Source organism: Palaemon carinicauda, chromosome 12 (genome assembly GCF_036898095.1).
Source record: "Palaemon carinicauda isolate YSFRI2023 chromosome 12, ASM3689809v2, whole genome shotgun sequence".
Classification (NCBI taxonomy): domain Eukaryota; kingdom Metazoa; phylum Arthropoda; class Malacostraca; order Decapoda; family Palaemonidae; genus Palaemon; species Palaemon carinicauda.
Genome location: NC_090736.1, coordinates 5,043,285 through 5,115,373, shown reverse-complemented (window position 1 = coordinate 5,115,373; position 72,089 = coordinate 5,043,285). Strand labels below are relative to the sequence as shown.

Sequence of the window (72,089 nt, the reverse complement as noted above, 5' to 3'; positions counted from 1 at the left end):
TGATTAGTTCTCGTCTTCAGTATCATCAACAAGTTTATTCTGCTTTCTTTTGACTTTTCTTGCTTTAGGGGTAATTTCAAAGTCAATTTGTCATGTTTCACGGCTATCAGTTTAATGTAAAATCCCTTAACTCTACCATAAATCCATTGATTTTAAGCTTCTGATGCATTGTAAACATTGTAGAGACTGTTTGAGAAATGAACTGCCAGTTACATGAGTATTCTGGAATCGCAGTAAACGTTGTTTAGACTTTGCAGTGTAAACATATGATGTTGTAGCCAGTGATTTTAGGCTTCTGGAAGCGTTATAAACAATGTAGAGGCTGTCCGTAGAAATAACTGCCATTGATTTGAGCTTTCTCCTTTGAGAACATCGTCTATCCTTCTGTGTGATGGGTAGCATATAGGCCTAAGGCTCGTTCATTTCTTTAGTTCCTTGATCAAAATCATTATTATCTCCTCCTACGCCTATTGACGCAAAGGGTCTCGGTTAGATTTCGCCATTCATCTCTAGCTTGAGCTTTTAAATCAATACTTCTCCATTCGTCCTCTCCTACTTCACGCTTCTTAGACCTCAGCCATGTAGGTCTGGGTCTTCTAACCCTCCTAGTTCCTTTTGGAGCCCAGTTAAAAGTTTGGTGAACTAATCTCTCTTGGAGAGTGCGAAGAGCATGCACAATCCATCTCCATCTACCCCTCACCATGAACTACTCCACATATGGCACTTAAGTAATCTCTCTTATAGTTTCATTTCTAATCGGTAATTAATATTTTTCCTGATTGTCTGGTTCTACGACTTTCTTCCAAACTACGTTTTCCCTATTTATTGTATTATTCCCTCTTCTGTCACGTTCATCAAACCCTGGACGAGTTAACAATGTTTTTACTTATCCTCCGTCATTCTAACTTTATCATTATTATTATTATTATTATTATTATTATTATTATTATTATTATTATTATTATTATTATTTAAGAATATTATGTAAATCAGAAGAAATTAAGTTTAAAATAATAATTGGCAACCGGATGCGGAGCATGACGTAGCTCGTCATGAGAAAAAAATATAGGAAGAAAGTTTCATAAAATTATTTTTCTTTTTACTTGTCACCCATGATGATGAAAGAAAATCTTTTAGCGGTAAATGTTGGTGATTATTATATACATTTTTTTCGAAAGTATCTACAAACTAAATCCGTTTCGACTGTAAATTCACAAAAAAAAAAAAAAAAAAAAAGATGTTCATGATGCAGACAAAATCTTGCTTGAAGAAAATTTAGAAGTTCACATGTATGATTATACATTGTGAATCAATTTCTATGATTTTTTTTTCTAAATAAAACTATCTTTAATTGATCCCTTAATTAACTACACCAACTGATTTTTTTCATCTCATGAAATTACGCATCTTGCAACAGTCCATAGAATTGAAATGATTTCATATATAATACAGTACTTTAAGGGGGAGCCTTTGTAGTTTATGGGGACACGCCGAGAAAAATGGACAATAACTAACCCAAACTCCCCCCCCCCCCTAACCTGACCTACAAGCCGTGTCCGTACCTTCTTAATGACCTAACATGGGGGGGGGGGGGGGGGGGGCTAACGCCCCCTTGTGACACCCCAACCACTGTCGCTATCATACAAACCCAACCTAACCGAACCTAGTAGTTCCCAGGTCACAACCCCTAGCTGGGGGCAAGACCCCGTACCCCCTTCTTGGGCTGAACTTATAAATTATAAAATAACTTCATATTATGGTATATTGGATCATAGTAAAGCACATCTTCCCCATAAGGAAAAACGATTGGGCTAGTAATAAGAAAAATATCGCCCTGTCCCGATAACTATATTCACCTCCTTTAAAGGTGTTACGGGACCTCGTAGTTGTATGGGAGAGGCCAATTATCTACTGAAGATCAGTGTCGGGGAAATCCCGGATGCCAATGACGACATCAATATTAGGCAAACCTTAGTGGTTTTTTTTTTTTTTTTTTTTTTTTTTTTTTTTTTTTTTTTTTTTTCTCTAACCAAAACACTTAGTTGCGCAATTTCTATGAAATTATTATTCTTTTTCCTACCGTAAGACAAAGAAAATTTAGGAAGCTTAAACAGTAAGAAGACGATAATTGAAGAAGCTTACACAGTAAGAAGACGAAAATTTAGGAAGCTGAAACAGTAAGACGATAATTTAAGAAGCTTACACAGTAAGAAGACAATGATTTAAAAAGCTTAAACAGTAAGAAGACGAAATTTAGGAAACTGAAACCATAAGCCTAAGCAGACATAAATTCAGGAAGCTTAAACAATCTTGCGTATCTTAACAACGACAAAAAACATCATATTTAATTATGTAGGTATCCATGAAAGCTGAAATAAGAGAGACTAGCTAATGAATAATCATGGATGATAGGCTGACAATGAATGAACATACAAATAATATGGTAAGAAATTGTAACTATCATATTAGAAACATAGCATTTATTAGTAAATACTTAGATGAAAAATCTATGGCCATACTCATTAATCACCACATATTTTCAAGAATTGATTTCTGCAACTCACTGTTCTATGGCTTACCAAATTATCAGCTGAAGAAAATTCAGAGTACAAAACAGAGCCGCTAGATTAATAAAAGGACTACACAATAGGGATAGAATTACCCCTGCACTAATTAAATTACACTGGCTGCCGGTAAAAGCGAGAATTGAATACAATCTACTCTTACTAACGTTTAAGATACTGAACCAAAATGAACCAAAATATCTAAAAAAATGCCTGAACAAACTAGAACTAGAAACATATGTTAACGTAAGACACATGAGTGACAAACATAGGCTATCTGAACCAAGAACAAATAGTAAATTTGGTGAAAGGGCTCTTAGCTATTGTGCGCCTAGACATTATAATAAACTGCCAACTGAAATGAAGGACCTAACGGGAGCAATTGAATTTAAGAAGAAACTAAAGACATTATTTTTCACAAGATCATATGATTTGGAAGATGCTACAATCAAAGAATTGTTTAAGTTATAATGAAAAAGTTTCGTTAGATGATTGATATGAACCCGCCCGAGAAGTAGTTCACTCGACTTCAGTGGAGGGTTGGATTTAAACCCAAAACAAGAACAAGAAGAAGAATTAAGTGATGCAAGACGAAAGTACAAAATCACGCTAGCCCCAGAAAGACGTTCGCAGCTCTGCTTAGGTTATCCACAGTGCTCTCATTTTCAAAGAAATTACCTCACATTGAGTCATTTTGGTTGATTCAAGGAAATTTCTAGAGTAATGGTACTTTCAATGTAATTTTAAGGTAATCTTTAGATTGTAGAGTAACATTGTGTATCTAAAATGTATCTTTCAGATTTTTCACAAAATAGAGCTTTTATGGATCCTGATATTGTTTTGCGTTTTATGAGTTTTTTTTTTATTATCTAAGGTAATTATTCTAAATCTGAGGTAATTTTTGAGGTAATCCCTTGAACGTCTACGAGAGCCCTGCATATGCAGCTCATTTTGGTTCTACGCAACAAACAAGTGACGAGCATCCGTTATTGTGCGCCTCCTCTTTTTCTTCAATGACATTGCAAGGAAAATAACCGCCCGGGGCCCGGGGCAAAAATCCCAATAGCCCTTTGTCCTTCAAAATGACCTTACACACAAAGGATGCCTCCTCACGTGTTCCCCCATGCCCTGTTCCTATAGGAATGAGATGAGAGTTAGGACTCTTACAGTAGGATGACGGAGCAGGAAGGCTCTTTCTCTGTTTCGTATATTCGTTGTATCAACACCCCATATGAGGGAAACGGGCGTAAATTATTATCGGAGATCACTCATAACAGCTGCCTTTTTTTTTTTGTAGATACACTGCATATTTTGAACTGGCAGAAGTTATAGCTGAAAATGTGTTTAAATAATATTCGTGTGACTTTAAAAGTGCTTTTAAATCTATCAAATATATTAGGCTAATAATGACAAAACTCGTATGATCTAAGGGAAACACGTAATTTTTTTTTCCCGAAGCAACCCCGTAATCCCGTCACCCCTATCAGTGACTACACCAACAGCTGCGTAAGAGTCTCCCCCGAAAACAACCTTAGGCCATAGGGAACGGCGTCTTCAGTGACTCTTTTAAAACTTTCTCTCTGCGGTTATAACAAATGTAGGTACCTGAGCTGTAATATATAAATGCCATTGACAAAGGATTGAAATTTGCATACAAGGCAGTTTTTAATGTTGGATAGCCTGCGGTAGAGTACCTACATTGTTCATATAGGTACTCTAGTCCACGGTATAGCCATCTCCAAAGCCGGGATTTGCGTAAGGGCAGGAATGCTGTTGTTCCCAAAATATGAATGGTTTAAGTTAGTCTGGCGAAACAATTAGTAATAGATATGGAATTCGGTTTGCAATGAAATCCCCCATTCCACCCGGTGGAATGTTCCATTACCGGTTTAACCCCTGAGTCGTCTGCGTATCGTGATTGGTTACTTCTTGGGTTCCTTGATCATCCAATGATGAAATGGAGTAGTTTATCAAAAGCTTAGTAATATATTCTTACAATTAATTGTTTGTTACTGTACCTCACGAAAATTGCTCAAGTGCATTACAAATAATTTTCCAGCTATTCTTGAAAACATTATTGTCTTAAACCATGAATAAAATTACTGGGGAGAGAGAGAGAGAGAGAGAGAGAGAGAGAGAGAGAGAGAGAGAGAGAGAGAGAGAGAGAGAGAGAGAATGTTGCGGGTTCTTTACAGATCGTATCTTAAACTATAACCCCAGTTGGAAAAGCAAGATTCTATAAGGCCAAGGGCCAGGGGAAAATAGCATAGTGAGGAAAGGAAATAAACTACAATCAAAATGAAATATTTTAAGAACAGTAACAACATTAAATTAGATCTTCCATATTCAAACTATACAAGCTTGAAAAAAAAAAAAAAGGATGAGAAATAAAATAGAACATAAGAACAGTGTTTCCGAGTGAACCCTCAAGCAAGAGACCTCCAATCCAAAACGGTGGATATTTAACTAAATATTTTTTCCTAATCGATCAAGTTCTGCATTTAAATCGAAATACGAATTAAGCAGAAGAGTATTTCCCTTCAAAAATTCAACTCTGTCGATGCGTAAATAAAATGCGTATAAGCTACCAAAGAGGAAATTACTCTTAAACACATTGGTCAATGCGGGAAGTCCCATGTTGCGTAGGCGTAGACTGTAGAGGGAATGTGTGGGCTGTACCGTAACTGAAACGTGATGCTATCCAGTGATCTCCACTTCAAGAAATGAAAATATATTCTTTTGAATTTGAAAAGCGTTTCTTCATTTAATTTCCGTTTACGTTTTACTATTTATTTCAAATTATCCTTTCGCGAATTGATTCTTGTTTGTGTTTTCTCTCATTATTATTATTATTATTATTATTATTATTATTATTATTATTATTATTATTATTATTATTATTATTTGCTAAGCTACAACCCTAGTTGGAAAAGCAGAATGTTATAATTCCGGGGCTCCAACAGGGAAAATATCCCAGTGAGGAAAGGAAACAGGAAAAATAAAATATTTCAAGAATAGTAATAACATTAGAATAAATATTTCGTATATAGACTAAAGAAATTAACAAGTAGAAGAGAAATAAGATAGAATAGTGTGCCCGAGTGTACCCTCAAGCAAGAGAACTCTAACCCAAGACAGTGAAAGACCATGGTACAGGCGCTATGGCACTAGGCGAAGAGAACAATGGTTTGATTTTGGAGTGTCCTTCTCCTAGAAGAGCTGCTTACCATAGCTAGAGAGTCTCTTCTACCCTTACCAAGAGGAAAGTGGTCACTGAACAATTACAGTGCAGTAGTTAACCCCTTGAGAAGAAGAATTTTTTTGGTAATCTCAGTGTTGTCAGGTGTATGAGGACAGAGGAGAGTATGTAAAGAATAGGCCAGACTATTCTGTGTATGTGTAGGCAAAGGAAAAATGAACCGTGACGAGATTGAAGGATCCAATGTAGCACCGTCTGGCCAGTTAAAGTACCTCATAACTTAGGTCACATCATCTGTCCACCAGTCTTTAGTTTTTTCTATTATCTTTTAAATAATTGATAAATATTTTTTCCCATGATTGTTTTAAAGTAAGACTGATTTTCTAATAGGTCAACGCTAACGATGTTTTTCCTTTTTTTTTTTTTTTTGGTCAAAAAGGAAAAACATTAAAAAACTATCTTACTTTAAAACAATCCTGGAAAAACATTTATCTAAGATATACGAGAAAATGACCTTACACTCAATGCCTTTCGTGTATATGAAGAGTTTACAGAGTGAGTCAACATAGGTGGTAATGGTGTGCTATCATTATTATGCGGCAATAACGACAACTCAATCAACTGGCTGCAGTGCTGTAGCAAGAAGAAAATATTGGGAGGGGGTCACGTGTCGGGCAGGGAATGTAGGGTGACGTCAACAGAGTCCACCTCCGTTATCACAAAGGAGAAACAATACGTAAAAGATAGAAGTTAATTGTTGAACGTTTTCGAGGAGATAATGAAAATTACAAGGTGAAACATGCTAAAATTCCAGTATTGATCGTGAAGTCAAAAGAAAAGCCAGGGATGACTGGGAAAAGTATATTATAAAGGTAAACAGATGAGGCTGACAAAGCTATGAAGTCAGGGAGTGGCTATGGTTTACATTATTATTCATTGAATTATTCATGAAATCTCTACTGGGGCAAAATAGAAGAAGCATATACCCATCAAAAAGAGAGATGGATCTGTTATAAAAACAGAAGATGAAGAAAGGCAACGTTGGATGGAACACTTTAGTGAGGTCATGAATAGGAGATATGAAGGGAATAATTTAATTGATATACTTGAAGCTGGTGAAAACCTTGACGTGCCCATGAATGAATTCAGTGCGTTTGAAGTCGAAGCTATCATTAAAAAACTCATGTGATGGAAAGCCCTTGGATACGATGGATTAACTGCTGAGATGACACTGGCTGAAAATGAAGTGACCCCCAGAATATTTACAAGATTGTTTTGTAGACTGTGATATGAAGAAGCAGAACCCGGTGAATGGTAATTAGGAGTGTTGGTGAAAATGACTAAAAAGGAGACCTGTCTGGTTGCAGCAATTACAGAGGCATCACACTTACATCAGTTGGCATGAAAATATATAGTATGCTTATTCTAAGGAGACTAGAGAGAAAGATTGATGAAAAGCTGAGAGATGAACAAGTAGGATTTAGAAAGGGTAGTTGTACTGACAAAATTTTCATTTCCAGACATGTTCAATAATGTGTAGAATATAGAAATCCACTTTTGATGGCACTTGTAGACTGAAAAAGCCTTTGATAGTATGCACCGTCCAATTTTGTGGAGAGTCTTGCGTTATGGTATTCTTCTTAAATATGTAAATTTGATTAAATCTGTTCATGAGCATAGCAAATGCAAAGTTAATGTTAATGGAGTCCTATCAAATGAATTTCCGGCGAACAGGGAGTACTCCAAGGGAATGTGTTGTCACCTATGTTGTTCATCCTCCTCGTAGGTTTTGTAATGCATAGAACAGTTAGAGATGGTGGAGAATGATTGGACTGGATTGGTGATAGGAAATTAGCTGACCTAGAGTATGCTGATGATGCTGTCCTTGTTAGCAGAACACCACAGGATTTGCAATGCTTGCTTACCAGAATGCATGAAATATCACACGAGGTTGGGCAGAAGATAAATAGAAGAAAGACAGATGTTAAGAATGGAATAGCAATAGAAGATGAAATATCATTAGAAGGAGAAAGGATTAATGAGGTAGAATCATTTAAATATTTAGGAATTATAATCTCTAATAGTGTCTTTAGAATTGGAGTCTAATGAAAGATTGAAAAAGCAAATCATACAATGGCTACGTTAAGTAAAATCTGGAAATCAAATTATCTGAAATTACAGGGATTGGGTCATTCATATGAAGAGAATAAGAAGTTTTGGAAAGAAGTGAAGAGAGTAAGGAAGGCTGGCTCAAGAATTGAAGAGACAGTGAAAGATGGAAATGGAAGGTTGTTTAAAGGAGAGGAGGCAAGGAAAAGATGGCCGGAATATTTTGAAAGTTTACTGAATGTTGAGGATAATAGGGAGGCAGATATAATTGCTGTTGCAGGTGTTGAGGTGCCAGTGATGGGAGATGAGAATGAGAGAGCGATTACAATAGATGAAGTGAGGATAGCACTAGATGAAACGAGAGTAGGAAAAGCGTCTGGTATGGATGGTGTGAGAGCTGAGATGTTGAAGGAAGAGGTTATGACTGTACTTGAATGGTTGGTGAGATTGTTTAATATGTGTTTTGTGTTGTCAAGGGTACCAGTAGATTGGGTTTGTGCATGTATTGTACCACTATATAAGGGTAAGGGAGATGTGCATGAGTGTTGTAATTCAAGAGGTATTAGTTTGTTAAGCATAGTTGGAAAAGTGTATGGTAGGGTAATGATTAATAGGATTAAGGATAAAACAGAGAATGCAATTTTAGAAGTACAGGGTGGTTTTAGAAGCGGTAGGGGTTGCATGAATCAGATTTTTACATTAAGGCAGATATGCGAGAAATATCTAGCAAAAGGTAAGGAGGTGTATGTTGCATTTATGGATCTGGAGAAAGCTTATGATAGAGTTGATAGGGAAGCAATGTGGAATGTGATGAGCTTATATGGAGTTAGTGGAAGGTTGTTGCAAGCAGTGAAAAGTTTCTACAAAGGTAGTAAAGCATGTGTTAGGATAGGAAATGAAGTGAGTGATTGGTTTCCGGTGAGAGTGGGGCTGAGACAGGGATGTGTGATGTCGCCGTGGTTGTTTAACTTGTATGTTGATGGAGTGGTGAGAGAAGTGAATGCTCGAGTGCTTGGACGAGGATTAAAACTGGTAGACGAGAATGACCATGAATGGGAGGTAAATCAGTTGTTGTTTGCGGATGATACTGTACTGGTTGCAGACACAGAAGAGAAGCTTGGCCGATTAGTGACAGAATTTGGAAGAGTGTGTGAGAGAAGGAAGTTGAGAGTTAATGTGGTGAAGTACTTTAATTTGGTTTGAGCTTTCGCAGTACAGGTGTTTTTCTTCAAATAAATCCTTGAACTCTTTTTTGGATCGGATTAATTGTTGATGACTTAGATCGTTTTTTGGAATTTTCCCTTGACTAATTCAAAATGGCTGACCTTTCACAAGTTCCCAAGTTCAGAAAATGTAATGCTAGGGACTGTCATAGGCGTCTTCCAAAGGCTTCTCTCGACCCTCACACTGTTTGTTCCAATTGTCGGGGTAAAACCTGTCAATTGGAAGATCGGTGTGAGGAATGCGTGGGCCTTTCGGAATTCGATTTTATCGAATTTGAGAAATATACACGCAGACTAGAGAGAGATAGGGTAAGGAGAAGTTCTTCTAGGTCGGTAGATTTTTCCTCTCCACATGCCCCTGAACCTAATCCTTCCCCTGTAGTGGTTGTTCCTAACCCCCCTCCTAGCACTCAGGAACCGTCGATGCAAGACATGATGCGTGCTATCCATGCCTTGGGGGAGAGAGTTGAGGCCCTAGCAAGTGACCGGAATCAACTCATGGCGGACGTAAAGGAACTAAAGTGCCAAAGTGCCGCGGCGGAAAGTGTTAAAGTGCCTAGTGTTTCTCAAAGTGTTGTGAACAGTGTTGCGCTTGAGGGTTCGTCTGTTCGTGCCTGTCGTCCTCCTAGTCCGGGACCTCTTGCAAGCTCCCAAGCCCAGGGGAGAAGCAATGTCGTACGACTCATGGGTTCGAGAGGCCTTGATCAGCGAACAGACGTTCCCTCTTTGGTATCAGGCGTACCTCCCCAAGATCGCCCCTACCAACGTAAGACGAGAGAGCCCATTTTTACCTCGTCGTCCGAAGGTGTTTCTCGTAAGAAACCTTGGACCAAGGTCTCCAGACCTTTGAAACGTAAGTCGGTCCCTTCAGGACAAGTCCAACGTCCCGGTTGTAGCCACTGGGACAGTTCGGACTCGTTGCCGTCATCTGATGACTGCTCGCAGCCTAAGAGAGGCAAAGTTGTGCCGCATCAGTCGCTCACCCCGTCTGTCGCCGCACCTGCTTCCGTAGACCCTAAATGGGTGTTACTGCAGGACATGCAGTCCAAGCTTGCGTCCTTGATGGAGGACTTCAATGCGGAGAAGGTTGCTGCTGAACCTTCTGGCCAACAACCATCCAAGCGGTCTGTTGTGCGTCCTGTTGACGTTGAGGTAGCTTTCTCGCGTCAACCAGTTGGGGTAGTACCTCCACCGATGCGACCCAGTGTGGGTTTCCAGCCGCACGTTGACGTTAGACAACGCACGGAGGTGGTTGTTGACGTTCAGGACGTTCATCAACCATCAGAGGTGACTTGTTTTGACGCGGTGCGTCAACCTCCGCAACCCAGTATGGTGTTGACTGCACATCCCAGACGGTCTAAACAGTCTCGGGTGGACGCTGTGCGTCCTCGCGCACCCATGGTTGTTGACAGTTCCCAGACTGTGCAGCAGTTCCATGACGCTGCGTCCGGCTCCGTCACGCATGCACCAGTGCGACCGGACTCGGCGAGTCAAACGTTGCCCACTCCTTTGCCGTTTTCTCATCAGTTATCGGATGAGGAACTGTCAGATGAGGACGTTGCTGAACCACAAGAGGATCAACCTTCAGAACTTGATGAGCCTAAGGCAGCTCAACCATCCTTGGACTTTAGAAAAGTCATGGCTGTGTTTAAGGAGTTGTTCCCTGACCACTTTGTTTCTGTGGCTCCTCGTTCGCCGCCGTCGGAGTTTGTATTAGGCGTTCCTGCTACCGTGCCTGCCTTTACTAAACTCGTTCTCTCTCGCTCATCCAAGAGAGCTTTGTGACTGTTGGGCGATTGGTTAGAGACCAAGAAGAGTTTAGGGAAGACAGCATTTGCCTTCCCCCCATCTAAACTCTCGTCTAGATCGAGCGTCTGGTATGCCACGGGAGAAGTTCTCGGCTTGGGAGTTCCTGCCTCTGCCCAGGGCGACTTCTCAAGTCTTGTAGACTCTCCCCGCCGCCTTGCCATGAGACGCTCGAAGATTTGTTGGTCACCATCGGACCTGGACCACCTTCTTAAAGGTATATTTAGGGCTTTCGAAGTCTTTAACTTCCTAGACTGGTGTTTAGGAGCCCTGAGTAGGAAAATCTCTTCTGCGGATAAGGATGTTTCCTTGCTCATTATGTCCTGCATGGACAAGGCCGTCCGTGATGGGTCCAACGAACTTGCCGCTTCATTCACGTCCGGAGTCCTGAAGAAACGAGAGTCTCTATGTTCTTTCCTGTCTGCTGGAGTGACGCCATGCCAAAGATCTGAGCTACTCTTTGCGCCCTTATCCAAGTGCCTGTTTCCTGAAGTCTTGGTTAAGGAAATTGCCTTGTCTTTAGTACAGAAGGACACCCACGATCTAGTTGCGTCCTCGGCTCGCAAAGCTCCCCCTTTGCCTACATTGTCTGCTAGACCGAGGATAGACACTCCAGCGTCTCGGTTTATACCGCCCTTTCGTGGCAGAGCCTCCAGCAGGGGAGGTGCTCGTGCGGAAGGGAAGCGAGGGAAGAGGAAAGGATCCAAGTCCTCTAAGGGCAGAGTCTGACTGCCCGCAACTTCAGACAGCAGTAGGAGTTAGACTCAAGAACTTCTGGCAAGCCTGGGAGAAGAGAGGCGCAGATCAACAATCTATGAGGTTGCTCAGAGAGGGGTACAAAATCCCTTTTGTACGCAAACCCCCTCTAGCGACGTCCCCCATCGATCTCTCTCCCAGGTACAGAGAGGAAGAAAAGAGACAAGCCCTGAAACTGGAAGTGTCTCTTTTGCTAGAGAAGGGAGCGGTGGTCAAAGTCTCGGACCTTCAATCACCGGGGTTTTACAACCGTCTCTTCCTAGTATCAAAGAAGACAGGAGGTTGGAGACCGGTGCTAGACGTCAGTGCTCTGAATGTCTTTGTCACAAAGACGAAGTTTTCCATGGAGACCACAAAGTCAGTCTTAGCAGCGGTCAGAAAGGAAGACTGGATGGTCTCTCTAGACCTAAGGGACGCCTACTTCCACATCCCCATTCACTCAGACTCCCAACACTTTCTGAGATTCGTCTTCGAAGATGTGGTTTACCAGTTTCGGGCCCTGTGCTTTGGCCTAAGCACAGCTCCTCTCGTATTTACGAGGCTGATGAGGAATGTGGCGAAATTCCTCTACTTATCGGGCATCCGAGCCTCCCTTTATTTGGACGACTGGCTTCTCAGAGCCTCTTCCAGTCGTCGCTGTCTGAAGGATCTCAATTGGACTCTAGATCTGACCAAGGAATTGGGACTCCTAGTCAATTTGGAAAAGTTGCAGCTGGTCCCATCCCAAACTATTCTGTATTTAGGGATGGAGATTCACAGTCAAGCTTTTCGGGCTTTTCCGTCGGCCCCCAGAATAGATCAAGCCCTGCTCTCCATCCAGAAGATGCTGAAGAAAGAACGCTGCTCAGTCAGGCTGTGGATGAGTCTGGTAGGGACGCTGTCATCCCTGGAGCAATTTGTATCACTAGGAAGACTACACCTCCATCCCCTTCAATTCCATCTGGCTTTTCACTGGAAAAAGGACAAGACGCTAGAGGCGGTCTCGATCCCGATTTTCGAAAAGATAAAGTCTTGTCTGACTTGGTGGAAGGACATCAGCCTAAGAGAGGGTCTTCCCCTGGCAGTTCAGATACCCAACCACGTTCTCTTCTCGGACGCATCGGACTTGGGCTGGGCGGTCGGGAATGCTCAGGTCTGTGGAACTCGAGTCAGAGGAGCATGCATATCAACTGCAAGGAGCTTTTGGCGGTTCTTTCTGATGCGTAAACTTAATTAAATACAAGTATAAACAGGGCATTAAATACGTATTATAAATACTAAACTCTTTCTTATCTTGACAGCACAAATGAAATCTTACAAGATCCAACATGTAACTAAGCGCTCCCGAAACACGAGTCAACCTTTTACTTCTGCTTGGAGGATATCGAGTAAGGTTATGAGATGTATGAGAAGGGAAGGTGGTGCAAGGTTGAATGTCATGTTGAATGGAGAGTTACTTGAGGTCTGTTGTTGCAGCAAATGGTGGAGTGGAAGCAGATGTACGTCAGAGAGTGAATGAAGGTTGCAAAGTGTTGGGGGCAGTTAAGGGAGTAGTAAAAAATAGGGGGTTGGGCATGAATGTTAAGAGAATTCTATATGCGAAAGTGATTGTACCAACTGTGGTGTATGGATCGGAGTTGTGGGGAATGAAAGTGATGGAGAGACAGAAATTGAATGTGTTTGAGATGAAGTGTCTAAGGAGTATGGCTGGTGTATCTCGAGTAGATAGGGTTAGGAACGAAGTGGTGAGAGTGAGAACGGGTGTAAGAAATGAGTTAGCAGCTAGCGTGGATATGAATGTGTTGAGGTGGTTTGGCTATGTTGAGAGAATGGAAAATGGCTGTCTGCTAAAGAAGGTGATGAATGCAAGAGTTGATGGGAGAAGTACAAGAGGAAGGCCAAGGTTTGGGTGGATGGATGGAGTGAAGGAAGCTCTGGGTGATAGGAGGATAGATGTGAGAGAGGCAAGAGAGCGTGCTAGAAATAGGAATGAATGGCGAGCGATTGTGACGCAGTTCCGGTAGGCCCTGTTGCTTCCTCCGATGCCTTAGATGACCGCAGAGGTAGCAGCAGTAGGGGATTCAGCATTATGAAGCTTCATCTGTGGTGGATAACAGGGTAGGGTGGGCTGTGGCACCCTAGCAATACCAGCTGAACTCAGTTGAGTCCCTTGTTAGGCTGGGAGGAACAGAGAGTAGAGGTCCCCTTTTTTGTTTTTGTTTCATTGTTGATGTCGGCTACCCCCAAAAATTGGGGGAAGTGCCTTGGTATATGTATGTATGACATAAAAATCAGACAATCTGTAAGTTTAGTGAGATCAGTGTTACTCTATGGACATAAGTCATAGTATGACAATGAAATAATCTCTGACAGATTTAGTGGATTTGAGAACAAAGCCCCCAGAATGATATTGGGAGTTAAATGGCAGGACAAGATTGGAAATGAAACTATAAGAGAGATTGCTCAGGCACCATATGTGGATTAGATCATGGTGAGGGGTAGATGTAGATGGTTTGGGCATGATCTTCACACTCGAGAGGTTAGCTCACCAAACATTCAACTAGGCTCCACCAGGTACGAGAAGAGTTGGAATACCCAGGCCCACACGGCTGAGGACTATGAAGTGTGAAGCAGGAGATGATGAATGGAGAAGTGTTGAATTAAAAGCTCAAGATAAAGACGACTGGCAAAATCGAACCGAGGCCCTTAGCGTCAATAGGCGTAGGAGGAAATGATGATGATGCTTTAAGATGTGAAGGAATCGAGGAAGTATAGTGTGTAAGCTATGAAGAGCAGAGATAGAATACCTCAATTATTTCTTCCTTCACAGTCAAGACCTTAGCGAAGAGAATAACAGAATAAAATAATTGCAACAGTCATATGAAGAAGAAAAGAAGAAAATAATGGGAAATATTATTTTTAAGGTAAATTGAATATAAAAAAGAAAAGAATATATAAGTAATAAATGAAAAAGAAAAGAAAATCAAAGCAATAGAATGCAGAAGAAAATTAGGCAGTACTAGTTATGAAAACAAGGTAGAATATGATAGGATTGAAAGAAAATTATAGAAACAAAGGATAATGAAAGGCTTTGTGTGTTGTGTAAGGAGGCAGAGGATACTACTGGGCATGCGTTTAGCTGTGACGAGTTAAGAAAATTTAGAAATGATGACATAGAAATGGTGAATCTAGAAACACCAACTGAAGAGGTTGTCCGGTATATTATAAAGGTGGAAATTTTTTAGTCAATGAAAAAAAAATACTAAGATGACAATATTTCATAGTTTGCTTTCCAGGTGTTTAAAACTATACCAAAACTATAAATAACGAAGTAAATATGCGAATGACTGATTGAACAAATATCGAGAGTAGGCTAATGGGTTTACCGGGGGAACACTTTTAAGGTGTTGGACATCAGGAGATGAAACGACAAATAAAATCGTAATAATACGAATACTCAATGCTAAGGAAATATTTCCTTTTGCCTTGGGAACGGTGTAGCCAGCTAGACTCGTACCTTTCAGCATTGAGTAATCGTCACCAGGGAAGGGGGCTCACTTGGAAGTGAGCGACTTGCCCAAATAATTTGATTGATTAGGGCTTTTTTGGCTTCTTGAAATCTTAGGTTATTGAAACCGAACCAGATAATCTGAGTAAACAATGTGTAGGTAGTAACTAATGATAATGAATTTTCTGCAGATTATAGCGCTTTTCACTTTCAATGCGTCTTCTAGTAGTGTGCCCACAATCTCAGATTCTCATTGTTGTGGAGAGAGCAACAAGGAACGTTATCTGAACCCTGCGGCCTGCGCCCAGTGTTGCCATTTTAGCGGTTTTCCCGCTAGATCTGGATCTTTTTGCTTCAATCTAGCGGGAAGAAAATGAGTTTAGCGGCTAGCGGGAAATTTTAGCTTTGTATGAAAAATTTTAGCGGTTTTCTGGATTTTTTCGTAAAACATGTTATCATTACTTGTTATTCCTATCTAATTCACAAAAATAGAATTGCAGTGCAATTTTCGAAACTTGATGCTTGTATTTCCAAGTACCAGTTGCTACAAGTTACCCATTAACATACCATATACAGGTATCACTCATGATTCCTACTGAAGTTGGTTTTATCCCCGCCAACCATCGCTGATCGATTTTTAGTGTAACGGACCCACGCAAACCTGCCTTTATAGATTAAGGTTAACTATAACGGCTACTATAAGCTACAGGTATATTGAATCTGAATTCAAAAGGCCGAAGACTCGATATACATAGAAATTTCGAAAGGAGTGGATTCAAGATGAAGATTTAAAACATTGGCTAACTGGAAAAAGAAAAGTGGTGAAAGTGTGCCTGATTGTAAATTTTATCCGTGCGTTCTTGTGTCTTAAGTTATGTGACTTGAAAGCGCACGGAAAAAAAAATGGAAAAACAGGGCAAATGCCGCTTTATACAGTGCAAGACAGTTTATAATACCATCTCAGCCTTTAAGAAAATCAAGTGAAGTTCAGATTGCAGCAGAGCATACTTCTGTCATCTTGCGATCACTTGAATGATTTATGCAAGGAATGCTTCACTGATAGCAAAATGCCATCAATTACATCGATTAAGAGATCGAAGACTAGTACTATCTTAAAGAAAGTTCTGTATCCTCATTCAAATACAGAGGTTGAAAGAATTTTTAGCTAGATGAATCTTGTAAAAAATAAGATAAGAAATAGAATGCAAACGAAAATGATGAATGCAATTCTTGGGATCTGTTCGGGGCTAAAAAGACAAGCAAAAACCTGCTTTAATTATGAAATACCACCTGATGTTTTGATTATGATTGGAACAAAACAGACATACATCACTTCCACTGAGGGAACATCGCAAGCAGCTGTAGTAGTTCACGAAGAGGGTGAGGGGTAATAATAAAGGTAAACATTGAATTTATCTGTCTGTACATAAGGTATCGAGTTCCATATGAAATTTATTCTCATCTTTTTTAACATGAAAAGGCTAAGTTCATGTGCATTATATATGTGTGTGCTTTTATATATATATATATATATATATATATATATATATATATATATATATATATATATATATATATATATATATATATATATATATATATATATAGGTGTAGATACAGCTGTATGAACTATATACACACACACACACACACACACACACACACACACACACACACGGTACATACAGCTTAGTGTTGATTTTTTTAAGCTCTGTAAAATATCTTGTAAATCTAGCGGGTCCAAGCCCAAATCTAGCGGTTTTTAGGGTTCTGTCTAGCGGGAACTGAAAATTTTTGATGGCAACACTGCCTGCGCCCTGGACGTGAAACTTTTCAAAATGTGTCAATAGTCAATTTCTCAAATTGTTGATTTTAGAAATTTCAGGCTCCTGAAATACGTTGTTACAGCACTGCAAGCATCAAGTGGAACTTACTTCAAAGCTTCTCATCATAAACCAACAGGCAATTATCTGTTTAATGGCATGTTCTTGATATTAACGCAATAAGCTATGATAGGTTACTGTAGCTTACCATAGATGCAGCCATATCGAGCTTTCAGGATACGTTTATTCATCCTCAATTGAAAAGCTTGAGCAGTTTTCTATTTTAAGACAGATTAAGCTTATAGTACCTCCCTTAACTTTTATAAAGATGAGTGATGTAAAAGTTTCATTCCAGCTGTGACCAGATTGTGGATTTTTTTTTTCCAACTTTGGAAGCTCAAACATACAGCAGTTGTTTTTATATTGCAAAAGCTGGTAAATTTTTAGGAAGAGGAACCAGCCCAAAATGACATGAAGATATGTCTAGGTGATTTTGATGTGTTTTGCACGAATATCACCTTCATTTTCCTCGGCAATGAACGGTTTTAGACTTTACTCTATAACAAAGCTAACCTAACCTAATACAACTACCTAACCTAACCTAACCTAGAGCCCTGTACCCCTACCTAGGCCTAGTGGGGAGGGCTCTGCCCCCTCTGCGACTCCCCCCTTAAGGCCACAGTGATTTTCGGGGCACTACCGAACCTAAGACAGTAAAATATCACCAAATTCTAGTTACAACCTAAACCTAAGTTTATATTTACCTTAAAAAGAAGACCCTAGTTGGTCGATATCGCTGTCCGAAGATGAATTATCGGTTTTGGCCCGTGGTCATTGTCGGTCACTATGGGGTACATATAATTTCCCAGCTTCAATAAAAAAGTTGTGATGCAACTGACCTTGTTCTTTATTGAAATTGCCTATAAACAAATATCTCGCTAAATATTGTTCGAGATACAGTGAATCCTCGCTACTTCGCGGTTCGACCATCGCGGATTCACCACTTCGCGGATTTTTTCCATAACCCATATATATACAGTAATATATATATATATATATGTATGCATGTATTTATGTATATATGTATGTATGTATATATGTAGGTATCTATATGTGTATACAGTACATATATATATATATATATATATATATATATATATATATATATATGTATATATATATATATATATATATATATATATATATATATATATATATATATATATATATATATACACACATTATATATATATATATATATATATATATATATATATATATATATATATATATATATATATATATATATATATATATATATATATAAAGTAGGAAGATGTGATGTAGTTCTAAGGGAAAAGTATGGGAAATATGTCTGGGTAATAAGCAAAGCTCTACCTCCAGTTTGTTTCTTCATTATGATCAGAGATAAATGTAAACAAAACATTGGTTGCCATTTTTTATCGTGCTTTTTAGCATGTTTAGGAAACGCATGATATAAAATCGCCTTTAATATTTGTGCCTGTTTTAGTTTAGGGTACTGTAGTACATGCATTAAGTGTTCTGTACATTAAAGGGTAGTTTGTTAACAGTACTACGTACAAGGGAAGGTTTTAAAAGTCTGAATATACATGTTGAATAAATAGGTAAATATGGTGTCACTACTTCGCGGATTTTCACCTATCGCGGCCGCGTCTGGAACCTATCTACCGCGATAAACGAGGGTTCACTGTATTGTTTTCGGTTACCAGGGCGTCTCGACCACACTTTTATATCACGCCAAAGGCATTCAATATTTCGCATGTGCACACTTCTATCGTCTCCGTCAACAAATTGTTCACTGTGATTGATCACTTTGTGCGTATATCCTTCTTCAGTAAGTGTGCGATATGCTGCCCACCCATCACTAATCACAAACAACCACACTTGGGTAAGTTGTCGACCACGCTTGTATTTGCGATGTACGAAGAGCATTTCATCGATTTCCTCAATGACGTCACGACCACCAATTTGTGGTTGGTTGGAAAACCATTTTTCTGTGACTTCGGAACAAAACGATCGCCAATCTACGCTTGTTCTACTTGACCACTTTAGGCACCGTATAATAGTGGTATGATCAAAAGATTTTTTTAACCAATGGTTTACAAACAAAGCAACTGCCCAGGGTTTCACATGAACACTGTCTAAAAATGTCCCCTTAAAAAGGCTAACTGAATACGCACACTTTCTACTTCCCTTCTGCTTATTAATCTTCCTTCGACGGCCACACGAAAATTTATGCCTATTTCACTTTTATGTACAAGTTATATCACAGTGAGGACAAATTACTGCTGTAGGTAAAACACCATGTGCCTGCAAAAATGTGTTGAATTCGGAATCTTGTGAGTGATGTCTTATAAATTCAAAATAGTCTATATCACAACCACGACAAGTTATCTGAATGACGGCCATGCTTAGTACTGCCTGAAGTGCCACAGTGGCAGGAATATTTAAATATAATTGGCTTTCGTTTGTTTAAAATGAGCCAATTATTTCAAAGTATCATGTCACATGGGGCAATCAAACGAAGTGTATAGGTGGAACAAAAAGAGCTATGAAGTAATTTTTTGGCGGGAATCCAAGGGTGAACATATCTCTTTAATAGCCACTCACCTTAGTAAAAAACAGAGTCCTCATTTTTTGTAAACGTAAAAAATATCGATTACTTATGTTCTATTCATCTCCGGGCATAACTAATGGTATATTCCTAATCAGAAAAGTGCGATTTATATGTTTCTGAAGTATTTATAGGTTGCAAAGCTGGTTCCTCTTTCTAAAATGATACCCAAAGGCTGACATTGAGCGTTTTCATAGTTTTTACACGACAAATCTACTTTATCTCCGTTAATAATCTTGGTATTATTGTAGTTTATTACTGGGTAATGTAATCTGGGGAAAAAACTACTTTTTTTTCTATAGGAAAAGAGCTTTTCCTTCAGTAAATATTGTGCTTTCAACGAATTTGACCTTTATTTCTATTGCAAGTGAACAGTTTTCAAGCCTATTCCCAATGGACAGTGGTGTTTTGGGTGGAAAAAAGGAGAGAAAAAAAAAAAGTTATAATATTGAGTGAAATAAGATCAAATTAATTTCAATCGTTATTAACAGTAGGAAAAACAGTTTGCCCGTAAATTTTTCCTGAGTAAAAATATAAATTTTGCGATACAAAACCTAACACACCCCACCTAACCTAACCAAGTAGTTCCCAGGTCACAGACCTAGCCGTGGGACAAGCCCTTGGACCCCCCTTTCCAGATCACAAAACTTAAAAGTAAATCGCAAATAATGTCGTACCTTATTATAGAAAGGTCCTCTTTGTCTTTGCGATTTTCACTGAATAGTTAGAGTAAAAAATGTGTTTGTCTTCCCAATAAGATGTAAAGTTTATGGAATGACACAATTGGCTTGTAAAAATATGTTCACTACGTTAGTTGTATCATTGTAATCACCATGAAACTCCTCTATAACTTTCCCATAAATGTAGCCATTACATTTAGGGTACAAGACTCTCCGTAACGACGCAGCCAAAGAGTGGAAAGCCAACAAAAGGGACTAAAAGGACCCCAAAAATGAACAAACAGGAGGAATCCTATGTGTAGAAGGAAAATTGGGGAATGGCTAATGCGCAAAAAGATTAAAGTGGTTAATACATAACAAGGTATGTACACACGAACGAGCAAGAGCAAATGCGCAGAAAGCCTAAAATGGTTAATACACAACAAGGTATGTACACACAAACGACCAGGAGCGAATACTTGCGAGTCGTAAAATGTCAATAAACAAATGAGAAATTTCTCAAGAGCATAAGAAGCTGATGTTTTGTGTAATTTTCCTTGGATTTATTAATGTAAAGAGATGAAACGAATAGTTTTACCATTATTTATTGATTCCCTAGTAAATTTTCCTTACTCAAAATCTCCGGTTCCCACTAGGTAGCCCCCATTACCGTAGGATATATTAAGGTACTGTATATCTTATTAACTATTTATTTGCGACAGAAATAAAGGTAATTTTCGAAGAAAACGTGAGTTTGTTCCAGCACTATATACAAATTTTACGCTCTTTACACAGGAGTTCTGTATTATTTCAACGATAGCTGAAACTAGCCGTTAAAGCTTTTGTAAGGTGTAACTATCCTCCGCAAGTTAATGGGGGTGCATTAGACCAGGATCCTGCTCACAGCACCACTAGTAAACAACTGTCCCATTTTATTTCAGCTCAGTACAGTACAGTAAAGACGTTGTCTTATTCCTCCGTTAAACCCAAATAAAAATTTCCCAAATTTACGGGCCTAAAAAGCTAAGAATTTACTTTTGATCTTTTTCTCTTTCAGGTGTAACTACCTTTAGGGATTGTAATCATGCTGATTTGTCTTGGCAATAAAGGGCACCATTGTGATATCTTCATGTAGGCTGAGGAGACCGATCCTCATGGTCTCTGCCCTGTGTGTAGGGGTCACTTTTGCATACAGGAGTTTCCATGCCAAGTGTGTCGGGGGGGGGGGGGGGGTGGTTGCCCTCCCAGTGGTCAAGGTTCAACAGGCAGTGAAAAAAGAAGGCTAAGACAGATTCTTCTCTTTTGAGGTCAGCCTCGAAAAGGAAAAAGCCTCGCCATCAATTTCCGCCGGTTCGACCTTTCCTTCCAAGGGGGAGCTTTCTTTTCCAGCTCCCTTTCACCGATCTTCTCGCCAGTGAGGAGATTTGGTGATAAGAGCAAAAGGGGTTGATCGTCCATCCTGCCCATGGGAGAGACGGCCTTCTCCTTAGTGGTCTACCCCCTGGAAAATCCACCGAAGGGTGCTGGATTCTTCCATACCCTGCTCCAGTTCATCGGAACACAGCTTTTCGTGGCTGGATAATGATGGTGGGAGGCAATTACCTGCAATTCCTCCCCCTCATCGTCATGTCCTACTCTACTTGCTATGTTAGGCCAAACTCTCATGAGTTTGCACCTAATGTTTTTTCCTTTTGCAAGGTAGAACCTGCTTTGCTGCCTGCTCTCAAGCACTTAGCAACTGCCTTTTCTTCCTCACCATTGTGGGAAAGGAAGACCGCACTTTTCTCCTGTTGAGGATAAGGTGCGCGATCTATCTTTGACGCACTAGCGAGTGAGCACGCTAACTAGAATCTGGCAGATGAGTCTTGTGGAGCGGTGCGCACCCTACCACCTAGCAAGGTGGGAGGGCGAGCTCGTCTGCCTAAGGAAGGTACACGTTTCCTATTCTGTGTCCAGTGGTCTCTTAGACTAGTTTTTCCATCAAGACTTGCGCACGCAGGTGGACACCTTATCTGCTTGAGCTGAGAAGGGTACACGCAAGAGCGCTCCTTATTAGACCTCGCTTCATCAATGCGGTTCTAGCATGGTCTGCTTTATGAGAGGAACAGCAGGTTCCTTCTCAAAATTATGTTGTTTTTCCTTCTCATCTGATTGCTCGGACAGGTATATGGATGGCATCTAATTCCTTAGTGAAGCTGAGAACAGTAAAGGACACAAAGTGACATCCTCTCATACCCTCCCTTTCCTGGGCACTCCACCTAACCCAAGGAAACATGTTCGTGGGACTCAATTGGGAACATATGGTAGTTCTCGAGAGACCCCCTGGTTCCTAGAAATTGTGCTTTCCTCTCTGAGAGCCTCCCTCTTGGCAGTTGAACTCCTTAACATAGAGAGAGGCGCGAAGTACGCCATGCAAGCTGCTTTATGGCTTGACCTATGGTTAGGGTCCTTGGGCTTCTTGTTGCGGTCCTATGATCTTTCAAAGGTGTCTGCTAGGAAGTCTTTGGACTCTTTCCTTTTGTTCGGAATCCAAACTCTTGAGTTTTTGTCGCACCACATTATCAACTTGAGAGTGAATGCTATACTCAAGAGAAGGGATACTGTCATTGGGAAATTCCATAAACAAGTGCCAAAGGTGGAAGTCTTACATTTGAGGAATTCCACCCTTGAGGGTTCATCTCTCTTCGTTCCTGAGGAGATTGAGAGGGCTGCTGAGCAATGGAAGAAATAGTCGAACAATTCTCTCCTTCATAGGGCCATGACATTAAGGTCCTATGGAAGTCCATCCCAGTCTTCACATGGTCAGCAGGCTACTTCTAATCCCTCAACTTTCAGGTCTTCAGGACCTACTAAGGTGTCCAGACGTCCCTTTCAGTTCGAAGGCTAGAAAGGAAAAAAGTCCTTCAGAGGAAAGAAGGGAGTGCAAGGGAATGGCCGAGGTGGACACTCCCACTAGGGATGGCAATCCTCACCACCTACCACCTGTGGGAGGATACCTGCAGCGCCTCTGGCAGAGGTGGCAGGAGCACCACGGCGGAGATCCCTGATTTGTGATCCAGTATGCTTAAACTTCTATGCAAAGGGATCCGCAAAGGAGCTGGCCGTCCAGGCTGAAGTCTAGACCATGCTGCAAAAGGGCACTCTCCAAGAGGTTGTGGATGGGTCTCCAGGCTGTTACAGTCTATTTTTTCTAGTGAAAAAGGCATCTGGAGGCTGGAGACCAGTCATCGATCTCTCTCCTTTGAACATGTTTGTTCAACAGACTCGGTTCAGGATGGAGATGGCAGACACATGGTCATCCAGGCAGTTTGACCAAGGAACTTCATGTACACTCTGGATCTCAAGGACGCATACTTCCAGATCCCAATCCATCCGTCTTCAAAAAGTATCTCCGATTCATACATGAGGACAGAATATACCAGTTCAGTGTTCTTGCGACAGCACTTCAGGTCTTTACCAGAGTGTTTGCCCTATTGTCATCTTGGGTTCATGAACTGCATTCGTCTCATCAGAAATCTAGACATTGGCTGATTCTGGCAGACTCTGAGATGACCCTTCTTTGTTACTGAGACATACTTCTCGAGTTTTGTCGGGATCTGGGGGTCTTGATAAATCTCAAAAAGTCATCACTGCTTCCTTCGCAGAGACTGGTATGTCTCGGTATGTTAATAGACACCATCCAAAAGAAAGTCTTCCCATCAGACAAAAGAATACACAGGCTGAGAGAAGTGGCATCCCCTTTCCTCAGACAGGAAGTTCTACCGGCCCATCGTTGGTCGAGTCTGTTAGGTCACCTAACCTCTTTCCTCCGTCAAGTTCCAAACGGCCGCCTTAGGATAAGATCCTTGTCTTGACAGCTAAAGTCTGTGTGGTACCAATACTCAGATCCACTGGACACTTGAGTTCCAATTACTCAGGAATAAGTGACGGCCCTGCTTTGGTGGGTGGCAGATGAAAACCTTCACAGAGGTCAAGATCTTCTTGTCCTTCCTCTGGACACAATGCTCCTTACAGATAAATCAAAAGAAGGATGGGGGGCTTCACTTACTGCATCACACAATCTCCGGCCTCTAGTCAGAATCAGAAAGGTACCAGCATATAAATCTCCTAGAGATGAGAGCAGCATACCTAGCTCTTCATCAGCTCCAACAGTTGCTGGAAGGCCACTTGGTGGTGTTGATGAGCGAGTAGTGGCTTACCTAAACAAACAGGGCTGTACCTTTTCACAGCCTCTATGCCATCTTGCAGTAGAGATTCTCAGATGGTCAGAAGAACATTCGATGTCCCTATCAGTTCGCTTCATTCAAGGCAAGAGGAATGTGTTCGCGGACAATCTGAGCAGAGCGACTTAGATAGTAGGCTCTGAATGGTCTTTGAATCCTCTGATAGCTAACAAAGTCCTGATTTTGTGGGGTTCCCCTGTAGACCTGTTCGTAACATCTCTGAACAGCAAGCTTCCGCATTACTGGTCTCCAGTGGGACAACATTGATGTGTATGCCTTTCCCCCATTCTGTCTGATGAGAAGATTGCTCAACAAGACCAGAGCATCTAAAAACCTAATGATGACCCTTGTAGCTCTGCTATGGCATCATGCAGAGTGATTCCTTCCAAGAACTCCCTCCACTACCAGATCTACTCAAACAACCACATGCAAACATCTTCCACAGAACCGTACAGTCGCTTCGACTTCACGCCGGGAAACTATCTAGTGTCTCCTCTCTCAGAAGGGGTTTTCACAACAAGTTGCTGAGAGAATGTCCAGATACTTGGTAGGTCCTCAGCCTCTGTGTACTAGGCGAAATGGACAGTTTTCTGTGGTTGGTTTCGTTTAAGAAATATCTCTCCTGTCGATGCCTCTATTCCCATAATAGCGTAGTTCTTTGTATATCTTCAGGAGGAAAAGCTCCTTTCAGTCTTGGGGGTGAAAGGCTATCGCTCAGCCTAGAGCCTCACCTTTAAGCTGAAAGGAGTGGATATTTCCTTTTCGTTGGAGCTTTCTCTACTCATACGGAATTATAAGATCACTTGCCCTCAGTCAGAGATCAGGCCTCCTCCCTGGAATGTGGTTCGCGTTTTGAGGTCCTTGAAAGGATCTCCCTATGAACCATTACACCATGCAACTGACCGAAATCTCATTTTGAAGACAGCTTTCCTGCTCGCTTTAGCCTCAGCAAAGAGAGCCAGTGAACTTCATGGCATCTCATATGACATCGCCCCTTCAAGAGGATGGGGGGGGGGGGGGGGGGGGAGTTACACTCAGCTTCGTCCCTCATTGCTAAGACTCAAAACCCTGGGGTACTGGACTCTAGATTTGGGCCCTTTCAGATTATGAGTCTACGTTCTGTAATCAACGATCCAGATCAATTGTTACTGTACCCAGTGAGGAGTTTGAGATATTATCTTAAACACACTGCAGCAACACGGTCCCGACTAACATCACTTTTCGTTAGCTCCGGAAGGGTTAAGAAGAGGATCGCTAAGGACACTATTTCATCCTGGATATACCAAGTGATTGAAAGAGCTCTAGTCCCTAATCCTCCTCCGGCTCAACGACCTAGAGCTCATGATATCAGGGGCATCAGTATGTCCTTTGCATTCAAACGCAACTTTTCCATGTAGCAGGTATTACAGGCGGGCGTGTGGAAACGTCAAAATACGTTTACAGCCCACTATTCAAAAGACATTACCCGCAGGAAACTCGATACGTTTACTATCGGTCCTGTGGTGGCTGCTCAACGAGTGGTTTACGAATACAGTACCTCAGGCTCCTTGCTAGACAAGTAGCAGTTGGCTGAGGGCATTGGTTACCCGGGTTAAGACTGGGATGAATGAGAGTATGTCTGTAGTTATTTATATAAATTGGCCCACCATTATCTGACCCCCAGAAGTCCTGCCTGCAATCAAAAGTAACGTAGCTCACGGCCGTGAAAGTATATGTAGAGGCGGCTGGGTACCCCTTGCCTACCCACTCAAGCGCTTAGGAAGGTTGCCACTTCACACTTTTAGTCAAATGGTTACCTTCCAGCTTTGCTGAAAGATAATCCACATAAATAAATACAGGTTTGTATCAGGGAAAAATACAAATTACAGTGAACCCTCGTTTATCGCGGTAGATAGGTTCCAGACCCGGCCGCGATAGGTGAAATTCCGCGAAGTAGTGACATCATATTTACCTATTTATTTAACATGTATATTCGGACTTTTAAAACCTTCCCTTGTACGTAGTACTGTTAACTAACTACCCTTTAATGTACAGAACACTTAATGCATGTACTACAGCACCCTAAACTAAAACAGGCACAAATATTAAAGGCGATTTTATATCATGCGTTTCCTAAACACCTAAAAAGCACGATAAAAAATGGCAACCAATGTTTTGTTTACGTTCATCTCTGATCATAATGAAGAAACAAACTCATTTAGTGTACACATATATGTATAGGTTAGTTTTTGCATCGATTATATTGATTATACAGTATGTTGATTTTTTTATTACCAATGTTTTACTTTATTTTTCTTAGGACTTCCAAATGAAATGTTTTTCTTTATGACGCCGCCTGAAACGACGGCGTCATAAAGTACTGTACGCTCAGTAAACAACCACACTCAGAACAAACAAGGCATTTAACGCGCATGATGATAGTGATAAATAATGATACAGTACAGTATTTACAGTAAAAGCATTTACAAAATATGTTACCTTACAAATATAATTTACCGTATCTATATAAAATCATACAGTACTGTACAGTACATATTTTACGTTGCAAAGCAGGAAAACAATTTACGAGAGAGAGAGAGAGAGAGAGAGAGAGAGAGAGAGAGAGAGAGAGAGAGAGAGAGAGAGAGAGAGAGAGAGAGAGATTGTTTTACGTACGTACTGTAAATGTAAATTTTAAACAAAAAAATCAATTTACGAGAGAGAGAGAGAGAGAGAGAGAGAGAGAGAGAGAGAGAGAGAGAGAGAGAGAGAGAGAGAGAGAGAGAGAGAGAGAGAGAGATTGTTTTACGTACGTGAATGTAAATTTAAAAAAAAAAAATATAATAGGTTACAACATGTAGACTTTTAAAACCTTCCCTTTAACTTAATGCATACAGTACAGTACTAAACTATAAAACAGGCACAAATACAGTATTAGAATGTGAGAATATTAAAGTAAAAAATAAAGATTGTTACTGTACTCACCACGAAAGAAGTTCAAGAAAAACTTGAATGATGATGGCGATGAATTTGCTGCACAGTAGAAATGATGATGATGAAGCTGATGTGTTCTACTGTGCAGCCAGGTAGTATTTTACGTCTCTTCAGACGGAGGTGTCTTTTCCTGGGACACCTCTTCAACTTCTTCAATTTCTTCCGAAGGCGTAGTAGCAGGAGAAACTGGCTCTTTTTTGTGAGGCTGGAAGAACATTGTGATCGGAAGTTGTTGCCGCTGCTTCTTTTTTCGATCTAAGAGCATCTTGTAGGGAGTCATTATGTCATCAACCTTGTTGCAGAATTGCATCGACCGAACCATATCCTCGTCCCACTCTTGCAACATTTCTTTCACCTCCTTTATATGGTTGCAGACCTTGGCAAGCCGTTCTAGTGTTAAGCCCGTTTCTTCGACATTTTCTTGGGTCTCTTCCTGGGTTTCACTCTCTTCTTTGCTTGCCGATTTCGTCAGGTCTTCGAGGTCTGCGTCAGTTAGGGGCTGGGAATGGCAGTCCAACAACTCGTCGACGTCTTCAGTCGTCATGTCGCCAAACCCATCACCTCCAATTATGGCAGCCAACTGCACATATTTGCGTACTGCAGAGTGTTGGATTTCAGCAGGTGTAAATCCCTCGTCGTCGTAAACAATCTCGGGCCACAACTTCTTCCAGCTCGCATTCACAGTTGCAGGTTTCATCTCTTGAAGTGCCTTCTGAATATTCTTCAGGCACGTGGCTATGGTGTACTGCCGTCAGTACGCCTTCAAGTTAAAATCTTCATCCTCATCCTCTTGGGCAGCATCCACACACGCAACGAGGTCCGCCAAGGTATTCTTCGTGTAGAGGGCCTTGAACGCCCTGATAACCCCCTGGTCCATCGGTTGAATTAATGACGTGGTGTTGGGTGGCAGGAACTCAACCTGAACGCCCTCACGCGACAGGTCAGTTGCGTGTCCACCAGCGTTATCCATAAGGAGAAGGATCTTGTATGGCAAGCCCTTCTCTACGAGATATTCATTGACTTGCGGGGTGAAACACTGGTGGAACCAGTTGGAGGTCAGCATCTTCGTAATCCATGCTTTTGGATTATGCATCCAGTACACGGGAAGGAGATTCTTATTCTTATTTTTCAAAGCGCGAGGATTTTTCGACTTATAAATAAACCCCGGCTTTAGCATAAATCCAGCAGCATTGCCACACATCACGAGGGTAACGCGATCCTTGAATGCTTTAAAGCCAGAGGTTTTGGCTTCCTCTTTGAACAGGAAAGTTCGCGACGGCATTCTCTTCCAAAACAAGCCGGTCTCATCCATATTAAAGACTTGTTCCGGCTTGTATCCACCTTCGGCGATAATATTCTTGAACGTCTGGTTCACGTAAGTTTCAGCAGCGGCAGTGTCAGCCGAAGCAGCCTCCCCATGCAGGGAAACGCTTTTCAGGGCGAAGCGTTTCTGAAACTTCGCGAACCATCCTTTGCTGGCGGAAAAACGTTGTTTCTGAGGCTGGGAATCAGTGGATGTCCCTGGTTGAGGATCATCTGCATCATCATCTTCTTCAGCATGGTTGCCATCGTCGTCTTGAGGTTCCTTTGCAGCAAAATTCTGATACAAGCTCAAAGCCTTTGTTCGGATGGTGTTTGTATCCAAGGCTATGTTCTTCTTCCGACAGTCGGCAATCCACACAGCTAAAGCACCTTCCATGCGTACGATCGTTTTATTACGCTTTGTAACGACTCGCTTCGCTGATCTGCTAAAGGTGATTGCAGCCGTCTTTCTAATGTTCGCCTTGTCCTTCTTGATATAGCGAACAGTAGATTCGTTGATCCCAAAATGGCGCGCCGCAGACGCGTAACTTCTACCATCTTTTAACATATCGAGAAGCGTAACCTTCTCAGCAATCGTCATCATCCTTCGGTGGCGTTTAGGCTCACTACCAGTCTTAGTAGAAGCAGAACGCTTGGGAGGCATTGTACAGTAGGATTTGACAAAAAGTTCAACTTAAAAAGGTCGCACACAGCACAGATTAAACTTCACAAACTTAAGAACGTCTACTCAGCGATACGCGGGAACAGAGAGTGGACGACCCGGGCCCGCGAGAACCTAGATGCTGGAAGCTGGAGATGAGGGCAAAACACCAATCACAGGCTAGATAACAAAACTTGAGTTCTGATTCGTCATCTATCAGCGCTTGAACCAATCTCAACCCGTCTTACAGTATATGATGCGTAGGTTACCAACTCATACAAGATACCCCGCGCATACCGTACGTACAGTATTAATAATAATAATAAATAATGATAATAATACAGTACAGTACTGTAATAATAATAATAATAATGATAATAATAACAATCATAATTTTATTAACAACAACAACAATAATAATAATAATAACAATAATAATAATAGCTTTACGTATGCTATTTTTTTCTTTTGTAGGATGTGTGTGTGTCTCTCTCTCTCTCTCTCTCTCTCTCTCTCTCTCTCTCTCTCTCTCTCTCTCTCTCTCTCTCTCTCTCTCTCTCTCTCTCTCTCTCGTACGCTTATTCGAAATGTGATTTTTGCAACAAAGAATATTATTGGATGCAGTACTACACATACAAAAGAATCATGGAAAAGATGCACATCCATTACATTTGTAGTATAATAGCCATCAGCAGCCTTACACCATTCTAATATGGTATGACTGCATCTGATTTGTGTTTCATGTTTGATTTAATTTTACTACGTACTGTATACAGTGCTGTATTATCGTATGATCACATTCTCTTTTCGTGTTTTATTTCTTTCTGTGCTGAATTATATATCATATGTAATGCAATGAACAATCAGTAAGAGCAGATATTACTAATTACAGTATTAATGGAATTACAGGTAACAAAATATCGTATTTGGGGGTCTTCAGATTTCGCGGTATTTTTGAAATTTCCGGAAAATCCGCGATATGTATATATATACTGTATGGGTTATGGAAAAAACCCGCGAAGTGGTGAATCCGCGATGGTCGAACCGCGAAGTAGCGAGGGTTCACTGTATCTCCGAATTTGTCATATTTTGGAAGAAAATCAGGTAACTTTTGTATTCATACCTTCAATGTTCTTTTTCTTCCATTTCTGTTATCCAAATAAATGATGTTAGAGGTAACTTTTTTTTTTCTTTTTTTTTTTTTTTTTTACCACTTACGCATAACTCACATCATCAGCAACATAATAGGCCCTATGTGGCCACATAGGGAATTTTTCACAGATCTGCGGCCCCTGTTGTTGGACCATCGCAGAAGTTTGCTATACAGAATTGATCTGCTCATACAGCCAATATGAAAGGTGGTACAGTACATCGAAACCTATCTGTGCTATATTTGACCGCATGGAGACTAAGGTGCTGACCTCTCAGGAATGGAAGAACAACATACCAAAAACCATTCTATAACTGAAGTTCTGAATCAACTAGTAGGTGAAAATGTGTCCTTTGATTGCGACACCAGGAAAGTAAGAAGCTTTGGGCCTCGTAGGAAAGTAAGGAGTCACTGATCTTACTTTGAGGCCTTGGTAACTGCGCATATCTAGCAGAACATTCCCATAGAAGGAATGACTCTTGCATACAACTGTTACATTGTTGGCTGCCAAAGGCATAACTGCTTGCCCAATAACCCAACTAGGTCTGAGGCAGAACCTCTTTTCTTGTGGACATTCAGTTATGCAAGTAGATTTGTTGTTGTTCACCACCATTGGAACTTAAAAACTGTTGTGAAGAGAGCAAGAGCATTGCTCTGACTTCCAGTAGTTTTACTTCTGTGAATCACTTCCCTGAGGTGTTCATGTACAAGTATGCCCACTGTTCTTTGATCCATCCAATGGCAGGATCCCTGTGGGGAAGGTTTGAGTGGAACTTCTTTGGCTGGAAAATTGTCAATCACCTGCTACCATATTCTTACTGAAAGCAGAAGAAAGGAAGATTGTTGGCTGTTATCCAGTAGAGTAATACTTTCAGCAATCACTAGTGTGGGAACTCAGTAGATCGAGTTCACCATGATGAGTGAAGTTACAGAAGACGTTATCATCCACCCGGTATATCTTGATTTTGCAGGGGAAACTGCGCTTTTCCCTCTGTTTGCTAATATGAAAGCGTTATCACCATAATCGGTTCCTAATTATTGTCTGGTCATATGACAGGTTTAAAAATGAATGTGATTCTATGATTGTGGAAAAAGGAGGTCAACTGTCTTTCCTGAAGCACTATCTCCAGGAGAAAGAGGATGACTTATAGTTGAGAAAACAAAACCCAAAAGAGAGAGGAGAAAAAAAGGACTGAAGGCTAGATATCAAGGTGCAAGTATCCTTTAGTATCACTGAGATCACTGAGTGCTTGAAGTCCTTCCTGCTAGCCGACCGTATGGCACTTGCCGTTCTTTTGATGGAGAACTGTATCCTTTCAAACAGGAAGGTTGATTCTCAGTACTTACTGGAAGAGTTGACTGAAAAACCGAGAGAACCAAAAGGAAGACTTCGAATGAGTTTCTGCCTTCATGTTTCTGAAGGCCCATTGGTAAAGGCTGTCAAGTCAGAAACGTCCTTGCCTTTTGTCTGAATGGCAATGTCGAGCTTCGGGTCTAGGCCAAAGTATCTGATTGCACCCAACCGAAGGTCTATAAGAAGCAGTTTGGCGGAATTTGGAAGCAGTTTCCTGGCAGGAGACCGTGTTCTAGAACGAAGTGTGCCTATGCCCAAAACTACATTGAATTTCTTCATCATCACTGCCATTTCATTATAGATAAATGATGGTGATGCAATCACCAGTTTCTTGGGAATGTCACAAACCAGGAGAGGAATGATGGCAGCTGGCAATGTCTTAACCCATAGTACTCATGCTCAGTCTTGTAAGAGACCTAGCAGCGGTAGCAGGAGCTTGAAGTCTTATAACTCGTACCATAATCTCTCCCTTAAACTATGCAGTGGGATCGGTCGATGTCTTGTGACACTCTGTCCAATCAGTCGTCCCGTGCTTCGGTGACTTCTTCCTTCTGTTCGTCCTTTATCCCTACTGGTAGAGCCTGTGCTTGTTCTTGCAAAAAAATTAGCATAGGAATTGTGTTCTAGTGTGTTCTTGGAAACTGAAACCCAAGCACCTGGAGTTAGTGCTTGTTTTCATTACAACTGAGCTCCAGAATCTAGTGTTCTCAAGAATGAAATTCAGGCGAGCTCCTGTCCTGTATAGCAATTGGTCTAATTGAGAAGGGTCCATACCCGCTACGTGTCCTCCCACTTTGCGAACTTAGCAAGGGTGTACTAGTAGGCCTACCCTTCCCAGCGAAGAGGGTTCTTAGTACTACACTATTTCTCCCAGTGAGCAAAACGGACCAATCGAATGCCTGTTCTAAGTTAAGGAGGAGCCTTGTTTACAGCCATTCGAGCACCATATTGCTTCCAATTGCTTGTACACGTTAAGATTGAAATGAAATACCACCCGTTTTAATCCCTAACCCTTCTGGAAAAACTCAGTCTGGAGTCGGTCTTTGAGTTTGCCTATCAGACCGTAGTGAGAATCTAAGCAATGTTATCACCGAAGCGTTTCAGGGACATCCTGAGGCAGGAAGTGACGAGGGAAAATGCCCCTGTCCCCCCGACCAGCAGTGATTGTGCCCAGTCTCACCTGGAGCTGATTATCTGGACCTGGATAGAATCATAGGTTCCTTAATCTTGTATCAAAACTAACCCTCCTGGTGGTTGGCTTCAGTACAGCATTGCTCCTCACATGAAATCATGCAAAGGAATCGGGCAAAAACTCGCAAGTCTCTCCCAGATCTGTTATCCTGGGCTTCGGGGACATCATTTTCCTCTTTCCGGGGTGAAAATATTAGGAAGGATCAGGTAAGCTAGTTACCTGGGAAAGAAGAGTGGTACCCTTTATCCCTAGACTTATAAGGTAACTATTACTTAAGAAAGTGTTTAAGCTCCTGCTTGCATGATTCCCAATTGTGGCTAATGATCACAGCCGGGGATAGCATGATTCCAGATTGTGGCTGGCAATAACTGGATTCCTGCTTTTCGATCCTGGCCACTGATCGCATGCTTTCCTAACATGGCCAGTGATTACATGCTTTCCAATCACAGCCAGTGATCTCATGCTTTCTGATCCGGTGTTTCCCAGTCTTAGTTGGCGATCATATGGTTCCCAATGGCGGCACACGGCTGATCCCATGGTGAACGATGATCATGAAGAAAAACTGTGTTGATGCATGTTTTGTCGGGAGAAGATACTATTGAAACATTTGCGTGAAGACGAAACACAACAGGAAAATCAGGAGGAAAACTCATTGCCAGTGTTTACTTCCACAAGATATGAAATCGATCATAGGTTTCTTTTTATTGATATCATGTCTCAGGAAAGGTGGAAGGGAGTAATGAACCAACATTCTGTGACTCAAAAGTCACAGGAGAAAACATAAACCATGTACCCAAACATATTCTCGGGAAAGATAACGTTGCCGATACACCTCTCGCCTCGTGTACAAGGCAAAACTGTACAGTACTGTGTTATGGCTGTTCTCCCAAGAAAAATGTTCTGGGTACCCACTGTCACTCCCCACTTAAACAGAGAGCGATCGGTCAAGGGTGCATTTATCAATCGGCTGGACACGGCAGATACACGTAAGCAGGAAGAGGTCAGTCAGAAGTGTCATCATCACTCGGCTGGGCAAAAGTTGAAGACCGTAGGTGAACTGGAATGTACCGTTCTAAATCCTGATCATTGGTGTAGATGATTTCTGCTTAGACCATCGTGCGCATGTAATTCTTGTACATTGAATTTCGTACAGATGAAAATTTTTTACGTATGGGAGATGATCGTGTTTGTTCAGGCTCTCCTACACATGGAGACGATTTTGTTTGTACCAGAGGTAGCATTCCTAATTTATTTTCTGACCTGAGGGTCTTTAATTACCCGCTAACCAAAAATACTGGCATTCCTTTTTAAAGGTTTGGTCACAGAGGTGCACAAGTAATTCGATCCAAAATTCATAAAATGAAGATACATGGTATTAGGGGTGCAGTTACTTCCCTTGATGTTTGTAGAAATTTTTAGAAAAAGTAGCGACAGCTCAGTTTGGTACCAAGTCGGTGCTTGCCAAACATTACCTGAAAGAAGCATGGTTTGCTGAAGACCATTGGGTCTGCGCCCCATAGAAGCGGCAGGGAACGCAGTCTAAGTAATTTTGAATTCAGTTAATTTATTACTCTCTTATCTATGAATATGAGGTTGTCTTATTTACACATAGGTTGTATTTTAATATAGTATTCGATTTAGAGTCAATCACAATTATCAGTTAGATCAAAAGTAACAAAGACATTCATCAGTACAATATTTTTCAATTACTTTAGTAAACAATCAAGAGGCCTGTATTTCAAACTGTAACCTAAATAGTTTATCAAAGTATTCTAGACAAGTAACCTAGATCAGGTTAGCAACCCTAAACCTGGTTGCATTACTTGTACTTAAATTTATCCCTCTCCTTCAGTTGTACCCCACGTTCAACAGAGTGGGGGAGTCAAGCAATATGAACATCAGGGGAGATAGATAAAAATAAACAATTTGAATGAATAAAATTTTCCTTTCCATTCTCACCTGATGTTCATAGACATGCCAACCCTCTCCACTGACTCATGGTATCAAGAGGAGTTATAATGTCCACTTCAAAAATGAAGACTAGTGTAAATTGACCTGATGTTGCAAACTGGTCTTTTCACTATCTACTGCTAGAGAGTTTCATTTCCTTGTTAAGGGCATGAAATTATTAAAGTGAAAAAAAAAATGGAAAATTGAAAAAACTTTATGGCTAAGTTTTGATAAACTGGGCTTCTAGAGAAGTAGCAATTTGAACATCGGATGAGTATAGAAATAGATTTTATTTGTTTATTCTTCGTACAGGCTTAACCTTATCCCTATGCACAGATAGTTAGAAGGTTGACAGGAATCATCACCTTTTTGCTTCTTTACAGAACCAGGTGCTCTGACAATTCTATGGAAAGTTGATCAATATGATATTTTAATTATAAAATAAATTTTTGAATATACTTACCCGGTGAATATATAATAGCTGCAACTCTGTTGCTCGACAGACACATACAGTAAAAAAACTCGCCAGCGATCGCTATACAGGTTGCGGGTGTGCCCACCAGCGCCAACTGTCGGCCAGATACCACTCTCGATGTAAACAAAGACTCAATTTCTTCTCATCCCACTGCGTCTCTATTGGGGAGGAAGGGAGGGTCGTTTGATTTATATATTCACCGGGTAAGTATATTCAAAAATTTATTTTATAATTAAAATATCATTTTTAAATATTTAACTTAGCCGGTGAATATATAATAGCTGATTCACACCCAAGGAGGTGGGTAGAGACCAGAGTTAAATATGTTTACATCGTATAAGCTAAGAGTTTTTTATTTCATTTTGGCAGTTATCAATATAACAAAACCAAAATAAATAGGTACCTGGTAAGGAAGTCGACTTAGACGATTACTCTGCCTTGTAAGTACGTCTTCCTTACGGAGCCCAGCGATCCTCTTAGGATGCTGACAGACCCCCAGGAGCTGAAGTATCAAGGGCTGCAACCCATACAACAGGACCTCATCAAACCCCTAATCTGGGCGCTCTCAAGAAATGATTTTGACCACCCGCCAAATCAACCAGGATGCGAAAGGCTTCTTAGCCTTTCGGACAACCCATAAAAACAACATTAAAACATTTCAAGAGACAGATTAAAAGGATATGGAATTAGGGAATTGTAGTGGTTGAGCCCTCACCCACTACTGCACTCGCTGCTACGAATGGTCCCAGTGTGTAGCATTTCTCGTAAAGAGACTGGACATCTTTCAAGTAAAATGACGCGAACACTGACTTGCTTCTCCAATAGGTTGCGTCCATGATACTTTGCAGAGATCTATTTTGCTTAAAGGCCACGGAAGTAGCTACAGCTCTAACCTCGTGCGTCTTAACCTTAAGCAAAGATCGGTTTTCCTCACTCAAGTGTGAATGAGCTTCTCGTATTAACAATCTGATAAAATATGACAAAGCATTCTTTGACATAGGCAAGGATGGTTTCTTAACCGAACACCATAACGCTTCAGATTGGCCTCGTAAAGGTTTAGTACGAGCTAAGTAGAACTTAAGAGCTCTAACAGGGCATAAGACTCTTTCTAGTTCATTGCCTACGATCTCCGATAAGCTAGGAATATCGAATGATTTAGGCCAAGGACGAGAAGGTTGCTCATTTTTGGCTAGGAAACCAAGTTGCAGAGAACAAGTAGCTTTTTCTGACGAAAACCCGATGTTCTTGCTGAAGGCATGAAGCTCACTGACTCTTTTAGCCGAGGCTAAGCATACCAGGAAAAGAGTCTTAAGAGTGAGATCTTTCAGGGAGGCTGACTGTAAAGGCTCAAACCTGTCTGACATGAGGAATCTTAGGACCACGTCTAAATTCCACCCAGGAGTAGCCAAACGACGCTCCTTAGAGGTCTCGAAAGACTTAAGGAGGTCTTGCAGATCTTTATTGTTGGAAAGATCTAAGCCTCTATGCCGGAAGACCGAGGCCAACATGCTTCTGTAGCCCTTGATAGTAGGAGCTGAAAGGGATCGTACTTTTCTCAGGTATAAGAGAAAATCAGCTATTTGGGCTACAGAGGTACTGGTCGAGGATACGGAAACTGACTTGCACCAGTCTCGGAAGACTTCCCACTTCGATTGGTAGACTCTAATGGTAGACGCCTTCCTTGCTCTAGCAATCGCACTGGCTGCCTCCTTCAAAAAGCCTCTAGCTCTCGAGAGTCTTTTGATAGTCTGAAGGCAGTCAGACGAAGAGCGTGGAGGCTTTGGTGTACCTTCTTTACGTGTGGTTGACGTAGAAGGTCTACTATTAGAGGAAGACTTCTGGGAACGTCTACTAGCCATCGAAGTACCTCGGTGAACCATTCTCTCGCGGGCCAGAGGGGAGCAACTAACGTCAACCTTGTCCCTTCGTGAGAGGCGAATTTCTGCAGTAACTTGTTGACAATCTTGAATGGTGGGAATGCCTAAAGATCTAGATGTGACCAATCTAGGAGGAAGGCATCTATATGTATTGCTGCTGGGTCCGGGACTGGAGAGCAATAGATTGGAAGCCTCTTGGTCAGCGAGGTTGCAAAGAGATCTATGGTGGGTTGACCCCAAGTCGCCCAAAGTCTCTTGCACACATCCTTGTGGAGGGTCCATTCGGTTGGAATTACTTGACCTTTCCGACTGAGACAATCTGCTAGGACGTTCAAGTCGCCCTGGATGAACCTCGTTACTAGGGAGATGCCTCGATCTTTTGACCAGATGAGCAGGTCCCTTGCGATCTCGTACAAAGTCAGTGAGTGGGTACCTCCCTGTTTGGAAATGTACGCCAAGGCCGTGGTGTTGTCCGAGTTTACCTCCACCACCTTGCCTCGAAGGAGATTCTCGAAGCTTATCAAGGCCAGATGAACCGCCAAAAGCTCCTTGCTGTTGATATGCATGCTCCTCTGACTTGAGTTCCACAGACCTGAGCATTCCCGACCGTCTAGCGTCGCGCCCCAGCCCAAGTCCGATGCGTCCGAGAAGAGAACGTGGTTGGGTATCTGAACTGCCAAGGGAAGACCCTCTCGTAGGCTGATATTGTCCTTCCACCAAGTCAGACAAGACTTTATCTTTTCGGAAATCGGGATCGAGACCGCCTCTAGCGTCTTGTCCTTTTTCCAGTGAAAAGCCAGATGGAATTGAAGAGGACGGAGGTGTAGCCTTCCTAGCGAGACAAATTGCTCCAGGGATGACAGCGTCCCTACCAGACTCATCCACAGCCTGACTGAGCAGCGTTCTTTCTTCAGCATCTTCTGGATGGAGAGCAGGGCTTGATCTATTCTGGGGGCCGACGGAAAAGCCCGAAAAACTTGACTGTGAATCTCCATCCCTAAATACAGAATAGTTTGGGATGGGACCAGCTGTGACTTTTCCAAATTGACTAGGAGTCCCAATTCCTTGGTCAGATCTAGAGTCCAATTGAGATCCTTCAGACAGCGATGACTGGAAGAGGCTCTGAGAAGCCAGTCGTCCAAGTACAGGGAGGCTCTGATCTCCGATAGCTCGAAACTGGTACCCCACATTCCTGTAAACAAACCTCAGAAACGGTTGGGAATCCGGGTGTATAGGAATGTGGAAGTATGCCTCCTGAAGGTCGAGAGAGACCATCCAGTCGCTTTCCATAAATGCTGTCAAGACAGCCTGGTAGACTTCATCGTGAAGTTTGTCTTGCCAATGAACACATTGAGCGCACTTGCCTCTTACGTACTCCTGCAGTGAACATGGCTGCCAAATCATGGAGCCATCCCTGAGGGACTTGTCCCTGCAGAGAACGTGGCTGTCAGATCATTGGAGCCATCCCTGAAAGCCTTGTTTATGCATGACATAATTGTACAGCAAAACTTCAAAGGCTCGAAAACAGCTGTGAAGTTGACCTGTAAAATCTTGGAGCGTCTCCTGGCCAGGCGCCAGGGAGAGTCTACGAGATTTGAGAAGTCTATCTGGGCAGAGGCAGGAACTCCCAAGCCGAGAACTTCTCTCGTGTCATATCAGACTCTCGCTCTATAAGCCAGTTTAAAAGAAGGGAAAGCAAAGGCTGTATCCCCCAAACTCCTCCTGGTGATAAACCAGTCGCCTAGCAAACGTAAAGCTCTCTAGGAGAGCGAGAGAGCACTAGCTTATAAAACAACGGCTTCGAAGTAGCTAGGCCTAGTGTAAGCTCTGACGTTTAGGCGAACGAGGAGCAGCAGTTACAAAAAGATCCGGACAAAGATCCTTAAAAATCAGCATGATTTATTTAAAGTCCATAGAGGGCTAAGCAGCTTTAGGCTCCTCTCCGTCTGACAGAGTCCTCAAGGGAATATCAGTAGGAGGGGGAACAGCAACTTCCTCATCTAAAGGAACCTTGTCCGATAATAGCTGAGTCTCAAGCAAGGGAGAGACCTACCGTGGTGGCAATGCTTTACAAGCAGAGTCCACACGCACTGGTGCATTAGTAGCGGACCAGGACGCAACGTCATGTAACTGCTTGACAGTCTGTGAACTGTCAACAACAACAGGTGCGAGAGACCAGGACGCAACGTCATGTAACTGCTTGACAGTCTGTGAACTGTCAACAACAACAGGTGCGTGAGGACGCACAGCGTCCACTCGAGACTGCTTTGACCGCCTAGACTGAGCAGTCAAAACAACTCTAGAATGCGGAGGTTGACGCACAGCGTCAAAACAAGTCAACTCCGATTGTTAGCGAACGTCCTGAACGTCAACAGGAGCATCAGCAAGTGGCCTAACGTCCAAAAGTGGCTGAAAATCCACACGAGACCGCATCGAGTGTGGTTCTAAACAACCTGACTGACGTGACTTAGCTACGCCAACGTCAACAGGACGCACAAAGGAACGTTAGGTTGGCTGAAAGCCAGGATCTCGATGAGATAAACGGCTAGGCTCAACGGACTAATCGGCAGAATAGTCTTCCATAAGAGAGGCAAGCTTATTCTGCATGTCTTGCCGTACAACCCATTTAGGATCAACGGAAAAGGTTGCGGTAAGAGACGAGGGTAACGTCTGTGACCGCAAAACCTTGCCTACAAAAACACTCTCGGAGTCTGTGTTACGCTTTTGTTAGGCGGCGAGCAGTCTTCCGATGACTGTATAGGGTCAGAGCTGTCCTAATGGCTACAACCAGGACGCTGGACCTGTCCTGAAAGGACTGACTTTCGCTTAAGGGCCTCGAAACCTTCTTTCAGGTTTCTTATGCGAAAAGCCTTCGGATGACGAGGAGAAAATCGTCTCTCTCGCCTTATGGTAGGGGTTATCTTGGTAAGATACACCCGATACCATAGAGGGAACGTCTGTTCGCTGATCAAGGCCTCTCGAACCCATAAGTCGTACGACATTACTTCTCCCCTGGGCTTGGGAGCTTGCAAGAGGTCCCGGACTAGGCGAACGACAGGCACGAACAGACGAACCCTCGGTCGCAACACTGATAACACTTAGCGCAATATCACTTTATCACTACGATTTTCTGTTTAGCACTTATTTCACTGAAATCGAAACTTTTACTGATTTCTACCTGAAGCACGCAATTCTAACCTCATCAAAAGGTAGTAATAGCGAAATCAGTCGTATAATGCAAGCACATTAATACCAGCAAAAAACAGTAAACATATTTTAAGATAAAAAATTCAGTGGCTGGGGAAGAGACTAAACACTAGTTCATTCAAAACTACGTTTTCAATCTCTCACCGCACATTGCCTGGGGACGAGAATAAAAAACTAAAAACGTTTTATCCTTTCTCCCCGTACAGAGACTAGGGACGAGAGTAACTCGAGAACAACGTTACCCGCTTAAACGGAACGTTTTCTCCCCTCTCTCTCCCTCCGTCTCTATCTCTCTCTCTCTCTCTTTTGATTACGCACCTAAGAAAAGAGCCCACTTACGTTTCGTCAAAAAAACATGTTATTTGACCAAAGGAAAAAAAAAACTGAAAGGTTTTTCAATTAAAAAGTTCCTTTAAAATATAATTTAAAACATTTAAGCTTTGAAAGAAGAATGAACAAAACGTCAGAATCGATTTACTCTCTGCAAAGTGAAACCGTGATACTCTCTCTCTCTATCGTAACGATAGAGCGCAAACTGCGTAGCATAAATAAACTAAACGTTAGTTCATCTTTGAAACAGTACGAAGACTATTCAAAGAAAATCTTTCATAAAATATCTATTAAAAAATATTCATTTAAAAAGTTTTAAATCATTAGCTCTTTAAAAGCTATTTATGTTTGAAAGGGCTCAACTTTGTTTAACTTCGGTTTCCAAGTTAGGACCGCCTACTCTCAGGAAGGTCGCATATAAACAAATCATGAAAATTTATTTTTATGTTTATTATAAACGGAAAGTTAATCGAAGAGGCCTAATAAAGGCGGTGAGATATAAAATATATAGAGGAAAATCTATAATTAATTTATAACGTGATAAGATAATTGCTAAAAGCCTAAACACACTTCCGTCTAAGGGAAGGGTCGGCCATTTAAAAGTCAAAGAAAGTCCATACTCTCTGTCATCAAAAAATTAAATCTATCCAAAAACGAGTTCAAGATTTAAGATGAAGATAAAACACCTGCACTGCGAAAGCTCAAACCAAATTAAAGTACTTCGCCAAATATGATGGGAAAAACTCCAGGTTCTACAGCGAGTAAAAGTACGTCTTGTCGACACGTCGACAGAGAAGAAATTGAGTCTTTGTTTACATCGAGAGTGGTATCTGGCCGACAGTTGGCGCTGGTGGGCACACCCGCAACCTATATAGCGATCGCTGGCGAGTTTTTTTACTGTATGTGTCTGTCGAGCAACAGAGTTGCAGCTATTATATATTCACCGGCTAAGTTAAATATTTAAAACTAGTAATTTGTTTCATAGGGACTCCCTCCCTCTCAAGTACAAGTTCCCTATTAAAAGACGATGTTTTGTATTCATGGAGGAACAAATCACAAATTTAAAAAGTAGTTTGTGCCGTTCCTATCAAAACAAACGTGATTCCTTCAAGTTGAAGTTTCCACATTAAACTCCCCTCAAGTCCCAGGCATAAAAGTGTTATGATTCATATTTATGTTTTTAGAATTCATGTAGCACTTTATAGATCATAACAATATTCTTAGTTATATTCAAGTTATCAGGTTTGTCTTGAATAAATCCACTGGTGTTTCAAAACATAAAATGAACAAGGATATCTTACATACATACATATACCAAGGCACTTCCCCCCAATTTTGGGGGTTAGCCGACATCAACAATGAAACAAAACAAGAAAGGGGATATCTTACCAAATACAAATAAACACTTATATCCAAGTAATAATCCAATAACCGTTAATCACCAATCCAGGAAGCACCCTGGTTAAAGAAAACTTTATTGTCAAAGTAAACAATATTCGGACATCCAAGGACCTTGAAACAAACAAACAATACTTAAATTACAAATAATTAGTCACACCATCTAGTGACTGAAGACAATCATACATATTTAAGGATACTCATTCCATCTAGTGACAGAAAAGAAAATTAAATATAAAATATTAAAGAAATATACAATGGAAACCATAACAAAAGTAAAAAATGCTAGTCTTACTGACTAACCAGGGTATGGGCTTCCTATCACCTCCAGTAGTTATAGCTACCTCGTTAAATTTTTAAATTTCAACGGCCGTTCCAGCTTCGCAGAAGTCATACTCCCAGTAAAGAATTGGGGTTTGTATAGTTGGGAAAAATACCAGTCGCTTTTAAAATTTGTAATTTTTCTTTACTATACTTTAGGGTTAAATCTGTAGGTCAAGTAATGGTGAGCATTGCTCTTATATTCATCATTCCTATTGGGACATGAACAATATAAAATATATTAAGAACATTAACAACATTACAATAGATCTTCCATTTACAGGCTATAAACACTTAAAAAAGCAAAGGAAGAGAAATAAGATAGAAAAGTGTCCCCGAGTGTACCCTCAAGCAAAAGAACTCTACCCCTGCTGTTTACGCTAGGTAAGGGAGTGAGAGAGCTCACCTGGTGACCATTTCCCTGGATTCTGTCAGCCGGTCCGTGCCCCCGGCATGGCAGACCATCTTATATACTGCCAAATGAAAACAGTCACTCTAATGATCAAGTGCGGTACTTGCATTGTAGAGAGAGTGGAATTTTTTTTATCCATCTCTATGTTTCCCTGTGACATTCTGAGGGTTGCTCCAAGTAGGGTTGTGTCATGTTCTGTTAGTTCTCATTGGGGATTGCAGAGAACTTGTCTTCCCAGCCAGAGCTATTTTTCAGGAGATCCTTCTCCGGTGGAAAGGTTCATGCTCTAGGAAGCTTCGAGCAGGCTTGCCTACCATTAAGTCTGTGGATTGGGTCATCCTCTTCCTCTGGAATTGAACACACGCACCTTCTGCTAACTGAGGAGGACATTGTAGGTTCTATCCCTCAAGACTGTATTTCTTCTCTGCAATGGTAAGAAGTAGGAGTTGTGCAGGGTCTCTTACATTATCAATTACATAGGGATGAGAACATTGCTTCTTCCAAATGAGATGTTAAGAAGACCCACTTCCTGTTCAAGCCTATCCCTCCTGCAGACATTCGATTCTTAAGCACTAGCAGGGCATGAAAGAAGCACCCAGTTGTATTCCTTCTAGCTACAAGTCTCCTGATATGTAAGTACCTGAGGTCTGTGTGGGCCTCTGCCATCTATAGGAAGAACTCAAGTCAAACTGTCTCAATATCCACCCAAATCACCTGTTGGTGTGCTAGCTGAAGGTGTATGGGAGAGTTTGACCATCTTTGTCTTGGTACTTTTAGGACGTAGCCAACAGATCCCTGCATATCCTTCTTTAGTTCTGTGGTGGCTGCTCAGGAATTGTGTAATGCTCTCAATTACCAAATGTAACAAGTTTGGCATAAGTGTAGAGGAAAGGAAGAGTGCCTAGCTCTTCTAATTTTTCTTGTTCTCTGTAGGGGGAAGTATCTGCAATTGTTATGTGCTCTTTGGATATATAATGCTGATGAGTTATGCAGTGAAGCCTCTAACAAACTACAGTCTTATTAGAAGCAACTCATCTATCCTCTTTATGAGGCGGGGCGGTGATGGTTGGTGTATCCCATTCACATTAGTCATGATGTCTGGTCTGACACTTCTAATGTTATCTTCGAGAGAGAGAGAGAGAGAGAGAGAGAGAGAGAGAGAGAGAGAGAGAGAGTTGAGTTTCTTGACCTAGTAGTACATACTGTACATATATACATATACCAAAGGCACTTCCCCCAATTTTGGGGGGTAGCCGACATCAACAATGAAACAAAACAAGAAAGGGGATATCTTACCAAATACAAATAAACACTTATATCCAAGTAATAATCCAATAACCGTTAATCACCAATCCAGGAAGCACCCTGGTTAAAGAAAACTTTATTGTCAAAGTAAACAATATTCGGACATCCAAGGACCTTGAAACAAACAAACAATACTTAAATTACAAATAATTAGTCACACCATCTAGTGACTGAAGACAATCATACATATTTAAGGATACTCATTCCATCTAGTGACAGAAAAGAAAATTAAATATAAAATATTAAAGAAATATACAATGGAAACCATAACAAAAGTAAAAAATGCTAGTCTTACTGACTAACCAGGGTATGGGCTTCCTATCACCTCCAGTAGTTATAGCTACCTCGTTAAATTTTTAAATTTCAACGGCCGTTCCAGCTTCGCAGAAGTCATACTCCCAGTAAAGAATTGGGGTTTGTATAGTTGGGAAAAATACCAGTCGCTTTTAAAATTTGTAATTTTTCTTTACTATACTTTAGGGTTAAATCTGTAGGTCAAGTAATGGTGAGCATTGCTCTTATATTCATCATTCCTATTGGGACATGAACAATATAAAATATATTAAGAACATTAACAACATTACAATAGATCTTCCATTTACAGGCTATAAACACTTAAAAAAGCAAAGGAAGAGAAATAAGATAGAAAAGTGTCCCCGAGTGTACCCTCAAGCAAAAGAACTCTACCCCTGCTGTTTACGCTAGGTAAGGGAGTGAGAGAGCTCACCTGGTGACCATTTCCCTGGATTCTGTCAGCCGGTCCGTGCCCCCGGCATGGCAGACCATCTTATATACTGCCAAATGAAAACAGTCACTCTAATGATCAAGTGCGGTACTTGCATTGTAGAGAGAGTGGAATTTTTTTTATCCATCTCTATGTTTCCCTGTGACATTCTGAGGGTTGCTCCAAGTAGGGTTGTGTCATGTTCTGTTAGTTCTCATTGGGGATTGCAGAGAACTTGTCTTCCCAGCCAGAGCTATTTTTCAGGAGATCCTTCTCCGGTGGAAAGGTTCATGCTCTAGGAAGCTTCGAGCAGGCTTGCCTACCATTAAGTCTGTGGATTGGGTCATCCTCTTCCTCTGGAATTGAACACACGCACCTTCTGCTAACTGAGGAGGACATTGTAGGTTCTATCCCTCAAGACTGTATTTCTTCTCTGCAATGGTAAGAAGTAGGAGTTGTGCAGGGTCTCTTACATTATCAATTACATAGGGATGAGAACATTGCTTCTTCCAAATGAGATGTTAAGAAGACCCACTTCCTGTTCAAGCCTATCCCTCCTGCAGACATTCGATTCTTAAGCACTAGCAGGGCATGAAAGAAGCACCCAGTTGTATTCCTTCTAGCTACAAGTCTCCTGATATGTAAGTACCTGAGGTCTGTGTGGGCCTCTGCCATCTATAGGAAGAACTCAAGTCAAACTGTCTCAATATCCACCCAAATCACCTGTTGGTGTGCTAGCTGAAGGTGTATGGGAGAGTTTGACCATCTTTGTCTTGGTACTTTTAGGACGTAGCCAACAGATCCCTGCATATCCTTCTTTAGTTCTGTGGTGGCTGCTCAGGAATTGTGTAATGCTCTCAATTACCAAATGTAACAAGTTTGGCATAAGTGTAGAGGAAAGGAAGAGTGCCTAGCTCTTCTAATTTTTCTTGTTCTCTGTAGGGGGAAGTATCTGCAATTGTTATGTGCTCTTTGGATATATAATGCTGATGAGTTATGCAGTGAAGCCTCTAACAAACTACAGTCTTATTAGAAGCAACTCATCTATCCTCTTTATGAGGCGGGGCGGTGATGGTTGGTGTATCCCATTCACATTAGTCATGATGTCTGGTCTGACACTTCTAATGTTATCTTCGAGAGAGAGAGAGAGAGAGAGAGAGAGAGAGAGAGAGAGAGAGTTGAGTTTCTTGACCTAGTAGTACATACTGTACATATATACATATACCAAAGGCACTTCCCCCAATTTTGGGGGGTAGCCGACATCAACAATGAAACAAAACAAGAAAGGGGATATCTTACCAAATACAAATAAACACTTATATCCAAGTAATAATCCAATAACCGTTAATCACCAATCCAGGAAGCACCCTGGTTAAAGAAAACTTTATTGTCAAAGTAAACAATATTCGGACATCCAAGGACCTTGAAACAAACAAACAATACTTAAATTACAAATAATTAGTCACACCATCTAGTGACTGAAGACAATCATACATATTTAAGGATACTCATTCCATCTAGTGACAGAAAAGAAAATTAAATATAAAATATTAAAGAAATATACAATGGAAACCATAACAAAAGTAAAAAATGCTAGTCTTACTGACTAACCAGGGTATGGGCTTCCTATCACCTCCAGTAGTTATAGCTACCTCGTTAAATTTTTAAATTTCAACGGCCGTTCCAGCTTCGCAGAAGTCATACTCCCAGTAAAGAATTGGGGTTTGTATAGTTGGGAAAAATACCAGTCGCTTTTAAAATTTGTAATTTTTCTTTACTATACTTTAGGGTTAAATCTGTAGGTCAAGTAATGGTGAGCATTGCTCTTATATTCATCATTCCTATTGGGACATGAACAATATAAAATATATTAAGAACATTAACAACATTACAATAGATCTTCCATTTACAGGCTATAAACACTTAAAAAAGCAAAGGAAGAGAAATAAGATAGAAAAGTGTCCCCGAGTGTACCCTCAAGCAAAAGAACTCTACCCCTGCTGTTTACGCTAGGTAAGGGAGTGAGAGAGCTCACCTGGTGACCATTTCCCTGGATTCTGTCAGCCGGTCCGTGCCCCCGGCATGGCAGACCATCTTATATACTGCCAAATGAAAACAGTCACTCTAATGATCAAGTGCGGTACTTGCATTGTAGAGAGAGTGGAATTTTTTTTATCCATCTCTATGTTTCCCTGTGACATTCTGAGGGTTGCTCCAAGTAGGGTTGTGTCATGTTCTGTTAGTTCTCATTGGGGATTGCAGAGAACTTGTCTTCCCAGCCAGAGCTATTTTTCAGGAGATCCTTCTCCGGTGGAAAGGTTCATGCTCTAGGAAGCTTCGAGCAGGCTTGCCTACCATTAAGTCTGTGGATTGGGTCATCCTCTTCCTCTGGAATTGAACACACGCACCTTCTGCTAACTGAGGAGGACATTGTAGGTTCTATCCCTCAAGACTGTATTTCTTCTCTGCAATGGTAAGAAGTAGGAGTTGTGCAGGGTCTCTTACATTATCAATTACATAGGGATGAGAACATTGCTTCTTCCAAATGAGATGTTAAGAAGACCCACTTCCTGTTCAAGCCTATCCCTCCTGCAGACATTCGATTCTTAAGCACTAGCAGGGCATGAAAGAAGCACCCAGTTGTATTCCTTCTAGCTACAAGTCTCCTGATATGTAAGTACCTGAGGTCTGTGTGGGCCTCTGCCATCTATAGGAAGAACTAAAGTCAAACTGTCTCAATATCCACCCAAATCACCTGTTGGTGTGCTAGCTGAAGGTGTATGGGAGAGTTTGACCATCTTTGTCTTGGTACTTTTAGGACGTAGCCAACAGATCCCTGCATATCCTTCTTTAGTTCTGTGGTGGCTGCTCAGGAATTGTGTAATGCTCTCAATTACCAAATGTAACAAGTTTGGCATAAGTGTAGAGGAAAGGAAGAGTGCCTAGCTCTTCTAATTTTTCTTGTTCTCTGTAGGGGGAAGTATCTGCAATTGTTATGTGCTCTTTGGATATATAATGCTGATGAGTTATGCAGTGAAGCCTCTAACAAACTACAGTCTTATTAGAAGCAACTCATCTATCCTCTTTATGAGGCGGGGCGGTGATGGTTGGTGTATCCCATTCACATTAGTCATGATGTCTGGTCTGACACTTCTAATGTTATCTTCGAGAGAGAGAGAGAGAGAGAGAGAGAGAGAGAGAGAGAGAGAGAGAGAGAGAGAGAGAGTTGAGTTTCTTGACCTAGTAGTACATACTGTACATATATACATATACCAAAGGCACTTCCCCCAATTTTGGGGGGTAGCCGACATCAGCAAATGAAACAAAACAAAAAAGGGGACCTCTACTCTCTACGTTCCTCCAGCCTAACCAGGGACTCAACCGAGTTCAGCTGGTACTGCTAGGGTGCCACAGACCAACCTCCCACATATCCACCACAGATGAAGCTTCATAATGCTAAATCCCCTACTGCTGCTACCTCCGCGGTCATCTAAGGCACCGGAGGAAGCAGCAGGGCCTACCAGAACTGCGTCACAATAGCTAACTTTTAAGCCAGAACGGACCATAGCAGCTTCTACATCTCTGTGATTAGCTGCCAGCAGGTTGTTGAAGTCCCATTTCCATTTCCTATAAACTACTAGATTGGATAACATTATCAGTAAAGAGAAGAGCCTTCCAGTCTGGTTAAAGGGGACTGCTTCCCACTTAAGAAAAAGTTTCCTGTTTAAAAGACAATAGTTTGTATGTGTCGGAGTAATTCACAAAAGTTTATAAGGGGTGCAACTCAACCCCATTAAAACGTTATTTTGGGTTTACTCCAACTCTAGTATACACTATTCTTTTTTTTTCAGATTTATTTTTAATTTAAAAACCATTTTAAACAATTTTATTCACTAAAAGTTGTACATTGGAAATTTTCTTAGGGTTTTTATTTGTTTATACTATATGTTATTTTATCAATGTATAGAAGTCATTTTCATAGGTAATCATTTTTCATATGGAAGTTTTTATTTTTTTTCATAAAGTTAATGTTCAGATAGTAGGCTATAAAATTCTCAATCTCTTCATGTCTGTATGACTAAATTTGATCAATAATAATAGTAGTAGTGGCAATCTTTCGCTTAAAATTTCATGCTTCAAGAAATTGGGTAAATTTCTTTTTTTTAGATTGGTTGAATATTCTTTAGTATGCATAATTCTTGGCTTTCAGCAGTAATTTTCTCACCACTTGGGATCATGAATAATGATATTTCAAGGTTATTCAATAAGCAGTGGTGAGCCCCTTCCCTCAAATCCAGAAATATATATATATACAGTACACTACATATACCACATGCCCACATGATTAAGACATTGCTAGCACAATATATTTTGTTTTTGTATTTTCTCGCCTAATTTTACACTTTAAGCATAATTAGGTATCATCTCTAACATTTCATACATCTTTTAGCATAACCATAACATGATGATTTTAAGTATATAAAAGACCAAAGAAATATAGGCTTCAAAGTTTTTTGATTGGTTGAACATCTTTACTATGCATAAGTTTGAGCTTTTAGCAGTAATTTTGTTCCCAATGGGGATCATAAGGACATAGTCATCATATATCAGGGTTATTTACAAAGCAGTGGTGCACCCTTTCCCTCAAATCCAGAAACATGTACGTAATATGTACCAAATGCCCACACGAGGGCAAATGTTATGCACCAAGCATATAGTATTTATTTACCGTTTGACAATTTATGGATCTTTTAACAACCATAATACAAAAATTGTAAATATATATAAATGAGTAGACTAAGAATTACACAAATATTACTTTAGAGTTTAGCAGCAAATATTTACAAATCCATCGAGAAAATAAGAAAAAATTCTTTTCCTGAAGAAATTATGTTACTTCATATGACATCCTAACAAACATATTTTTCTCAAATTCTTGAATAAAATATAAATATGTACTCTGGTCAGAAAAGGGGTGCGTAAAGGGACCAGATGCACTTGCATAATTATAAAAAAAGGATAAATAACTATTTGAAACCTGGAATATAGATGTTCTCCTATCCAAATATGCAGTAATCTTTATTAACTAAATTCTAAGCAGAGGTCTTGACTCACACCTCTTATGTAAGTCCTTTAACTAAATTTCCTGTCTCAACCACCCCACTGTCCTTGAGACAAATGTAAAGTGATATGATGCAGCTAGGCAGCTCTCACCACTTATCTGTTTTGAAATATGCAATAACTGTTCCAGCTTACACTGAAGATGCACTCCTATTTGAAGGGACTCTGTTTGTATTAGGAAAAATACAAATAACTTAAAAATTGAATTTAGCAAATTACAGCCATATTAAAGCTATTTTCTTATTTTGTAATATCTTTTATCCTATTTAATAGGTTATGCGGTATTCTGAAAAGTCTGAACGCCTGCCTAGCACTACATTATTCAGAATGAGGACCCAAGGTTAGTAAATAAAACGTGGCATTTTGTGAGTATATGTGTTTAATGATTATTGCACAAGTTATGGTCTCTGCAGACTGTGGAATCACAACCCTTAGTGTACCATCCTTCTCTGTGATGGGATATTATACTGAATACCATTAAACACAGACCGAAATAAAACGAAGCACAAAAATAATGTCAAAGTTGAAAAACATAAAAAACTAATTTTATAACAATTACAATCCAGAAGCAATATAAAATTATTGAAATTTGATAGTCTGACAAATCTGGAATAAAGTAATATCATAATTACATGTTGACTTTTAAAAAGCCAAAACTTTTAAATTTCAATAAAGTTGAAATGAAAAAGCCTAAACTTTTTAATCTCAATGAGGTTGAAAGTAAAAAGCCAAAACTTTTAAAATTTCAATGAAGTTGAAATTACCAAAATGAGCAGAAACCATGTTCCCAAAAGATATATACAAATTTTTCATATATACAGTGCAGGTCTACCTACAAGAAAAGGGAGATATGGTGGGCATATAAATTAAAATCAATGTTATAAGCAAGTTCTTAAATGCAATTACATAATACTGTAAATATTTCTTCCTAATCAAGCACACAGTATAGTATTAGTGTAAGCCAAAATTTCAAAAAGGAAATTAGTCTTAAATGAAAATTGTCATTTCCAAAGAAAGATGTAGTCTTTAATGATAAATGTAATTTCCTATGATAATTTTTAATGATTTACAAGTCCAGTTTGACTACTTTTACAAGAGAATGATGCCACCAGGTCCCCTTTTCAGGCAATACCGGCCAAGGCATGGGGCTCTCTACCAGAAGCTCATAGCTAATGTAACTGCGAGAGAACATAACATAGATCCATTTGTTTAATTTTAAGGCTTGCTTAACGAGTGCCAACCACATTTCAGTCTACTAAGACAGAAGGGCAGATAACAACTGCTACTCTAAGATGCAAGAATTCATGTTATTCATTGAATCAACAATGTTATAAGAAATATCACCTCAACAGTTGATAAATGTTAAAATACAATTTTGAAGGTCAACAAAGACTTTTACTAGGTATAACAAAGAATAGTGTCCATAAAAATCCTTTAAAAATAGTCCTGACTAGCCTGTCAATTTCATTCAGAAGTGGTGTAAGAAATGTAAGTCATCATTTGCACCTGGTGGAAAAAAAAGGGGGGACAAAAACAGCCAGGTGTGCCTTTTCCTTCCTTACAAAAATAAAATCTGGTTAAAGTGCAAATAAACAGCACTACAGGTTTTTACTTTAAGCACATAAACCAATGGAATACATGATTAGGAAAATTAAAAAGCAATACTGGCAAACTATGCATGTAGCAATATTACAATTTGTGCTACTCTGCTACTGTATGTATGATAATTTATTACATCAATATTACTGTACTATATTCTTTCTTATACTTCAGAAAGGTTAATTGCAAACTTTTAGATGAAACATCAGTAAATATGATGTATACCACTGCGAATAATGTAACCAAGAGAAATTAATTTGAAATTAATTATATTTAACAAGAACGAGGAAGCTGCCTAAAAGTAGAGAAGCCAACAATTGTAAAACAGGGCTTTCCTTAGGCTCCAAATATTTTCTAGGCTATTGAAAGCACACATATGATAACTGACAATGTAAGTGCTTGTACATTTTCTAAAAAGGATATCTACATAATTCTGTAAAAGACTATTATGAGAATAAGCTGCACGAATATGATAATCCATCAATACTACTGTATTCTCTCTTCGATGTATGGTGGCAGAAATGGCCATGCCCACTGTCTTAAGAGCTGCTGGTCAGTTTTAAAAAATTAGACATTATTAAAAGTTGCGCTTACTAGTAAAATACCAAACTGTTTAATAAATTTGTCAGGAAAAAAAATTCAGATTAAATGTCACCAAACCAGTGTAAATAGTAACAGGATTATGAACCTATGTTTACTTTATTTACCTTAACATGAAAATAATTTTTCCACTTAGAGCTAAACCAATTCAAGATGTGATAGTTTGCTTAAGGGATTTTGACAACATATTTGTATTATTACTGTACTGGATTATAATTTTAAAAAATGACCAACAGATTTCAGTGTTTTTTAGTCTATAAAACAAAATACTGTACATCCTAAAAGCTTAAATTTATGGATCCTTTGCCTCTCTAACAGCACAGCTCCTGAATAAAATTAAATGACTTGTATTAATCTGGTTTTAAGTTGAATTAGGACACCTGTCAATGGGCATAAGAAAAAATGTCTTCCATTTGAAAGTGTACTTTTAAGTATGCACTAACAATTAGCATAATACCATGTGAAATATACACCTACTTCAATAAGGAAATTTAATAATGCAATATTCACGTCAGTTTTAATTCCAACATGATTCGTTATGTTGTCGCATAAAATTTTTAAAATTTTTTCTCATTAATAATTTACAGATATCTATCCATGCTAGTGTACTGTATATTATATTAACAGGCAGTCTTTCGTTTAAAAAAGTTTGATTCTTTTTACACGTATTATCCATACAGCATTGCCTTGTAATTAAAACTAAAACTGCTAATGTAGCGGTGCAAACACCACCCATTTTCATCTACTTAGAATGAGAAACAAAGCAGAAAAAATTCAAACTGCAGATATGCATTACATGATAATTTATCATGAGTCAGTTGACAAGAAAAACAACAGTAGAGCTACTTCTGCCAAGTCAGCTGAAAACAAAGTATAAAACATGATTGTAGACATCCATTGCTACTTTGCTACATGCATGCACTCAAAAGGCTTAAAAATACATAAAAAGACCTTTATAAAACTAAGTGTAAAAGACTCGTCCTGTCATGATAAAAATTAATATTCATGTTGCCTTATGGAACTAAAGTTATAATAAGTCTTACAATCAAAATAAATGGGAAAATATGAATAATTTATGCAATTGTAATATTTTTTCCTTTCTAACTGTAACATATCCTTAAAATAATTTTAGTATTTTCTTCAAACAGTTGGATTTTGCAATGGGTTTTCTGTAATACGAATATCCTTAACACTTGTTGTGGAGCCATTAAGTGATGGAAGAGAGGACTGTCGGGATCCAAAACCACGATTGTGTACCGCTGAAAAGAGAAATAAATTAAACTATCAGTTACATTATAATGACCAACTTGAAAAAAAAGTTCATGCATTATGAACTACAGTACAAAGTTAAGTCAGTCAGTCTATATTGAAAATCAGTAGTTTTTACACTGCAAATAACAGATCCTTTATAAAAGATACAGTACACAATTTGTTTGTAGTTTAAGTTATTAAAAATAGATTACAGTACATAATTCATTTATAGTAGGATATTAAAAATTTATTAAAAGATAAGACTAAAAATGGATAATCCTGAAAGCTTTAGTGATATGTGCAAGATATTTAAAAAAGTATGAAATAAATTTTAATTCAACATACACTGGGAAAAAATGTCAAGCATTACAGTTTAATCATGCAATTATCATGGGTTTCAACTAGTGTTCGCTTTATCCATTCCTTTAAACAACTTCTTGATGTATTCCCCTCAGTTACAATAGCTACTAAATGTAACAAGAACATAAAGGCTACAATTAAAAATAATCTTGTAATCATATTTTATGTAAATTCCTTTACCAAGCTGCTAATGTAGTACAATATATGTATTTGTTCCTACAGGAATACAAACTAGACTTTTTTTAAGAGTATGATTTTGGTAAAGATGGAAATAGACATGCAAATTTTTAACAGGGTGGTTGTAGTTGCTGGCAGTTGGAGGGTTGGCTCTGCCCACCAGACAGTCTGTGCAACCTTTAACTACTATTTGATTTTAGCTGCAGTACAGTACAGACTGACTTCTCTTCTGCCTCACAATCTGGCCATTTTAATCTTTTGCCCTTCTTTTATTGCTGAAAATAAATGTGCTGGAGAATTATTATGTTTGAGGGATGTTTAAAGAAGCCGACAAGGATTCAGTTGCTTTCTGGATAAACAGTAGATGTTGAAGTTTTCTGTGCAAACTCGCTGTTATCTACTATTCCCAATGCAGCTTATGTCTGCTATTGTTCATGCCCTTATTAGTGTACCATTATGATAATGACAACATTATCCTAAGGAAGTTGGTATTTCCTACACATTGCTAGTGCTTAGGTTTTGCTGCTGTAAATGTCAAAGTGGAGTCTTTCCCCCACACAAGAAAGGCATTAAGGGCTTATCACCTGGCAGTGCAGTCTCTTCTGAGAGTCCCGTGATAGCATTTGTCATCCCATTATATATCTCCGTACGCGTTACAGATGCTCACGCTCTGTACTTGTGCTCGGTCTCGTATAAAACATACGCCAGTTGGGGTGAATGGCAGTGCCCTACTTCCCCCTTTTTTCCGCATGATTGGTCACCGCAGATCAGTGTCAACATGAGATAAAAGAATATGGCGCACATCCTTTATGTTTGATCTTGACTTGTCGCAGTGCTCTTATTCCACACAGATTTTCCAATGCACCAGGAGCCTTCTGCGCAATGAAATTATCTACTCTGTGAGACTCTTCCAACACACATGATCTTTCCACGTGCTTAGACTAGTCTGTGGCACAATATCTTGAATGCATTCTCTTGGTAAGGGATTGGAATAAGCAACTTCTCAGGACCACTTTCAGCGCTCGTATGAGCACCTAGATACCACATCACGTACACATGATTGCTGGCAAGGCTTCTCTCCATGCAGGGAAAGGTAATCTTGGGCACAACTGTGTACCGCTTTGTGCCATGCTCTAAAGCTTGCTATCTAGAGGAAACTAATGGCTTCTTTAGTCTCTAGGGGTACAAGACCCACTGACAGTTCAAACTCTTAAAGGGAAGAAATTATGTCTAATGATTGGGGCTTCAGCTCTCATAGGGGTGCTGAGGTCGTCGTTGCTCTCAAGTCTGTAGTTAGGATTAACTCCATCTCTGGTTCATATAATTTTTTATGCTCTAGCCGATTGAGCAAGAATCTGACTCCCTATGCTCTATTGACAATGCAGGTTCCAAGTGTCAGAGGAGACAGATCTGTCTCCTCTTCTCATTGATCCATTAATAGCAGTGCTGAAAGCAGGGACCCTGGTGGAAAGACTCTAGCACAAGGTTCACTGCCTTGGAGTCTAGTACCACGGAAGCTGGTTCCATGTTTAACCTCCAAAGAACTTCCTGGAACACCACTGGTCAGTCGCATACTTTGCTACAACCTGGGATTTGGCAAATCCTGAAATGACTTAGTATACAGATGTAATTACTCTCAAGTGCACAAACAATTTTCAACTTAGCGCACCAGTCGGTGAGCAGCATTCCCCTCCTCAAGTTGCTGCAAGTCCTTTGGGATAGATTTCAACTCTTGCCCTCCCCTCACGTGCACATTGATGTTTCAGTTCAACCTTCTAAGATCACAGAAGGCTCTGGCCTTAGCAACAGATGTGGAAGCAGTGGACAAATGACCATTAAGTCATTCAAGATGGTTCTCCAGGGCTTTACAGCAAATTCTTCCCTGTGAAAATGTCAATGGTGGTCTGGAAACTTGTTATCAACCTCTCCCCAGACACTGTTCAAGATGGAGATGGAATGTACAGTAAGGTTTGGCATCTGTTAAGAAGACTCCATGCGTTTTGTGGACCTGAAGGAGGCCTACTTCCTGTTATCCATCAGCTGGTCCTACAGAAAATACCTCCACTTCCCTTATCTGGGGAACACAAGGTGCTTCGGACTGTCTACCATCCTACCCTCCACCCCACCCCATGAGTATTTACGCTCATCTCCCCACGCATTATTAGGATTTGCCTCCAAAGGGATCTCAAAGATTGGCTGATCCTGTTATGCTCCAAGAATGAGACAAGACAGTTTTCCTTTTGCCACGATCTGAGAATTACAATCGTCCAGGAAAGTCCAGTCTCATGCTAAAGCATGAGGATAGAGTACAAGCATAGGCCGATAATACATCAGACTATTGTATTAACGGACAGAGGTAACGCAGCCGTTTCTACGCTATCAAAAACTTCCAGCATGACAGTGACAATGACTTTGTGAAATTTTTTTTCATTGGAGAGGCCTTTCCTGCATTGGCACCTCCACCAGTGATTAATAGTGGTGTTTAAAGGCCCCACTGTGTATACAATATGCGAGAAATTATTTTAAGTTTGTGTTTTTAAGCAAAATACTATTTACAAGTGGCTGAAGTTCAAAGTTATAAAAGAAATCTTTCATATATATTGAGTATAATTGAACGAACTTTACTTTCACCTTTTTGCAATTCTAAACACCCATTTTACAGCATATAGCACCAAGAATTTTATACTACATAAAGAGGGCTTCTTATGTTAAAGACAAACTCGATAATAATATACGTATAGAATAATTGAGCCTCCACCATCACCATCAAATGAATGAATAGGATAGTTTCTAAATATCACTTCTGCACAGCATTAGCAAGACAATCAGTAAGACCTAGCTCTGCTATGCTGAAGGAGACCTGCTATGATCTCTATCCAACACTAACAAGTTCAATCAACCAGTAAAATTGCAAACAAAATAAGCTTTAAGGTACACAGAATCCAAAGATCAAATTTTTTTTTTGAAGTGGCACTTATTTTGCATTCCCAAAGCTAGACTATGATGTTATTTGGAAAGTATGACATGGTTCGTTAAAATAAATTATACAAACCTTATAAAAAGTATCATCTTAACTGACTAATAATTAAATTACCTTTGCCTTTGAAGTAATAAAAGCAAATAAAAAAAACTTTATTTTTATGCAACCTTGTTAGTTGAAAATCATTGTTACATACATTACCCCATAGTTGGGCACTACAAAGTTAAAAAAAAATGTCAAAATATAACTTAGACAATTACTTTGACTCCTGCATTCTGTTTCATAAATCAATCTCAATGGAAATTAATACAAAATTATCCTTGCCCTGCCTGACAGAAAAAATATAGAGTACAGAATATAGTTTTCAATTATCAATATAATTAGGATGATTAATGTTTTTTTTAAGGTTTTGTAAAATTTAAATTTTATTCAAGATCTTTTATATTTAATTATTACTGAATATGGTAAAAGAAGAGGATCACAATGCTTTTAAGCTAAACTCAATGCATAAGTTTCTAACTTCTGGGTTTAATTTCTATAGTAATAGCTTCCTAAACAATAATAGTTACCGCTGCCAAAAAAGGTTCCATCTTAGGGGAAAACCAATAATTACCAAGAAAGTTGCTTAAGCATCATGTGACATACAATTGCCCTGTCAAACAAGAAAATACTTGCGTAGATTTTAGAGATGTATGTACTAATTAAGTGCCAAGCCTAAGTTTCAAGTAAAATTTACTGACTATTTAGTTAACACTACCTATACTAATACAGTACCTTATGGAAATTGTGATATAAAACACAATCAGGATACTAATGACTGTGTTACTTTTACACCAAATCCCACTAACTCTCTCTCAAACCCCACCTGACTAAACAGCCTTCCACAGCTTCACATGAGTCAACTGGCCAAGTTGGCTGTATGGGGAGAGAGGGGGATCAACATCATCATAAAGAGGATGTATGCTGCCAAATGGGACAACTTAAAAGAGGGGAAGAAGAAAGTTTTACTGCCTTGCTGCATCTAATGGTCAACCCGACCCAACAGCAAGCAGTACCAGCGGACTGGCAGCAACTTTTCAAACAATCCTGTGCCATGGCCCACCCACCCTCCACGAAAGTCCGTCGCCAAGACCCAGCCCTCCTTATGTCCTAACACCACATCAGAGTTTTAGATAATGTCATGGATAATAGGATGGCTACAGCATGATGTTGGACCTAAGAACATTGCCTATCATGAAGTAAACAATACAACTTGATATGTGTTCAAGCCTGAAGACCCAAAGGATACTCGAACATACGCTTAACATATATGGACGAGGCCTTGAATGTTCTCCAGGAACACACCAGGAGCCTGTGGAATGAAGTTTTATGACACAGGGACTTGCTTTCTGCAAATAGAGGGTGGGAGAATACTTCAGCGACTTCTATTTGATCGAAGCACAGCGAAAATCAATGTCTTTTCTGCTAGCAAAAAGACCACTAAATTTCATCATCATCATCATCATAGAGACAAGAAACTTGCGCAGAAAATCATAGACCTAAAGATGGCTTTAATGTCACTCCTATGAAGTTCCCACCGCCATACTTGTCCCTCCTGATTGATTGATTGATTTGGAGATTTATGGCATCCTGACCGCCCCTCCTAAACTGTGTGCTGTCCGCTGTCCTTACATACAAAAAAAAAAAAAAAAAGGACATGGCAGCATGGGTGCTACTTCAGACCCAATCACATGCAGGAGCACTTCATGCCTTTCCTGCACAAAGAAGCATGGCTCTACAGAAGAGTCCAGCCACCAACAGCATATAGTATTTGATAATTGTGGCTGTTAGGGATACTGCCGCAGAACCCCAACGTGCCTTACCATCAAGGGCACATGCAGACACTGTGAGTGAGTGGGCATCTACAACAGGTTCTGCCAACAGCCAATAAGCCCTTAGCAAGGTGGCCTGACCAATGCCAAGCCCCCCTTCTAGCAAGCCCTCCAACTGTTGGAAGATTGAGACCCTTTCCACAACAACCTGTCCGCCACTAGCGTCCATACCCATCACCCTCCTCTACAAAGATGAGAAACCCAATTATGATTCTGCCAGACACTACTACTACCTCAAATCCCCAGGAATAAGCTACAAACCTTCCAGGATGTGCTTGTGTCTAAGGAAGACAAAGAAGCAACTCCACTGGGTGCGGTGGCAGACCTTGCTATGAAAAATCCCCCTTAAGGAGCATGCAGTTCTGCTTACCATCTACAACCCACAACAGATCACCTACCCTTTCCACGAACCTGTCAAGAATTAAATAGACTCCATGGTCTAGCTGGGTATCATCAAGCCTTGTGGAGATGAGCAATCATAATGGTGACAGCCTCTAATCTTCATCCCAGAAGCCAAGGGAGTCGACATCACAGCAGATCTCAACGACCTGAATATGCAAGGCTCCCGACCAGCCCACGCTTAGAGCTGTTGTCCGCTCCACCCCCAAATCCCCCCCCCCCCCCCTGGTGCAGATGCTCTACACAGCTACACGCAGATAGAGCTAGCGAGTAGGACCATCATCTTACCACTTATTATGCATATGGATACTTCCAGCATTGCTGGGGACCCATGGACTTTGCTGCCACTGGTGATGGCTGTCGTTACTGTGGTGACCCGACACTCAATGGCATGAAGAAATTTATCAACATTCTTACCTTGGATGAGAACCTACCAAGACGAAGCACTAAGCCGCTGCTGCAAAAATGCCATCACTCAACAGAGAAAAGCTCATAACGACAGAGACTAGTGTATTTCTGCGGCCTCACCCTTTCTGAAGAAAGAATGGCTGCCAATGCTGGGCAAGTTGTGCCTCAGCAAGGCTTCCTCACACCGTCCAACCTGACGGACCTATGTTCCTTCATCGGATTAGTAAACTAATAGGTAGAATTTACCCCCAGATATTACCTGACTGCACAGCCTCTTCACACACTCCTGAGCCCCAAGTGCTCTTTTATTTGGACACCAGGTCTTCAAATGCATGAAGCAAGAACTCTCAAGCTTGCCTTATGTCTTTGACCCAACGCTGCTGACCATTTTCCACACCACTGCATCTCTTCTCTATGGGATAGGCTATGCCCTCCTCCCTGACCATGGCTCTGGAGGTCTCCAAGTAGGCAAGTATGGATCTCACTTTTTTCCAGACGCCGAGACGAGGTATGTGACAATTGACCTACAGATGCTTGTGGTATTTTGGGCCCCTTACAAAGTGCTTTCTGTATCTTCAATGACTACCTACCTCCACCCTGAAAACTGACTATCTGATGCCCATCAATAACAGCTGCACACTAGACATGACTGAAAACCTATGGCTTCAGCAAATGAAGTAGCACATATCACAATACTAATTTATGCCAGCGTGGTGCCGATAGTCTTCATACAACCCCCATGCACTCCCACACATCCATCAGCCAGCCCACATCTGAGGATACAACCATATGCACAGAGGTAATGGCACATATCACGTCCGTCATCAATATTGTACTCTAATAGCTTTCCAAGACAACGATATCACAACTATCAATGCAATCCAGACTCTGCAGAACTTGTTGACAGCAGCACAGGGTAATCCAACCTATGTTCGCATTTGTGATTTCATCATGTCCGTGTTCCCCATGAACCTTACAACTTGCATGCCTCTTTACTACCATACTGGAAGCTGCAAGAAGCCCTCTACTGATGGCAACCTTGTACTCTACTGAGCAAGAAAACTGGTTCCTGCAGCCCTACAACACTACACACTCAACAGACTCCAAGATAGTCACCGAGGTTACCAAATAAAGGGCTTAACAAACTGTCTTCTGACCTAGGAGAGAGACTGACATTGCCAACACCTTTGCTGCCTGCGGGCACTGCCAGGTCTTGTGTCAAGAACAAGAGTCTCTTCACAATGACGATACCCACTTCTCCAACTGACCTGCGGTCATCCCTTGCAAGGGTGACATCATTGCCTCCTCAACCAAAAGTCAGTTCTGCCACTACTTCAGAGAAGTAGGTGTTTCAATCTGCCTATGGAAGGCCTTGTTTACCAACCTCACAGAGCAGGGGGGTGTACACCACGTAACTTCATCGCCACACCACCTGCAGTTTAATGGACATACTGGTCACTCTCCTGCTCAGGTAGTGTACGGTCATCCTCTCCATAAGTGTGCCCGGCCATTCTCAGTCATTCATGAATAGTGAGCAAGAAAGGCCAATAAATGTAACTGCCGAGCTGCTCTTATGTAGCCCAGGCTGAATGTGGACCAACACCTCTGCCTCCATGACCCGAAATGTTACTGATGGGACAGCTGTGATAGTCATGGATGGTGTGCAATCACGCTACAACAAAATCCACTACATAAGGGGTTGAATGTTACGTATGGAATAAAACAACCTATGACTGAATCTTATTTCTCCATCCCTACAATCAACCATCTCCTACAAGAAATTTCATATTTAGACAACCTTAAGGCTATAATCCATATGCACCATAAAAATAAAATCTAAAGCTAACCTTCTTAACATGACTATTGTATCAAGTAGCTTTTAAAGCTAATGCTTATATAGTAGATCACCACTCACTTCATTGATTTGAAAAGATATGAATATGATCATGATCTGACCACCTTTAAATGGTGTGATCGTGAGACTTCAGAAGAAGAAGACAAGACACCTTTTCTACTAAGAATAGCTAAGCTATGCTGGAATTTTTCCTTCCTACTAAAAAACCTCAAACTTTGTAGACTAGTAATGTCTACAAAGGAAGTGCACATAATTATGTGGAATTCAATATTATAGCAAGTGGTGCTACATTGAAAACGTTACAAATTATGACCCACTTAACTTTTGAGAATAAAAATGTACTTCACTTCCTTCGGTTATCCAAACCTATAGTGTTTACTAAAATATATCTAATTTATGATGGAGTCATGGTAAACTAGACTGAGCAACTTGCTTGGGCTACATTTAGTGATCCTGGCATATTGGTACACTGACTAACAAGGTCTAAAAATCCACATTTCTGTGGCTAATCAAAGGTAACAATGTGCCATTGCAAAATTTGTTAATAAATACTATAAAGACAGAAACAAAACAACAACATTGAAGTTTACATTATTTCTATAACTCTAAATATGACTAGAAGCACATTTTTCCAGCCTTTTGAAATAAAATAATGGAAGGGTAACAATTCTGCCTTTGACTAAATTGTTATAATATGATCTTCACCGTGTTTGTAAAGCTTCAAAGATAAAACAAATTTACTAGTCTAATATAATGTAACTTTTTTTCTGGAACACCATCATGGGAATAGAAATAACTAAAACCAATATTCTAATAAGTACTATCTTCAGTTATCACAATATACTGTACTGCAATTACTTCATTTATGCCTTCTATGGCAACAAATCAATCTTTAGTGCCCCCCAAACTTTTAACTAGATTGAGGTAATTTTGCAGGTTAGATCTAATACATCAAGATATTATTACAGTACTAATATATATTGCCTACCCTATTAAAAATCAAACAAAACATTTGAAAAGATTACTTTTTTACCATAAGGTCCCCTTCCCCCCTCACGTCGTAAGAGCTTAAAGATTAAATTTTTTAAATGTTGCTGGTGCTAATGCAAAATTGTAATATAGAATAAATATGGAGCAAAGTGTAAATATGAAGCAAAGTGAACAACACTTGAAGACTGCATAGTAAGATCCTAAAGGAGTCCACTCAAACATGCAATGGAAATGATTGCCTTTAGTCATTATGCTTTAAGCATCGTGTACAATAAATTAGCTTTTGACCAAATACAGGCATTTTTATGCTATCCTTATAATACATTCCAATGATTATTGCTAACACATTCCAATGATTACCTATGATCTAAATTTCTAAGTGTGATATGAAAAATATAAGTGAATATTCATGGTGCTTGGTTACCATATAAATACTGTACTATGAAATAATTTTCATGCATAGCTAAGACACATGCTAAATTTAGTATGCTACCTGATGTACAGTATGAACAGAGCATATACAATCTTGTCACACGAGATGCAAATTTGCTTACACAGGAAGCAGAAAATTATAGGCATGCTTCGTCACAAAGATGAATTATTGATTTGAATTATGTTTTTAAGGTTTACTGGAGACTTATTTCACTGTATTTGGGATGCTTAAAAGTTGTCTGAATTAATTTTTTGTGTTCCAATCACGCAAAAATTAATTTCCTTTTATAACCATCCTCAACTAAAAGTTTTGTATAAATGTGATACAAATACTCTCCTCTATGCTTTATAAATTTAAGGATCTGAGAATGATAAGGTGTCAGACATGGAAATATGAGACTGCAACCCATAATGTAATTCGAAACTTGCATTATCAGTGAATATTGTATATAAATGTGAAATCATATATATGCATATCCATATAATTATTAAACTAATCTCCTTTATATGTCACAAATGTATATTCATGAACAACTATATTCTATGGAATAAATCTTCCATTTCGATGAAAGCCCCACAATTTTTTTTTTTACTTCTAATTGGGAGGTGACTGCTCTGGTAATAGCAATAAGGAGTACCTTTATGGTAATAAACTCTCACTTCCATCCAAATTCAAAAATGAGAAAAAACAATGATTAAATTTTAAATTGATTGCAAGTAAATCTTTTTGTACATGTATATCTATTGTAACAAACACCCATTTTAACTTGACACTGATCTGGAATTTCTTGTAATATAATTACAGCAATACCCCACTTTACATTGGTTCAACATGTGTGTTCTCATCCTCAAGTATCAAATGCAGTACAGAAATACAATAACGAGGAAGTACTGTACTGTACAGTACTGCAGTTATCATGGAAACTTATTAATGTAGGTACAGTATCTGGTTTTATAAAATAATAGGTTGGATGTAATTTTTCTTGTTCAGTAGTGTAAAACGAATGTACAGGACACTTTATAGGACAGAAATCTGACCTACGTCGATAAGAGACTTACTTGTGTGTCTAGGACCCAATTTATAATAGGTCGGGGTATTACTAGCATATATGATTACATACAGTTTGTTCATGGCTATATTTCAGGAAAGTTACTTTAATACAGATATAGATATTTTCTTGCATTTTTTGTGCCTAGTATTAACAGAAGTCAGCAATCATACTTATGAAGATGTAGTAAACAAAAAGAAATAATCAAACATTCAACAACACTTCTGTCTTAAAAACAAACCTTGAAAGGTAATAAAAGTATCTGGATATCAACTCACCCTCACTTTTACAAGAATGAATACCCTGACATGTCAAGTAATATGCGCATAAGTACTTGGTATCTTCAATCTAATACTCCTTAATTGTGAGTAAAGAACATAGTACAACAATAAATTCAAAATCTCTTGGGGTTAATGGCACAAAAGGCTTTTGTGCCCAAACTCCAATCAAAGAGATGAGACTGTCTCATGTTAATGGAACGATAAAATATACAAACATTAGTGCTTACTAGATGGAAACCTCAAAAGCATTAGTATTATTAAATTAGGGATAATGTAAGATTTTGAAGTTTGGCCCTTAACTACTCTAGTCATTTCAGGGTTACAAATAAATTAAATGCAGTTCATTTAACTTCAACCATAACAGTATTAAACTAATCCTGACTAAGAAAATAAAATACTGGTAACAATAATCCTGACAAAATACTATATTGTAAATTATATTTATATTCATTACAGACAATACCTGAATACTTGTAACTTTCAACTTCATTCCTTCTTGTAAACCAGATAACTGTAGTTGTTAATTGTAATTTTTTTTTTAGCTATACAAAACAGTTCTTTAAAATAGAGAAAGTCTTTAAGGGAGCTGGAACGTTCGGTGAAATCGTTAACGGGGTCGTCTATAACTTCACTTTTGACAATCAGTTCAGGACTGAGATAAGGGATGATTGCGATGGGGAGTTTTAACTAAGAAACTCTGGTTTGTATAGCAGGGAAAAGTAAAAACTGAAAAAGAAAAGTGGAAAAAGTCTCCTTGGTCCTATAAGGGATTGAAGATGATGACTCCAGCAACTCACAGGCTCTTCATAGGGATAAATAGGCTGATATGGCCTGCCCAGTACTTGGTTGGTACCTGGTACAGTACTAGGTTGATGAAGGCATTTTTCTCATCTCCAGCCCAAAGGAAAAATGCAATCTGGTTTTAAATACCTGTCACAGGATGGCCGATGGATAGGTTTTCATTCCAGCATCCTCCCTCTTGTTAAGGAAGGATAGGGGAGAACTACTACAGTACTTCAGATCCGGTTTAATAAGAATGGTACAAAAAAACGTAGGTTACCAGCATCATTGTAAGATTCAATGTGTAATGGTATAAAAGCTTCATCCCCAAGTAAAGGGAAGGTAGGAAAATGCAGAAAAGTCAGTTACTCTACCCTTTCTCCACACTTAAATTGAACATGTGACAATTGACAAGATGCATCCTGTCCATAATAATAGAGCTACCACTACAAGGCCAAAAATAGTGATGATGGACTTGCATGTATACTTCCTTAGGAAGGCTACACCCATCTCACTGTAGATCTGGAGACTAGTGGGAATAATGAAATAATTCTTCAGCTCTCTACTGGGATGATACTCGACTCCTTCAAAGGTCAAAGAGTATGCTCCAAAAAGTGTCAAAGTTGGAATGAGACAGTTTGTGACACCTCTTTCTTGGTTCTCTGTCCTAAAGAAGAAATATTGAGACACTGGTAAGTCAAGAGATCATTCCACATGCTGTGAGTGGATAAGTACCCCATGTATTCCAAGGTTACTTCTCTAGAAGTGCTGAAAGATCTGGAATCCTTCCACAATTGGCCGTCTGGCAAACATACCGAGTGGAGGGAAGTAGATGTCCAGGAGATCCATCCATGGGTGTTGGAAGAACCTTGAACACTGCCCACAAGTCTTGGATGGGTGAAAAAAACACTGGGAACTTCTTGCTAGCTGTATAAGGAACATAATAGTTCCTGGAAATTCCTGAAGGGGGCAAGCACCATCTTGGCTACTCAAAGATGTAAGGACCCCTCTGAGCTTACAACCACAACTTATCCCTGGTGACAGCACCTGTCTCCTAGTACATTCCACTTGTCAGAAATGTACCTGGCTGATAGCTCAACAGTATTGGTATAGAATACAAATCAGATGTTAACCTGATTTGTTAACTTGCAAAAGGGGGAGGGAAAGAGACTTGTTGATGTGGGGTACTATGGGGGTGGGATGTTCACTGCCCACACCCCTTAAGAACTCAGTTAGCCCAGGTGCAAGACACAACCCTCCCTCGACACACTGAGGACGGTTGCATGTACACAAGTGGAGAGCCAGGGAGGACTCCCCTCGTGAGGTTTCCTTGTGTAGCCACCAGGAAGATTGGCCTTTGCCTCATGTCTTGGAGGACCTCTAAAAACTGACCAGTTATCCTTAAATTTACTTAGAGATATCAGATGAAGCACCTGTTGGAATAAGCTTGCCCAACAATGAAGGTGGCAGAGAGACTACTAGCGCTGGGCTGTGTTCAAGAACACTATTGGTCTGCGAGATATTGGGGCCAGGGGTCCAGACCATAGCAAATACCCAGCACAAAGGACACTCGCTACTTGAGACTAGGCCCTGTGCTCTGTCACCTTACCCAAAGGCAAGACAGGCATCACCTTCTTGGTGGCTAACATAGAAATGGCCTCGATAGGAGGAGGCACACCAAAGAAACTGTGGCTTATGAACCCACTTTGAAGTCGTGTAAAGTTAAAAGTTTAAAGAAGACTAACATTTTCTTATGAGCTCAGTGCAAGTCTATGTCAAGTCATATATAATGAAGGAATTATGGCCAGGAGGAGATAGAAGGTAGGCTGGTCAGCTGGTAAGTTAGGAGTTATCACACATCCCTCAAAAAAGTGTGGCAAGACCTAGTAGGAATGGCCATCAGAATAAGTATTCTCAGGCAAGGCTAGTATAGTATAAGGTTGATCATCTAAAAGGAAGTTAAACCACTGCTCGGTATACAAACTTTGGATAAACAAAGCCCCTGTTTCCTTAAGAAGATTTAGCTGGGCTTACAATTATAGTCAAATTGCATGGCTTAAATTGTGTTTAAGTGCATCTTGTGTTGATCAGCTGCCTGCCATGGTTATGTCCCCAGTCAAAATGAAGGTACTGATATTGAAGATTGGTAGAGACATCATTAGTGACCTACAAAATCCAAATAGTTTTGAAGCAAGGTAGCAAACTCTTTAATAGTTGAACCACAATTCTGATTTGGCTTTGATGTTCTCCACTACAAGCAGCAAAACAATGACCAGTTAACAGCAGCCTGAGGAAACTTGCTTAATCCCCAGCGGCACAAGAAACTTGTTAAGGTGATCACCACACATGACCACAGGTGGGACGTTGAGAAAGGCTGTAGCGAGTTCACTACGGAATAGCAAATACACTCGACGTACGGCCTAGGCCATAAAGCAATTTAAAACGACACTCATACCAGTATTAACACGTTTCTCCAACTATGTGCCATGGCTTAAGAACTCGTAAGTGAAGCTACTCAAGGTCTGGTAACTGCTTGGATCTCGTTTACACAAGACTCCCCTGGCGTTATTACAAATAAGGTTGGTTCTCTAGTTGGGATATCTGATCATGCCTTGATTTCATTAGTAGTGAAGACTGATCAGCCTATTCCGGATGTGTCATACTCATGTAAGATTAACATAAAATCTCAAGCAGACTGGAATGGCCTTTAGAGTGATATTTTGGGCTAGAATTGGTTGCAATTGTATAATAGTATTGAGCCTGTTGTTCTTTTGAATGAGAATCTAGTCAACATAATTGGTAGTGACATATCGCTTCTCATGTGTTAAGATACTGAGTGAAAGACAAACCCTGGTTCAATAAGGATTGTAGACATGCTTATTTGGAGAACAGGAGGCCTATCATCTTTGGAAGGTTAACAGATCAGATTTGACTTGGAATAACTATACAGTACTAAGCTTAGAGCTATTGCTCAGAGTTTATGCTTCAACTGAAAAGGAATAAAATTTAACCGCAAAAGAAACTTTCTGGTACAACCCAGGAAAATAAGTAGTGGGCTACCCTTAAATCTGCACTCCTTGTTGTGGACGCAACCGTTCCTTCTTTTACTTGAACCATATGGCTCTGTCACTCACTGTCCAAAGGAAAAGGCAACCTTTTTGGCTGTTGTGTATGACAGTAAGCAGAGTAATGAGAAACTATATCTTCCCGATTCCTGTTTTCCTAAGGCTAAACTAATTAGTTTAGCTTTTTGATCTTGTGAAATTAAAGCTCTTGATGAACTTTGATGCTTACAGGACAGTGCCATCCTGTTTGTAATAGTAGGTATGCAGTTAATTATAATAGTCTTGCCTTCTCCATCAGGAGGCTCAATATTACACAGCATTCTAGAAGTTTTATTCCAGCTGTATCCAAGTTGTGGAATACTAATCCTTATTGGGTACTTGAATCGATTGAACTTTCAAAATTCAAACTTGCAGCAAATGTCTTCATGTTGAACAGGCTGGCATAAGTCTCTTTATAGTTTATATATGAAAGATTTGTTTTAATGTTGTTACTGTTCTTATTTTATCTTAATTGTTCATTAAGTCTCATATAGTTTATTTCCTTTCCTCACTGGGCTATTTTTCCCTGTGGGGACCCTTGCGCTTATAGCATCCTACTTTTCCAACTTGGGTTGTAGCTTAGCAAGTAATAATAATAATAATAATAATGAACTAACTAAAGAGTGGTAAATCTGCTTATACACATCATATATATACATAAAAAAATATCTTGATTACAAAGAAATAGAGGATATTGCCATACAATAAAAAATGTAGCTTCCCTTAATACAACTATCATATGTCAAAAAGTGTAAAAGTTTCCACAAAATAATGAAAAAATAAACTGTACTGATGCAGCACGACTAAAGAGCTCCATTCTAAGAGGATAAAACAAAAAGTAATTACACAACTTTCAGTTCACCTTTGTGAGAAGGGTTAAGACATTTCAAGTGAGAAAACAAAGGAAATTAAATTAGCAGTAAGTTCTTGAAAAAAATACCCCCAAACCCGCATAATCAAAGGAAAATAGAGCTGCACCAACTCTGCATGGCCACGAAAAGTGAGACTACGTATTAATTAATACTTACCACACAGTCCAGAAGGCGTGTACAATGAATAGATTACCTCCTCCCCGTCTACATAAATATTTTCAAAGTAAACTTAATCACTTTATTTCTTACCTGGAATTCATGTGCTATAAACTTTTGAATAAAATGCAAAAAATAACATTTACCCTGAGCTAAGTAAAACTTCCAAATGGAAAGAAGGGTTGGAAAATAGTTTACGCAGCATCTGCTCCCAGCTACTGCCATTCTGATTTTCATTTTTCTCAAGTACAGTATAACATTTGTGCAGAAAAATAATAGACTTTGTTATTGGGTGAGGTGAGGAAAAACTTTCAAGATTTCCAGGTTAAGTATTGAAATAATCAATTCTAGTTTTAAGATTAGGTTCATAGTAAGGAAATCTTCTGGAATCTATGTCCTGAACAATCTCTAATATCTTAAACCAATCCTTGCATCCCTATAATTAAATTTGCACTACACTCTACACAACTAATTTGAACTACACACCACCTAAATTGCTCCCTTTCCTAAGCCTATCCAATTACAACAAAATTAACTTCATTAAATGATTAGCACATCCATAAGCGCAACACCACTGTGCTATTAGAAATTTCACCAATGATAAATTCCTTGTAAAATTGATAGCAGTAGCTATTGCTCTACTAAGAAATTTCACTTTAGAATAAGGTAAACAAGTTTAAAGCAATTGTTTAGGAATATCCATGACGAGTAAAGGGCAGGGCAATAACAAAGAAAATGAGAAATTTTTAGTTTTAGGGTCAACATAAACATTAAACCAGCTTCGGGGGAGAAGCAATATGAATGCAAGGGGAGGTTCATAAATGTAATTAATTTTATCATCAAAATAGCTTCTCTGAGGTGACCATTTACATGGCTATTTCCAAACTATAAAAGAGTAAACATTCCTCTGTTATTCATAAACAGTTCGTTATGAAGAATAAAAGGTTATGCCACCATAAAACTCAATTCTGAAGATCAGATAGCATCGCTACGTATAAAAATTGATAAAATTAACCAGGATTAGTTTTTTTAGGCCCAAGTCAGTCTGTAAAACCTTTAAACCCATCAAGTTTGGATCATGCCATACAGTACACAGTTAGGCAACAACATTCTTGGTTCATGTAAAGATTTGTTTTAGGTTCTAAAATAAGAGCACAAGAAAACTTACAGGACAAACATTTGAAAGAGTAAAGAGTAATTTGAGTAATTTATGTAAAAATGACCCATCTTCATAGCATTTGTAAATCTGAGGTCAATCTGAATGGTCAGACAAGATATCCGTATTCACCATTAATACAGAGGGACAAGCATCCATTCAATATGCATCATTTGGACTGTTTCAAGTTTCAGACATGCATGAAACCTCAACAAACCACTAACTTTTAAGCGAAGATTTAATTAACAGCTAATGTTTCCTCAGTTACTCTTGGTGCTAAGCAAACTGACTAACAGTGCAACAGCTAATAATTAATCTTTGCAAGGCTTCTTACAATTGGATGATGGATGGATGAAGTGCAATTTGCCAGAAATTAGTCAACAATGAAAATAAAAGAATACCAAGAGACTGGGAGGGAAGAGAAAGAGGCTAGAAATAAAAAAAAGTGACCAACCAAAGTTACTATAGAGCAATTTAAGAGAAAAAAATAAGCCAACCAAATGTTGACCTCCCTACATGCTGGAAAGTCCTACCAGAAAAACAGGGTTGCCAATTATAAAGTTATGTATAAAATACATTAAAAGTTAGTATTAAACTTCAACTAAAGCAGATCATTTTCGCAAAAGGAAGAAAAAATGAAATTGAAGGTCAACTAATAGTTTTATCTTCAGCAAGGTGAACATTAACATGAGAGGCGGCAGTACCGATATACTTTATGTTCTTTTACCATAAACAGTGCTAAACACTTTCCCCTCAAAAACCTATATGGTTAACTTATACTTTCTTGTGTTTAATAAAATAAAACTGATTCAACATAAAGCAGTGGTATATTAATCTAATTATAATAATAAATATGAACTGAGAAGAAATTAGTATGTCACATGGATGTAATAAAAATGAGGGTTCAATATGAACTGCTAATATTTAATATCAAAATGATGGTATGGAAAAAAGATTACCATGAATCTTAAGTCCATAAAAGGACCCTTGAAGTTGAGCAATGCTCCACAGATATTCAAATAATCAAAAATGACCACTAACGAAGTTAAAGGTATACTGTAGCGAATGAGAAATGTTTCAATTTACCTATTGTTAGGACTTCCAAATAATACCTATGGTTAAAAAATTTTATCTGGGGCTGAGAAAGTACACTACCTCATTCTGTCAACTGACTTAATAAGTTGTAACTTTCATGTGTCGCATTTCTTACTTCACTTACTGTACCTATGTTGCTAACATAATTTAGTACTTTTAAAGCTATAAATTTAAGAAGTGTATTTTAATGTTTGGCTTCAAAATCCAAAAAATGAAAAATTTCTATTGACAGCCAACCTTACTGGAGGAAACAAATTTTTAGTGATGTGAATATCATTAACATTCCTTTTTCTTTAAATCTTCATCAAGTTCTGCACCATCTACAATACTATTTACAGCTCGAGCCAAAATGCAGTTCATATTTCCTAAGATAAATCTAAAATATGCCTTTCCTAAAATTTTTGAATTAGATGACTT

General features: G+C 39.8%; 1 protein-coding gene and 1 long non-coding RNA gene across 8 annotated transcripts in view; one reads left to right on the top strand and one right to left on the bottom strand.

Moving 5' to 3' along the window:
- Positions 1–16,959: 16,959 nt before the first annotated feature.
- On the top strand, positions 16,960–50,760 carry LOC137651180 (uncharacterized). Its single transcript, XR_011046059.1, has 2 exons — positions 16,960–17,106; positions 50,531–50,760. It is a non-coding gene; the product is annotated as an uncharacterized lncRNA (long non-coding RNA).
- Positions 50,761–52,959: 2,199 nt separating this feature from the next.
- The window catches only part of MESK2 (misexpression suppressor of KSR 2), a 142,650-nt gene continuing 123,520 nt past the window's right edge, over positions 52,960–72,089 (bottom strand). For all 7 annotated transcript variants that reach the window (XM_068384326.1, XM_068384325.1, XM_068384327.1 and 4 more), the window contains one exon: positions 52,960–53,715. In XM_068384326.1, the coding sequence (XP_068240427.1) occupies positions 53,597–53,715 (119 nt within the window). In that variant the 3' untranslated portion in view covers positions 52,960–53,596. The remainder of the gene's footprint in view (positions 53,716–72,089) is intronic.